The 72,089-nt window shown below is 37.4% G+C and overlaps 1 protein-coding gene and 2 long non-coding RNA genes across 3 annotated transcripts; 2 read left to right on the top strand and 1 right to left on the bottom strand.

Moving 5' to 3' along the window:
- Nucleotides 1–3,258: 3,258 nt before the first annotated feature.
- LOC307174144 lies at nucleotides 3,259–7,957 on the top strand. The gene is made up of 4 exons (XR_013823955.1): nucleotides 3,259–3,351; nucleotides 5,490–5,545; nucleotides 6,710–6,804; nucleotides 6,908–7,957. It is a non-coding gene; the product is annotated as an uncharacterized lncRNA (long non-coding RNA).
- Nucleotides 7,958–20,002: 12,045 nt separating this feature from the next.
- Nucleotides 20,003–26,128, bottom strand: LOC307174533. The gene is made up of 4 exons (XR_013824004.1): nucleotides 26,055–26,128; nucleotides 23,796–23,851; nucleotides 21,138–21,232; nucleotides 20,003–21,034 (listed from the first exon to the last, which is right to left on the bottom strand). It is a non-coding gene; the product is annotated as an uncharacterized lncRNA (long non-coding RNA).
- Nucleotides 26,129–59,285: 33,157 nt separating this feature from the next.
- On the top strand, nucleotides 59,286–63,935 carry LOC307173342 (proteasome subunit beta type-7-like). The gene is made up of 8 exons (XM_079896377.1): nucleotides 59,286–59,534; nucleotides 60,745–60,838; nucleotides 61,049–61,146; nucleotides 61,255–61,395; nucleotides 61,595–61,710; nucleotides 61,790–61,848; nucleotides 62,208–62,359; nucleotides 63,553–63,935. The coding sequence occupies exons 1-8, from the start codon at nucleotides 59,476–59,478 to the stop codon at nucleotides 63,662–63,664; spliced, it is 831 nt and encodes a 276-aa protein (XP_079752503.1). The 5' UTR covers nucleotides 59,286–59,475; the 3' UTR covers nucleotides 63,665–63,935.
- Nucleotides 63,936–72,089: the final 8,154 nt, after the last annotated feature.

Below are 72,089 nucleotides of genomic sequence, written 5' to 3'. Positions count from 1 at the left end.
ACATATATATAACGCAAAGTATTGCAAGAAAAAGGCAAAATGAATGCGATCTTGAGACAATTTTTTTAAATACTCGACGGGCCGCATTAAACAGCCTAACGGGCCGTATGTGGCCCGGGCCGTAGTTTGCCCACCCCTGGCATAGACAGACAGACATGGACATTTAAACAGTGAACAGACACACATGGAAGACGACACACAGCATAGACAGACAGACATGGACATAAACAGTGTGAACAGACACATAGACATGGAAGACGACAGCAGGGGAGCGCATGTCGACATAATTTTGGAACAAATGGAACCCCATAGGCTGTACACTCATCAGTCACCATCATTAACACCTGTATATGTTCAGTTGTGTTTCAGTTCAGTGTCTGGTATCGTCTATGTTAAGTGTGTGTGTGTGTGTGTGTGTGTGTGTGTGTGTGTGTGTGTGTGTTGCTCTCCGTTCGCCACTCTGTTGGAACTATTGTAAATAAACCTTTGTACTTAATCGTATCCGTGTTCCTCATCTGTCTGCCAGCAACCACCCATGACAGATAAATTACTTAATTGGGGAAACTGAGAGAGAAAGCATGCTGATGACCTGGGTCTGTGGTGGAGTAGCCTCCTCCTCTCCGATTTTAGGGGAAAATCGTGTCTATTGGAGACGCCCAATAGATTTCTTAGGCGTGTCGCAGACACCAGACACAGTGCAATCACCATGGGAAAATCTCACAGTAAAACTGGGAGTTGTGAAAAATATGATACACTGGTGTTTTGCTAGATGAGAAGTTTATCTATGGCATTTTTTACTCTAATTTTCCTTGCTTTTATTTTGTGATTATTTTAATTCCTTTCTGTGTAAAGCACTTTAATTGCGATAGTGTAGAAATGTGCTATATAAATAAACTTGTCTTGCCTTGTCTTTTTGATATAGGCTATGTCTGTGTATATAGCAGTTGAGGCGCGCAACCATATGCTTATCAGCGCTTATCATGTTCAACTCAGATCGCGTGCACAGATAGCATTCTGTCAGTTTGTTTCGAAATAGTTGGCTAACGATACTTTTCGGAAACACCCCAGATGTACAGAATTTCATGAGATTGGCCAATTTCAGGTGGATTTCTGTAGAATAGCCTACACCTACCTGAATACATCATGTGAACACGCGTGGGGAGAGAGACAGCCTGGAATGTGAACTAGCAACTGGCTGTAAAACTGGCTTAAAACCGTAAAAATAAAGTAAAGAAAATAAAGAAAATACAATTTTCGTTAAATGTTTTACAGAAAAAAACACTGTTATATTTGCAGATATTTCCTGAATTATTACGATCAAACACATTCACTGAAAAAAAAAAAAAAAAAAAACTGTCAGCAATGGCTGCCATACATAAAACCATAAAATGAATGTAAAATATCCTAATTTAAATAAAGAGCAAAAGACTTTTACAGAAATCTTCATAATTTTTTTTAAAGAGAAATGCAGTTATTTCAAATATATTTCCTGAATTTTAACTAACAAACACATTCACTGTAAAAAGTGAATCTCGTTAAAGTGAAGTCGTTAATTAGGCCTATAAGTTTCTAATTGTGCATGCCAATCTTTTGCCAAAAATTGTGCTGTGATACTCTGAAAGATTTTATAAAGTTGTTATACAGAAAATGTTTTGATATGATCATACTCACACAGACATCAAGAATCAGCGTATGAATCGCAACAATGGTTAAAAAAAAAAAAAAAAAAAAAAAATCAGATCAACTCTGAACTCTGAATTCGTCACAAATAGGATACTTCATGATGTCACCATCAATAAACAGATTATCCACAATATTTCTGATCAGGGGCGCCTGCAGGATTTTATCTTAGGGTACGCACACAATAGCAGCCTCCAATATCGATCGGACCAAACTTTTATATATAGGTTAATTGATTATATATGTTTGTGCACATGATATCATACATATATTTAATCGTACATTGTTTTATCATTCAATCAATCAATCATAGTCATTATTTCAAATATATTATGCCTTACACACACAAAAAAAATGTCTAGTCCAGGGGTTGGGAACCTTTTTTGACCAAAGAGACATTTTTTTTAATATATACACTACCGGTCAAAAGATTTAGATCGGTAAGATTTTTAATGTTTTTAAAAGAAGTCTCTTCTGCTCACAAAGGCTGCATTTATTTGATTAAAAATACAAACAAAAACAGTCATATTGTGAAATATTATTACAATTTAAAACAGCTGTTTTCTATGTGAATATACAGTTAAGTGTAATTTATTCCTGTGATCAAAGCTGAATTTTCTGCATCATTACTCCAGTCTTCAGTGTCACATGATCCTTCAGAAATCATTCTAATATGATGATTTGATGCTCAAGAAACATTCATTATTAATATCAATGTTGAAAACAGTTTTTTACATTTTTATTTCATGACGCTATGATGAATAGAAATTTCAAAAGAACAGCATTTATCTGAAATGGAAAGCTTTTGTAACATTAAACACTACCCTTCAAAAGTTTGTGGTCAGTAAGAATTTTAATTTTATTTTTGGGGAAAATAAATAAAATAAATCAATACTTTCATTCATCAAGGATGAGTTAAACTCATCAAAAGTTACAGTAAAGACATTTATAATGTTAGAAAATATTATATTTTAAATAAATGCTGTTCTTTTGAACTTTCTATTCATCAAAGAATTTAGAAAAAAAATTGTACACAACTGTTTTCAACATTGATATTAATAATGAATGTTTTTTGAGCATAAAATATTAGAATGATTTATGAAGGATCATGTGACACTGAAGACTGGAGTAATAATGTTGAAAATTCAGCTTTCATCTGATGAATAAATTACATTTTAAAATATATTAAAATAGAAAACAGTCATTTTAAATTGTCATAATATTTCACAATAATACTGTTTTTTTTATTGCTTTTAATCAAATAAATGCAGCCTTGGTGAGCAGAATTTGGTTAATGCGTTTTTCCAAAAGAGCCACAGTAAAATAATAATAATAATAATAATATTTAACAAGCAATTATGCAACAAACAATAAAGTTGCAATATTGAATTAATTTGTTGGGCTTTCACTGTGAGGTTGAGTCATCAACTGAGGCATCAGTTGAACCTCTGTGTGTGTGTGTGTGTGTGTGTGTGTGTGTGTGTGTGTGTGTGTGTGTGTGTGTGTGTGTGTGTGTGTGTGTGTGTGTGTGTGTGTGTGTATACATATTTCTGGTGAATTTCTGTAGAATTTTTTTCCACATAAGTAATGGGAGTATAAATATCACTAGAGAAACGCAGTGGGCTTCAGAAGACAACATCTCTTTACATACCAAAGACACAGAAACTCCAGGTGAGTCAAGACTTTATGAACATGTAAATAGTAACCAAAAAATTATGAGCGGTTTAGACCTCAACTACAACATTTCAGTGCAGATTCAAACATCATTATAATAATCAAATGCAAATTGAAAAAATAGAAAATAGAAGAGAAAATAGAATTTTATATAGATTCATTTAAAATTAAATAAAAACAAAGAAATATCAATGGATTGACTGAAAGAAATATGTCTTTATTGGATTTAGTAACACTGTTTTAGAAAACTGTTCTGCGTCATTAATGAATAACACACATGCTACACATAACAACAAAATAGTACCTAATGCACTATTAACACTCTATTAACTACTATTAACTAACAAGAAATTATGATTAACGAATTAGTAAATAATAGTGCTCAGTTGAATGTGGTAATTCACTATTAGCTAATCAATAAGTAGCCTACTATTTTTTGACACTGTCCCTCCCAGAGGACTACTAAGAACTACTACAGGTTCATAATTAATGTGAATAATGCATAATTAAATGTATACTATAATTAATTCTAAATGGAAGGTCATGGTAACCCACTGGTAATTATTCAAGTATTACCAAATCCTTCAGAAGGCATTACTAATTATTTGGAACATTATTCTCAATTGAAAAACATGATAACTCTCTAGTATTGACTGATGTCATTGAGCTTTTGGGGTTTTTGTAAAGTTTTGGATAGTATTGACTCAAGTGTTCCTACATCCTTCCAAAGGAATTACTAATTATTTGAAAAACAGTATAAGTGAATATCCTGGTAACCCACTAATGACTCAAATCCATTGCAAGAAATTACTATCTAAAACCTTACAAAAACCTCCAAAGCTTACAATGACTTTGGTCTTTAGAGATATCATGCTTTTTACTTTAGAATACTGTTCTGGAAAATGTGTAATTCCTTGCAACATGATCTCAAGAGAATATGAGTGTATTTTTACGTAAAGTGTAGTTCTACCACACGTAGGCTACATTTACTTACGTATTCATACACTCTAAAACGTGTAAAATTGACGTATTGACAGCACTAAAACGTAAAATATTTACGTATTGACAGCACTAAAACGTAAATAATTTATGTATGAACTACTAGGAATATAATAACTAGGATAATTAGGATCCCTATATCTAGGAATGAACTTTACCGACATACAAATTTGTACATATTCCTATTTATGAATATAAAAATCGTGGCATTAATGTTTTGAGTCTATTGTATTCAATTTTCATATTAATGACATATTCAGTCGCATTTATTAAATTTACTCACCTACTCAGTAAGAAATAATAAAATTTCGCTCCGTTCGTGACTTCTGCTGCAAACTCGTCTCGGATGATAATGTTAAACAAGTGAATGAATAACATTTCTTTAATTGTTTAAAATTCGAAGCCGGATTAACATTAACTTTCATGGATTAATAACTTCAATTCTTCTCTGTACCTCATACAAAATACAAAAATGTTTTGTGTCTTTGAAAGTTACTATTAATTCCTGCGTTTTAACAACGAGACCAGGCTGTTCCTTCTGAAGGATTTGGTAATACTTTATTCATTACTAGTGGGTTACCATTGCCTTGACTTTAGAATTAAACATACATTATTCACATAAATTATGAACCTGTAAATAGACGTTCTTGGTTGCTCTCTGGTAGGTATGAAAAAATGGTTATTGGTTAGCTAATACTTCCACATTACTACCACATTCGACTGAGCACTATTACTTACTAATTTGTTTATCAGAGTTTCTTGTTGTTAATATTAGTTAATAGCGTATTAATATTGCGTTACTCATTTGTTCCCATGTAGTTATTCATTAATGAAGGAACAGTATTCCAGAGTGTTACCTTGGATATTTTTAAAAACAAGATCACATATAAATATTCTTAAGGGTGTTTTTTTTTTTGTTTTTTTTTTGAGAACTAATAAAATGAACACAGTTAAATGGTATCTAAAAGAAAAAAATGAATGAAAGTAAATTAATAAAATGTCAACGTTTTATTTGTACCTGCTAACCTGATACCTGAATTAAATTTAAATGAAAAACTTGCCATAATAATTTTAGAATAATAAAGATGACAATTTATCAATTTAATCTTTTTTCCCCCATTTATTTTATTTATTAGAGCCATGGAATCCAAGTCAATCAAAGTTGCAGCCCTAGGAGGATCTCGGTGTCCTGGTATGTGCCGCAAGGATTCCCTCATTGCTGTATACTTTTGTATTTAATGGTTTTTAGTCCCCTTTTCACCCAATTGCAAATTTACAGTATTTGAGTGGTAGGATTAGAGGTGCATGATGTGGTAGCAATAGCCTTGTGGGCAGTGCTCTGACATACAGTATAGCACAGCTGTGCCTCCTGCAACATGAGGTCAAGGTTTTTTTTGTTTTTTTTGTTTTTTTTCTCGCTTGACAAAATGGCACTTAAACCAGTGAACTAATCTTAATTTGGGTCTACAATAAATAAACTGTGAACTTTTTTTGTAAACTCTGAAACTAAAAAAACTCCATGATCACTATTACCCTTAAAATATTGCTTCTGATGGTTTGAAATACCTTGGGGTCTTTTATCAATGTAAAAAAAAAAAGGTATACAAATCCTTACAATACTTTATTTGCAAGCTTTTTTCAATCGCTTGTGGATAAATCCAAGTTGTGTAAGTTGGCCTCTCTGCCTTTATCACTTGTGTCACATTAGCTCGGTTGGTTATTCTGCCTAAATGTCTTTACCTCTTTCAACACATACCGACTTTCATTATTAAATATTTCTTTACTGGCTGTGACAGTCTTTTGCGCTCTTTTCTATGAGGGAATATAGAAACTTCCCAACTACCATCCATATTAATGCGATATTAATAGACTTCTCTTTTGGAACAGGGATAACAATTGTCCACCGTGTGTGCGTACAGAAACTTTGTCAAAAAGTACTTTTTATTCTATTGTTTGTTCTCAACATTTGTAAGTGTAGAGTTTAGCAAAAATGATGGGAGAGTGTCCAGTGGGAGACAGTGACTGGATCTAAAACTTTCGGATGACAAACAGCTTAGGCTATATCTCAGTTTCTGTGAGTTACTGGACCCCTAAATGAAAACATACAACACAGAGAGACATGCATGTGTGCAGTGTGGCTGACCTGTTGTTTGACTGACAGACAACTAGTTGTCCAGTGCGGTTCTGTTCAAACAATTACTAAAAATGCAGTTGTGAGTCAGTTCAGTTATTAAATTCCTTTCTCATCATATTTAAACCCCTTTAAAGCAGGACTGACCACCATATTCAAGTTGTAGCAATTTGTAGCAAAAATGTGTTTTTTTTTTCTCTCTCTCTCTATTAATTCCTTTCTCAGAACAAGATGTGATTGTGGGTGGGATCGGAGGTGATGAATTCTACTTTACATGCATTTCCAGCCTCATTTCAGAGATCAGCATAACTTACGGCAAGGTGTGTAAAGATTGTTTTTATTCTAATTTATCTTCTTTGATTCCTATTTGAATCAAATTGTTTTTATTTAGCTAGTTGATTCACATACATTTGTGCTTTCCAGGGGACACTGAACACAATCCAGGTGATTTTTAACACTGGCCAAATGGCGAAACTTGGTAATGAAGCAGGAAGGAATCAACAAAAATTTGAATTTTGCGGAAGTGATAAAATTGTTGATTTAACACTGTGGCCAAATATTGATCATACCAGATGTGCGGGTCTAGAATTTGTGGTTCTCAAAATCAGTGGTGAAAAAAAGACGTTATCTGTTATGTGTGATGGCATTGGTGCGCCTGTAAATGTTGATGTGAAGTCTGGAAGGTGTTGCGGCATTTTGGGAAGATGCGGATCTCAAATTGATGCTCTGGGTTTCCACTTCATTTAGCCTCCAGCTATACACATCTGTTGCTGACAGTATCAAATATCTGGTCATCTAAAATAATGACATCTGAACAGCAATCATATACTCATATACATCAGGGGTATTATTGGTTATGATTGAAGTATCAAATTTGAATCAGTCAGTTTAATATTTTCAAGTGTCAATCAGACAATTACAATATTCTTTTTTTAGGTAAATTAACCATAATAAACAAATAAATGATAAGTTAAAAGTATCAAATTTATGAGTCAGTAAATAAATAGTGATGGTAGATTAATCTTATTCTATCATTTATGTCCATCTATATATGTCTGTTCTGTATCATCTGTACCTTGTGGTTGTGGGAGTTCAAAATATCTTGATGTAGCCTACTTGTTTAATTACAACAAAGAGTTTAACTTGATTTGGTCTGAAAAGCCTTTCATGCTGTTTATTGTGTATGCTTTTTTATTTTAGCTGCAAGATGTTGCTCACAAATGTTCATTTTTATGGTCAGATGGGGAAATTAGTTTTTGCAGGGTCTGGAATGGTGAGGGAGAACGGTGCTGGGTTCACAGTTTTAATTTTGTTAATGAACAGTATGACAAAAAAATGTTCGTCAACAAGCTTTTTCCCATGACTGAAGCCTTGTTCCCACCACCAGCGACATGATCCCATTCGTTTTATATGATTGATTTAACTGTACCCACATACAGGGATATAATAAAATGATGCATGGAAAAGAAACTGACGGCAGTCTTAGTGAGTTTGATTCATACATTGATTGTTTGTGTGTTGTTAATTATGATGCAGTGAGCAGTTTAGCACTGCTGCAGTTCAAATTACAGTTTTCCCTGCATTATGTTTATGACTATTAGGGACAAGAAAATGTATTACTGTATTTGTCGAATTCGGATGGCATTTTAGTCATTTTTTGGCAATAGTTTAATTAATTGATTGATTGTTAATCTGGTTAATGATTTAATGCACTGAGCACTGCTGTAGTTTATAATACAACACTCTCCAACAGCAGAATGCTACTTTAAAGAATGATCATTAATTATTTTAAGTCAAATTAAAATGAGACCTTAGTTTTACTGGCAATAAATATATTTTGTGATTGGGTCAAAGACCCAAAAGGGGGTTTCAAAAGGGGGAAAGACGAAAAGGGGGTTTCAAGGATCATCAAAATTACATTTTAATACAGATTTTTTAAATATTCCCCCTTACATTAGAATGTGTCCTGTTTAATTTTATATTTTGCTGAGCAAAAAATAATGATTATCATACATTTTAAACATGATTTACAGAAGACACCAACTAAAATATCATTCAGTGTAAAGACATATTTTAATCAGACCACATTTTAATCAGAAGACATATTTTAATCAGACCCCATTTAAGGATCACAGTGCAGCCCCCAAATACAAATTAAGGATCATTTTTAAATCTTTGCCACTATCCTTCAAACGGGTTTTACCCATTTGTCAGCAATACGTTTTAGTTAGGAAGTGAAAATCATTTCAAATTTAATAAAATGAAAACAAATTAATAATACAATTTTAATAATATATATATTTTTTATAATATATTTTTAACGTTTAACAATTCTTCAATAATTATTTTAAATGTGACTTGTTTTTCCATGCATTGGAACTCTAATATTAATAGGATATTCTAATTCGTATTTTCAGCATAGAGTCTACGATCAGCTTTAAACGGTCTAAATCCTGACTGGAATTCCTTGCTGATACCATTTCTTTCTGAAAAGAAACATACAGTAGTTGTGAGGATGCTGCCTTTTCTAGTATCTTTGACAGAAAAGGTAGATTCGAGATCAGCCTGTAATTGACTAATTCAAGTTGCGATGTTTTAACAAGCGGTTTGATAATAGCCAGCTTAAAAGTTTTTGGTATCCTCCTAATGACAAAGATGAATTAATGATTTTAAGAAGAGGATATTACCTCTGGAAGGGTCTCTTTCAATAGCTTAGTCAGTATGGGGTCTACTCTAACATATATGATGTCCATTTAGATTTAACGAGTTTAGAAAATTCTTCCTCTCCTATAGTGTAGAGTGTCGAGTAATACACATGTAACTCGCGTGAGTGTAGACACTAGACTGACTTTATTTACGTTACCCGCTTCATCCAAACAGGGGTTGCCATAGTGACGTTAACATCAACACTGTTATTTAAAGTGATAGTGCCACAACTCTACATCCCCTTTCTTCCAGATGGGATGTAAATAAACTTAACAGCCCACACAACAAAACTGGAACAAAACACGTACTGAAATTATCTTATTATCAGGCCACCCACCACGGAACAAAAGGTGACACAGAACATAAAAAGTATGGTAGAGTATGGGCAAACAAAGTTAGTTCAGTTAACGAAGGGACACCTGGTTATCATTTCCATATCTTGATTTTAGTTTAGTTTTTTAGCCAAGTACTGACATAGTCCTGATAACGCTGATTAGGTTGGCTAACTCTGCCTGCTCGAGTCACCACCAACTGTCTCTCAGATGAGTCAGCAGTATTGACCACTGGTGTGATACTAGGAGGTGTAGGTGGTGGGTTGGCATTTTGGGCAGTCTCTCTATCAGGTACTGGTGAGGTGGACCTCAGTGGCATGTCCTCCTCAGAGCTTGCCGTTGGGTTTTCATCAACCCGGAGGAGATGTCGCCTGTTCCTGATATATTTATTTCCTTGTGATGCTATTACATAGCTATTAGGCTGCTGAGCTGGGCCTTCCACTCTTGCCACTTGATCAAAACCACGTTCATTGTGCACTCTGACTGTTTGACCTGGTCTTAGTGCAGAGAGGCGGTGAGCACTGCGGTCATGATACACTTTCCCCCTCATTCTGTGTTTGGAGATGGCAGCAGTCACATTGACTTGGATAGCAGGCCTGAGCATGTCTGTGGTTGCTGGCAGGAAGGTCCTGGTTTGCCTGGACATGAGTCGCTGAGCAGCGGAAGGGAGCCCATCACGGGGAATGTTGCGAGTGTGGAGAATGGCTGCTTGGATGTCTGTGCCATCACGGTGGCACTTCTCCAGCAGGTGCTTAGCGGATCTCACTGCACGCTCAGCCAGACCGTTAGATTGTGGGTAATAAGGACTGCTGCGGATGTGTTTAAAGTCCCATGCTTGTGAAAAGTCTGCAAAGTCCCTTCCAGTGAACTGGGTCCCATTATCAGTCATGAGGGAGTGGGGCACACCATGTGTTGCAAAGTGTCGCTTAAGCTTCGCAATGACCGTGTTGCTGGTCATGTTGGGGAGGTAATCCAGCTCGAACCACCCTGAGTAGGAGTCCACCAGGACTAGATGCATTTTGGCACGCCACTCAAATATATCAGCTGCAGTAAATGACCATGGCAGTTCAGGGATGTCATGGAGGTGCATTGGTTCCTTTGTGTGGTGTGCTGTCAAAGCGTTGCATGCAGCACACTGAGACACCTCTCTTTCGATATCTGTGTACATTGAGGTCCAGTACATAGTCTCTCGAGCTCTGCGTTTGGTGGCTTCAATCCCGGGATGGCCCTGGTGTAGCTGGCCGACATAAAACGTTTGCAGTGCTGCAGGTATTACTAACCTTTGCCCACGCAGGAGCAGTCCATCCTCTAACGTCAACTCTTCCTTCATGGAGAAGAACGGTCGCAACTGTTGCGGCAGCTCCTTGGAGGTGCTGGGCCAGCCATGCACGATGACTTCAGATAGCTGTTGGCAGGTGACGTCACTCTTTACTGCATTTCGTAATTCATCTGTACGACGTGAGGAGAGCACCTGGACAGTCATCACTTCTAGTAAGTCATCAGTAAGTGGGGGCTCAGACTCAGGTAAGTGTGCACGTGACAACGCGTCTGCCACAAACAGTTCCTTGCCACGCTTATACATCACATCCAAGTCGTAACGTTGCAATTTTAACATCATACCCTGCAGGCGTGGTGATGCGGTGTGCAGTGGTTTCCTCAGGATAGTTATAAGGGGCTGATGATCCGTTTCAGCAGTAACGGGGCGGCCATAGATGAAATCATGAAATTTTTTAGCTGCAAACACCAGTGCTAACATTTCTTTTTCAATCTGAGCATACCTGGACTCAGTTGGTGTGAGGGCACGTGATGCGAATGCCACCGGCCTCCCGTCTTGGAGGCACACCGCCCCAAGACCGTGTTGGGAGGCGTCTGCTGATATAACCACTGGCTTTGATGTGTCAAAAAATTGCAGCACAGGGGGATTAGTCAGTGCCTGCTTCAGTTTGCTGAAAGCCGCATCATGGGCGTCATGCCAGTGCCACTCCACGTCGTGGTGTATCAGCTGTCTCAGAGGGCCAGTCATGTCACTGTACTGGGAAATGAATTTGGATAGATAGTTTGTCATGCCCAGAAACTGCTGTAAAGCCTGTTTGTCCTGTGGCTTCTCCATCTCGCAGACGGCTTTGATCTTTTCCGGGTCTGGCTTAACACCATCAGCGGTTAACAGGTGTCCTACATAGTGTACACAGTTGACTCTGAATTTGCACTTGTCAGGATTGAGCTTTAGGTTGATGGCACGGATCCTGTTCAAAACCTGTGTTAGGCGTTCATCATGTTCTAGTAATGTACGTCCCCAGATGAGGATGTCATCGACCACGATCTCGCAAGGTTGTCCAGCAAATAACTGTTCCATCACATTTTGGAAGACCTCACTGCCTGTGCATATGCCGTATGGCATTCTCAGGAACCTATATCGGCCATGAGGTGACATGAATGTTGTGAGCTTGGAGGATGCGCGGTCAAGGGGTATTTGCCAAAACCCACACTTGGCATCTAAGGTGCTAAATATTTTTGCACCGGGCATGTCCGCAATGATTTGGTCAATTGATTTGAGCGGATGACGGGGTCTGAGGAGGGCCCGGTTTAGATGCACTGGGTCGATGCAAAGTCGCACTGTTCCATCTTTTTTTTCCGCTGCAACCATGGCAGACACCCATTCTGTTGCGTCGTTTTCTGGTATAATTACACCAAGGGCCGTCATTCGGTCCAGCTCCGCCTTGACCTTATCTTTCATGGCAATGGGGATCCTGCGCGGAGCACATATTGTGGGGGCAACAGTGTCATCTAGTCTCATATGATATATCACAGGTAATTTACCTATGACATTAGTGTCAAAAAGGTCTTTGTACTCCAGTATTTCTGGAGCTTCTTGTTGCAGCATGTGGACGTCAGGTCCGAGGTGTATGAGACCAATAGCAATACTGTCTTGTAGTCCCAGTATGGGTTTTACACCCCTATTGACCACATGAAACTTGAACTGTCCCTGTGTACAATGCAGTGTTACAGTGCCATCAGTTTTGATTGACTCACCTCCATAAGCCACTAGATTGACCTTTTCATTTGGATCCACATGCACTGTGTGGTCAACTGCATGTAGCAGTTTTCTGGGCAGCACATTACATTTGGCACCAGTGTCCACTTTTACCTTCAGTTGTCCATTTCCGTTCTTCATTGCGAGCGTGGCGAAGATTTCCCCCTTCTGTGCGGGTGTGAGTATTGTGTCACAGTAGAAAGTATCAACCATTTGATTGTCTGGTTCAGTGGTCAATTCATTTACTCTACCCATTTCTCTTCTTCTGTATGGAGTGGGGGCTTTGGGGCGAACTGTGGCCTGCGCTGGTGCAGAGCGACAACACCTAGCAAAGTGATTAAGTTTTCCACAGTTATTGCATGTCTTGTTGAGTGCAAAGCATTTGCTGCGGTCAGGTGAGTGTTGGCCATTACAATTGCCACAGCGAGCCTTCTGAATTGAGCACACTTCAGCTTCCTTATGAAGTTCCTTAGAGCTTTTCTCCGACTGTTCATGGAGCATGCTAATGCTAACTGCCAGTTCAAGGGTGAGATTCTTTTCACGTAATAGTTGTTTGCGGAGGGTGTCGCTCTGTATCCCACAGACGATACGATCCCTGATCAATTCATCACGGAGCGCGCCAAAATCGCATTTCTTCGCCAGTATTTTCAGAGTGGAGACATACGCCTGAATAGACTCACCGGGTCCCTGACTAGCGGTGTTAAAAACATGCCTGTCCATAATGACGTTTTTCGCTGCCAAACATAATTCAGCAAACTTTACCAGTAGAGTCTCTGGTTCTTCGTGACTTTCCCCCTCTCCATAAACAAAGGATTCCGACTTTTCAACAGCCTCCGGGCCGGCTAGGTTCAGTAGCGTGTAGGCTTGAACTTTCTTAGATTTATCCGACAGTCCTGCGTTGCAGTAGATTATCCATTCTTTCTCAAATTTCCGCCAGTTGTCGGCAATGTTGTCGTCAAAAACTAGTGGATCGATACGACGGAGTCCTTGAGCCATTATCAGACACTTCTGACACCATGTAGAGTGTCGAGTAATACACATGTAACTCGCGTGAGTGTAGACACTAGACTGACTTTATTTACGTTACCCGCTTCATCCAAACAGGGGTTGCCATAGTGACGTTAACATCAACACTGATATTTAATAAGAGGTTTATTGGGCAACACGGGAGCCTTCAGGGATGAAGGAAAGGAAAGGGTCAAGACGCCCGACTCTTTTAGTGCAATGGGAGTGTGTGTTGCGGCGGCGAACACACACACACACACATACTGGTACGGGTGGTTTATAAGGACTTTTTCCCCTAAAAAGATCCATCCTGGTTTATGGGGACCCACCTTTCCCTTTGTCATAGAGATTAATAAGAAATATCAAACTGCTCCTTATGGCATGGGGTAAAAAGCTGACTGCTCAGAATTTAATTCTAATAAAACAGTCTGGTAATATGAAGACCTGACAAACTGAAGCACTGTAAGGACAGGGCAGGAGTGGGCGTTTCCTGATTTAATTATGATTTATGAGGACTACCCTGGTTTATCCGGACATCACTCACACATACACACACACACACACACCTAACCCTTAATTATGAGGACTAACCTGGTATAACCTGGACTAACTTTACCCATGAGAGTGCCACATCACTTACGTTTGTTTCAATACCAGCATATAGAAAAACAAAACAGGAAATTATCAGCAATTGTTCAACCTGGCTTAAACTTTAAGAGAGATTTCAGAAAACTAACCTGAGTTTGTAATGTGAGATTTAGCAGGTGTGAAGTGAGTGAAGAGCAAAGAGAGAAGAGGGAAAGTGAAATACGGAAATATTTTAGCTTTAAAAATTAAGAAATTAAAAAACCAAAAGGAGAGTTTACTATTTAACCATCACTGACAAATGCATTCACCCACAAGTATTTTTCATAATTGATCCTTGAATGTCAGTCTTAATTTATTCATTAGATTTGAAGAAGTTTTGTCTAAAGATAGTTTTGAATAAAGCTAAATATTTCCAGTTGATTGGGTTTGGGTTTTGTTAATGAGAAAAGAGAAGATTGTTCAAGACTTATTACTTAAGACGTATTAGTATCTAAATGAACATTGCTGACCATTTGGGTTTAACTGGGCATCAGTAACCATATGAATCATGCATACACACACACAACCCTAACTAACCCTTGATTATGAGGACATTTTGGGTTTAACTGGACCTCTCACACACACACTCTCAAACACACACAACCCTAACTAACCCTTGATTATGAGGACATTTTGGGTTTAACTGGACCTCTCACACACACACTCTCATACACACACACACAACCCTAACTAACCCTTGATTATGAGGACATTTTGGGTTTAACTGGACCTCTCACACACACACTCTCAAACACACACACAACCCTAACTAACCCTTGATTATGAGGACATTTTGGGTTTAAAGGGTCATGAAACCCTAAACCAAATTTTATGAGATTTGAACAGAGGTATGTGTGTTGAACACTATTGAAGACAATGTTAGCATCTGTTAGATTTAATAGTAGGGGGAAAATTGTTAAATTTTAGTTTTTTTACGCTATTTTCGTCTTCCGGGTTTAAAATCTTCATCATGTCCACGTATCGGTGTCTCATAATTATTCATGTACTGAGTTTTCTTATCCAATGAGAAGACACTGCTCTTAATTATTCATGACACGGAACTTTCCAAAGACAGACATGTCAAACTGTGATATCGCGTAGTAGATGAGAGAGGCAATAATGGGACATGCGTTTGTTTTCGTGGACCAAAAGTTCCAGTGCATCTTTCCCCGCGATGCTGCCCGGGCTAGACTCCGGCCATCAACCACGGACACATCTAAACTATGTGTGTGTGCAACCATTCAACTGGAGAAAGGTGGACTTCGACCTTGTACACCAATGCAGGTTTCGGTCTTGCGAGTGATGCGGTTCCGAGGACTTTTCCTATCGCTTCAGAGGTGTGTGTGTGTGTCTAAAATGTAACCCTGACCGTTTTACTTGCCTTTTGTTAAATAATCACTCGTTATTAAAATTTTGATATTTCGATAATACCTCAATTGTATGGAAAGTATGCTTAGTTTGTGCAAATTTCTATGACACTGTCCATCTTTATTATGTGGGTTTAGGGGGCGCGTAGATCTGTATGGAACGTTTTTTTTTTTTTTAAGCGGAAAATTAATTATTTCAAATATACGCATTTATAGTGTGTAAACAAATATATATTTTATAAAGGCATAATTATACATATGCATGTTCATTTATATGTTTTAAATAGAATTATGATTACTGTAGTAGGTTATTATGTATATATTAGACTTTAACTTGGCCAGCTATAAAAAATCTAGCATTTCCTCACGTTTTACCATTGATTTTTAGTGACAGTCGATATGCATTGGGTATTCGCATCCTCCAAGCTCACAACATTCATGTCACCTCATGGCCGATATAGGTTCCTGAGAATGCCATACGGCATATGCACAGGCAGTGAGGTCTTCCAAAATGTGATGGAACAGTTATTTGCTGGACAACCTTGCGAGATCGTGGTCGATGACATCCTCATCTGGGGACGTACATTACTAGAACATGATGAACGCCTAACACAGGTTTTGAACAGGATCCGTGCCATCAACCTAAAGCTCAATCCTGACAAGTGCAAATTCAGAGTCAACTGTGTACACTATGTAGGACACCTGTTAACCGCTGATGGTGTTAAGCCAGACCCGGAAAAGATCAAAGCCGTCTGCGAGATGGAGAAGCCACAGGACAAACAGGCTTTACAGCAGTTTCTGGGCATGACAAACTATCTATCCAAATTCATTTCCCAGTACAGTGACATGACTGGCCCTCTGAGACAGCTGATACACCACGACGTGGAGTGGCACTGGCATGACGCCCATGATGCGGCTTTCAGCAAACTGAAGCAGGCACTGACTAATCCCCCTGTGCTGCAATTTTTTGACACATCAAAGCCAGTGGTTATATCAGCAGACGCCTCCCAACACGGTCTTGGGGCGGTGTGCCTCCAAGACGGGAGGCCGGTGGCATTCGCATCACGTGCCCTCACACCAACTGAGTCCAGGTATGCTCAGATTGAAAAAGAAATGTTAGCACTGGTGTTTGCAGCTAAAAAATTTCATGATTTCATCTATGGCCGCCCCGTTACTGCTGAAACGGATCATCAGCCCCTTATAACTATCCTGAGGAAACCACTGCACACCGCATCACCACGCCTGCAGGGTATGATGTTAAAATTGCAACGTTACGACTTGGATGTGATGTATAAGCGTGGCAAGGAACTGTTTGTGGCAGACGCGTTGTCACGTGCACACTTACCTGAGTCTGAGCCCCCACTTACTGATGACTTACTAGAAGTGATGACTGTCCAGGTGCTCTCCTCACGTCGTACAGATGAATTACGAAATGCAGTAAAGAGTGACGTCACCTGCCAACAGCTATCTGAAGTCATCGTGCATGGCTGGCCCAGCACCTCCAAGGAGCTGCCGCAACAGTTGCGACCGTTCTTCTCCATGAAGGAAGAGTTGATGTTAGAGGATGGACTGCTCCTGCGTGGGCAAAGGTTAGTAATACCTGCAGCACTGCAAACGTTTTATGTCGGCCAGCTACACCAGGGCCATCCCGGGATTGAAGCCACCAAACGCAGAGCTCGAGAGACTATGTACTGGACCTCAATGTACACAGATATCGAAAGAGAGGTGTCTCGGTGTGCTGCATGCAACGCTTTGACAGCACACCACACAAAGGAACCAATGCACCTCCATGACATCCCTGAACTGCCATGGTCATTTACTGCAGCTGATATATTTGAGTGGCGTGCCAAAATGCATCTAGTCCTGGTGGACTCCTACTCAGGGTGGTTCGAGCTGGATTACCTCCCCAACATGACCAGCAACACGGTCATTGCGAAGCTTAAGCGACACTTTGCAACACATGGTGTGCCCCTCTCCCTCATGACTGATAATGGGACCCAGTTCACTGGAAGGGACTTTGCAGACTTTTCACAAGCATGGGACTTTAAACACATCCGCAGCAGTCCTTATTACCCACAATCTAACGGTCTGGCTGAGCGTGCAGTGAGATCTGCTAAGCACCTGCTGGAGAAGTGCCACCGTGATGGCACAGACATCCAAGCAGCCATTCTCCACACTCGCAACATTCCCCGTGATGGGCTCCCTTCCGCTGCTCAGCGACTCATGTCCAGGCAAACCAGGACCTTCCTGCCAGCAACCCCAGACATGCTCAGGCCTGCTATCCAAGTCAATGTGACTGCTGCCATCTCCAAACACAGAATGAGGGGGAAAGTGTATCATGACCGCAGTGCTCACCGCCTCTCTGCACTAAGACCAGGTCAAACAGTCAGAGTGCACAATGAACGTGGTTTTGATCAAGTGGCAAGAGTGGAAGGCCCAGCTCAGCAGCCTAATAGCTATGTAATAGCATCACAGGGAAAGAAATATATCAGGAACAGGCGACATCTCCTCCGGGTTGATGAAAACCCAACGGCAAGCTCTGAGGAGGACATGCCACTGAGGTCCACCTCACCAGTACCTGATAGAGAGACTGCCCAAAATGCCAACCCACCACCTACACCTCCTAGTATCACACCAGTGGTCAATACTGCTGACTCATCTGAGAGACAGTTGGTGGTGACTCGAGCAGGCAGAGTTAGCCAACCTAATCAGCGTTATCAGGACTATGTCAGTACTTGGCTAAAAAACTAAACTAAAATCAAGATATGGAAATGATAACCAGGTGTCCCTTCGTTAACTGAACTAACTTTGTTTGCCCATACTCTACCATACTTTTTATGTTCTGTGTCACCTTTTGTTCCGTGGTGGGTGGCCTGATAATAAGATAATTTCAGTACGTGTTTTGTTCCAGTTTTGTTGTGTGGGCTGTTAAGTTTATTTACATCCCATCTGGAAGAAAGGGGATGTAGAGTTGTGGCACTATCACTTTAAATATCAGTGTTGATGTTAACGTCACTATGGCAACCCCTGTTTGGATGAAGCGGGTAACGTAAATAAAGTCAGTCTAGTGTCTACACTCACGCGAGTTACATGTGTATTACTCGACACTCTACACTATAGGAGAGGAAGAATTTTCTAAACTCGTTAAATCTAAATGGACATCATATATGTTAGAGTAGACCCCATACTGACTAAGCTATTGAAAGAGACCCTTCCAGAGGTAATATCCTCTTCTTAAAATCATTAATTCATCTTTGTCATTAGGAGGATACCAAAAACTTTTAAGCTGGCTATTATCAAACCGCTTGTTAAAACATCGCAACTTGAATTAGTCAATTACAGGCTGATCTCGAATCTACCTTTTCTGTCAAAGATACTAGAAAAGGCAGCATCCTCACAACTACTGTATGTTTCTTTTCAGAAAGAAATGGTATCAGCAAGGAATTCCAGTCAGGATTTAGACCGTTTAAAGCTGATCGTAGACTCTATGCTGAAAATACGAATTAGAATTCCTATTAATATTAGAGTTCCAATGCATGGAAAAACAAGTCACATTTAAAATAATTATTGAAGAATTGTTAAACGTTAAAAATATATTATAAAAAATATATATATTATTAAAATTGTATTATTAATTTGTTTTCATTTTATTAAATTTGAAATGATTTTCACTTCCTAACTAAAACGTATTGCTGACAAATGAGTAAAACCCGTTTGAAGGATAGTGGCAAAGATTTAAAAATGATCCTTAATTTGTATTTGGGGGCTGCACTGTGATCCTTAAATGGGGTCTGATTAAAATATGTCTTCTGATTAAAATGTGGTCTGATTAAAATATGTCTTTACACTGAATGATATTTTAGTTGGTGTCTTCTGTAAATCATGTTTAAAATGTATGATAATCATTATTTTTTGCTCAGCAAAATATAAAATTAAACAGGACACATTCTAATGTAAGGGGGAATATTTAAAAAATCTGTATTAAAATGTAATTTTGATGATCCTTGAAACCCCCTTTTCGTCTTTCCCCCTTTTGAAACCCCCTTTTGGGTCTTTGACCCAATCACAAAATATATTTATTGCCAGTAAAACTAAGGTCTCATTTTAATTTGACTTAAAATAATTAATGATCATTCTTTAAAGTAGCATTCTGCTGTTGGAGAGTATTGTATTATAAACTACAGCAGTGCTCAGTGCATTAAATCATTAACCAGATTAACAATCAATCAATTAATTAAACTATTGCCAAAAAATGACTAAAATGCCATCCGAATTCGACAAATACAGTAATACATTTTCTTGTCCCTAATAGTCATAAACATAATGCAGGGAAAACTGTAATTTGAACTGCAGCAGTGCTAAACTGCTCACTGCATCATAATTAACAACACACAAACAATCAATGTATGAATCAAACTCACTAAGACTGCCGTCAGTTTCTTTTCCATGCATCATTTTATTATATCCCTGTATGTGGGTACAGTTAAATCAATCATATAAAACGAATGGGATCATGTCGCTGGTGGTGGGAACAAGGCTTCAGTCATGGGAAAAAGCTTGTTGACGAACATTTTTTTGTCATACTGTTCATTAACAAAATTAAAACTGTGAACCCAGCACCGTTCTCCCTCACCATTCCAGACCCTGCAAAAACTAATTTCCCCATCTGACCATAAAAATGAACATTTGTGAGCAACATCTTGCAGCTAAAATAAAAAAGCATACACAATAAACAGCATGAAAGGCTTTTCAGACCAAATCAAGTTAAACTCTTTGTTGTAATTAAACAAGTAGCTACATCAAGATATTTTGAACTCCCACAACCACAAGGTACAGATGATACAGAACAGACATATATAGATGGACATAAATGATAGAATAAGATTAATCTACCATCACTATTTATTTACTGACTCATAAATTTGATACTTTTAACTTATCATTTATTTGTTTATTATGGTTAATTTACCTAAAAAAATAATATTGTAATTGTCTGATTGACGCTTGAAAATATTAAACTGACTGATTCAAATTTGATACTTCAATCATAACCAATAATACCCCTGATGTATATGAGTATATGATTGCTGTTCAGATGTCATTATTTTAGATGACCAGATATTTGATACTGTCAGCAACAGATGTGTATAGCTGGAGGCTAAATGAAGTGGAAACCCAGAGCATCAATTTGAGATCCGCATCTTCCCAAAATGCCGCAACACCTTCCAGACTTCACATCAACATTTACAGGCGCACCAATGCCATCACACATAACAGATAACGTCTTTTTTTCACCACTGATTTTGAGAACCACAAATTCTAGACCCGCACATCTGGTATGATCAATATTTGGCCACAGTGTTAAATCAACAATTTTATCACTTCCGCAAAATTCAAATTTTTGTTGATTCCTTCCTGCTTCATTACCAAGTTTCGCCATTTGGCCAGTGTTAAAAATCACCTGGATTGTGTTCAGTGTCCCCTGGAAAGCACAAATGTATGTGAATCAACTAGCTAAATAAAAACAATTTGATTCAAATAGGAATCAAAGAAGATAAATTAGAATAAAAACAATCTTTACACACCTTGCCGTAAGTTATGCTGATCTCTGAAATGAGGCTGGAAATGCATGTAAAGTAGAATTCATCACCTCCGATCCCACCCACAATCACATCTTGTTCTGAGAAAGGAATTAATAGAGAGAGAGAGAAAAAAAAAACACATTTTTGCTACAAATTGCTACAACTTGAATATGGTGGTCAGTCCTGCTTTAAAGGGGTTTAAATATGATGAGAAAGGAATTTAATAACTGAACTGACTCACAACTGCATTTTTAGTAATTGTTTGAACAGAACCGCACTGGACAACTAGTTGTCTGTCAGTCAAACAACAGGTCAGCCACACTGCACACATGCATGTCTCTCTGTGTTGTATGTTTTCATTTAGGGGTCCAGTAACTCACAGAAACTGAGATATACACTGTAAAAAATAATTCTGTGGCTTAGTAAATATTACAGAAATTTTTAACTTTATTAACTTAATAAAATCTCTGTATATCGTTTACTTGATTGTTTGAGTTAAACATACCAAAATAATTGAGTAAAAATCCAACAGTTAATTTTATCTAAAATTTACAGATATATTTAAGTTTTTTTCAATAAAATAATTTAGTATTTGACTAACCAATTATTTCTTTATAATATACTTAATATATATGTGAAATTTCTATCAAAATATTTGAGAATGTTTAATTAAACTGATCTGTTTCAAGAAACAAAAAAATTTTACTTAATTCAAATCAATATTATTAATATATTTAACACGCTCTTAAAATTGAGTAAGTTTACTCAATTAAAACAATGCCCCCCCCCCTCCCCCACCCTCTGACGTGACGACAACTCGACGGTTGGAGTGAGCGCGGGCTGTGTTTGAACTCTCCAGTCTCCAGAACAACAGCTCTCTTCTCAGCGTCGCAGATTTGGTGCATTTTCACTGTGAAATTCAGGTTGGTGTATGTTTTATTTTATCTATAAAATCATTACTGTGCTTTAAATCATATTTAATGCAAAACAACATACAGAGGCGTAATTCGACACCTAAACGAGACGAGAGCCGCGTTTGTCTTTTTGCGTGATTGAACGCTTTGCATAAACACATTACTTTCATAATAAAAATGAATATAATTATTATCATTTGGATGATAAAATGTCCTCAGAACTATCACTTTTTGTTTATTGGCAGGTTATGTCAGTCGCTCGCAGTATATTTCGGCTGTGCCTCAGACAGTGACTGTGAGTGAAACGCAGGACGGCGGTATGAAGTTCAAAGTTCACCCGCAGAGGCGAGTCTGTCTCCGGCATGAGGACCAGCGCAGATTCGGTGGATATTGGATAACAGAGTGGTTGATTACACTTGAATTAGGCTACCTGAATGTTTAAATATTTCATTTTTACTTGTTAATTAAGTTTAAATGCAGGCAATATTCTATACATGAAAAAACAGTCTAAAATGTGCTGTATTGCTGTACTCATTGAAAATAAAGGCCAATGTAATGTATACTGGTGGTTGTCTGGAGTACTATTTTACAAAGGTTTAGAGAAAATAAAAAAGTTAATATTACTCATTAATAAAAACAGTTAATATTACTCATAAATATTGTTTTTTTAATGTTTAAATGTTAAATTATTTCTACTCAATTTTATTTGTTAATGTACCAGATGCAGTTACTCAGATTTACTTAATTTTTTTACTTGCATTTACTCAATTCATACAGTATATTTCATTGATTTCACAGCTTTAAAATTTACTAAATTTTTTTGAGTGTAAAAATGTTTCACCAATAAAATTGAGTAAATAATAGTTAAACTTTTTACAGTGTAGCCTAAGCTGTTTGTCATCCGAAAGTTTTAGATCCAGTCACTGTCTCCCACTGGACACTCTCCCATCATTTTTGCTAAACTCTACACTTACAAATGTTGAGAACAAACAATAGAATAAAAAGTACTTTTTGACAAAGTTTCTGTACGCACACACGGTGGACAATTGTTATCCCTGTTCCAAAAGAGAAGTCTATTAATATCGCATTAATATGGATGGTAGTTGGGAAGTTTCTATATTCCCTCATAGAAAAGAGCGCAAAAGACTGTCACAGCCAGTAAAGAAATATTTAATAATGAAAGTCGGTATGTGTTGAAAGAGGTAAAGACATTTAGGCAGAATAACCAACCGAGCTAATGTGACACAAGTGATAAAGGCAGAGAGGCCAACTTACACAACTTGGATTTATCCACAAGCGATTGAAAAAAGCTTGCAAATAAAGTATTGTAAGGATTTGTATACCTTTTTTTTTTACATTGATAAAAGACCCCAAGGTATTTCAAACCATCAGAAGCAATATTTTAAGGGTAATAGTGATCATGGAGTTTTTTTAGTTTCAGAGTTTACAAAAAAAGTTCACAGTTTATTTATTGTAGACCCAAATTAAGATTAGTTCACTGGTTTAAGTGCCATTTTGTCAAGCGAAAAAAAACAAAAAAAACAAAAAAAACCTTGACCTCATGTTGCAGGAGGCACAGCTGTGCTATACTGTATGTCAGAGCACTGCCCACAAGGCTATTGCTACCACATCATGCACCTCTAATCCTACCACTCAAATACTGTAAATTTGCAATTGGGTGAAAAGGGGACTAAAAACCATTAAATACAAAAGTATACAGCAATGAGGGAATCCTTGCGGCACATACCAGGACACCGAGATCCTCCTAGGGCTGCAACTTTGATTGACTTGGATTCCATGGCTCTAATAAATAAATTAAATGGGGGAAAAAAGATTAAATTGATAAATTGTCATCTTTATTATTCTAAAATTATTATGGCAAGTTTTTCATTTAAATTTAATTCAGGTATCAGGTTAGCAGGTACAAATAAAACGTTGACATTTTATTAATTTACTTTCATTCATTTTTTTTCTTTTAGATACCATTTAACTGTGTTCATTTTATTAGTTCTCAAAAAAAAAAAAAAAAAAAAAAACCCTTTAAGAATATTTATATGTGATCTTGTTTTTAAAAATATCCAAGGTAACACTCTGGAATACTGTTCCTTCATTAATGAATAACTACATGGGAACAAATGAGTAACGCAATATTAATACGCTATTAACTAATATTAACAACAAGAAACTCTGATAAACAAATTAGTAAGTAATAGTGCTCAGTCGAATGTGGTAGTAATGTGGAAGTATTAGCTAACCAATAACCATTTTTTCATACCTACCAGAGAGCAACCAAGAACGTCTATTTACAGGTTCATAATTTATGTGAATAATGTATGTTTAATTCTAAAGTCAAGGCAATGGTAACCCACTAGTAATGAATAAAGTATTACCAAATCCTTCAGAAGGAACAGCCTGGTCTCGTTGTTAAAACGCAGGAATTAATAGTAACTTTCAAAGACACAAAACATTTTTGTATTTTGTATGAGGTACAGAGAAGAATTGAAGTTATTAATCCATGAAAGTTAATGTTAATCCGGCTTCGAATTTTAAACAATTAAAGAAATGTTATTCATTCACTTGTTTAACATTATCATCCGAGACGAGTTTGCAGCAGAAGTCACGAACGGAGCGAAATTTTATTATTTCTTACTGAGTAGGTGAGTAAATTTAATAAATGCGACTGAATATGTCATTAATATGAAAATTGAATACAATAGACTCAAAACATTAATGCCACGATTTTTATATTCATAAATAGGAATATGTACAAATTTGTATGTCGGTAAAGTTCATTCCTAGATATAGGGATCCTAATTATCCTAGTTATTATATTCCTAGTAGTTCATACATAAATTATTTACGTTTTAGTGCTGTCAATACGTCAATATTATACGTTTTAGTGCTGTCAATACGTCAATATTATACGTTTTAGTGCTGTCAATACGTCAATATTTTACGTTTTTGTGCTGTCAATACGTCAATTTTACACGTTTTAGAGTGTATGAATACGTAAGTAAATGTAGCCTACGTGTGGTAGAACTTTACGTAAAAATACACTCATATTCTCTTGAGATCATGTTGCAAGGAATTACACATTTTCCAGAACAGTATTCTAAAGTAAAAAGCATGATATCTCTAAAGACCAAAGTCATTGTAAGCTTTGGAGGTTTTTGTAAGGTTTTAGATAGTAATTTCTTGCAATGGATTTGAGTCATTAGTGGGTTACCAGGATATTCACTTATACTGTTTTTCAAATAATTAGTAATTCCTTTGGAAGGATGTAGGAACACTTGAGTCAATACTATCCAAAACTTTACAAAAACCCCAAAAGCTCAATGACATCAGTCAATACTAGAGAGTTATCATGTTTTTCAATTGAGAATAATGTTCCAAATAATTAGTAATGCCTTCTGAAGGATTTGGTAATACTTGAATAATTACCAGTGGGTTACCATGACCTTCCATTTAGAATTAATTATACATTAGTATACATTTAATTATGCATTATTCACATTAATTATGAACCTGTAGTAGTTCTTAGTAGTCCTCTGGGAGGGACAGTGTCAAAAAATAGTAGGCTACTTATTGATTAGCTAATAGTGAATTACCACATTCAACTGAGCACTATTATTTACTAATTCGTTAATCATAATTTCTTGTTAGTTAATAGTAGTTAATAGAGTGTTAATAGTGCATTAGGTACTATTTTGTTGTTATGTGTAGCACGTGTGTTATTCATTAATGACGCAGAACAGTTTTCTAAAACAGTGTTACTAAATCCAATAAAGACATATTTCCTTCAGTCAATCCATTGATATTTCTTTGTTTTTATTTAATTTTAAATGAATCTATATAAAATTCTATTTTCTCTTCTATTTTCTATTTTTTCAATTTGCATTTGATTATTATAATGATGTTTGAATCTGCACTGAAATGTTGTAGTTGAGGTCTAAACCGCTCATAATTTTTTGGTTACTATTTACATGTTCATAAAGTCTTGACTCACCTGGAGTTTCTGTGTCTTTGGTATGTAAAGAGATGTTGTCTTCTGAAGCCCACTGCGTTTCTCTAGTGATATTTATACTCCCATTACTTATGTGGAAAAAAATTCTACAGAAATTCACCAGAAATATGTATACACACACACACACACACACACACACACACACACACACACACACACACACACACAGAGGTTCAACTGATGCCTCAGTTGATGACTCAACCTCACAGTGAAAGCCCAACAAATTAATTCAATATTGCAACTTTATTGTTTGTTGCATAATTGCTTGTTAAATATTATTATTATTATTATTATTTTACTGTGGCTCTTTTGGAAAAACGCATTAACCAAATTCTGCTCACCAAGGCTGCATTTATTTGATTAAAAGCAATAAAAAAAAACAGTATTATTGTGAAATATTATGACAATTTAAAATGACTGTTTTCTATTTTAATATATTTTAAAATGTAATTTATTCATCAGATGAAAGCTGAATTTTCAACATTATTACTCCAGTCTTCAGTGTCACATGATCCTTCATAAATCATTCTAATATTTTATGCTCAAAAAACATTCATTATTAATATCAATGTTGAAAACAGTTGTGTACAATTTTTTTTCTAAATTCTTTGATGAATAGAAAGTTCAAAAGAACAGCATTTATTTAAAATATAATATTTTCTAACATTATAAATGTCTTTACTGTAACTTTTGATGAGTTTAACTCATCCTTGATGAATGAAAGTATTGATTTATTTTATTTATTTTCCCCAAAAATAAAATTAAAATTCTTACTGACCCCAAACTTTTGAAGGGTAGTGTTTAATGTTACAAAAGCTTTCCATTTCAGATAAATGCTGTTCTTTTGAAATTTCTATTCATCATAGCGTCATGAAATAAAAATGTAAAAAACTGTTTTCAACATTGATAATAATCATAAATGTTTCTTGAGCATCAAATCATCATATTAGAATGATTTCTGAAGGATCATGTGACACTGAAGACTGGAGTAATGATGCAGAAAATTCAGCTTTGATCACAGGAATAAATTACACTTAACTGTATATTCACATAGAAAACAGCTGTTTTAAATTGTAATAATATTTCACAATATGACTGTTTTTGTTTGTATTTTTAATCAAATAAATGCAGCCTTTGTGAGCAGAAGAGACTTCTTTTAAAAACATTAAAAATCTTACCGATCTAAATCTTTTGACCGGTAGTGTATATATTAAAAAAAATGTCTCTTTGGTCAAAAAAGGTTCCCAACCCCTGGACTAGACATTTTTTTTGTGTGTGTAAGGCATAATATATTTGAAATAATGACTATGATTGATTGATTGAATGATAAAACAATGTACGATTAAATATATGTATGATATCATGTGCACAAACATATATAATCAATTAACCTATATATAAAAGTTTGGTCCGATCGATATTGGAGGCTGCTATTGTGTGCGTACCCTAAAATAAAATCCTGCAGGCGCCCCTGATCAGAAATATTGTGGATAATCTGTTTATTGATGGTGACATCATGAAGTATCCTATTTGTGACGAATTCAGAGTTCAGAGTTGATCTGATTTTTTTTTTTTTTTTTTTTTTTTAACCATTGTTGCGATTCATACGCTGATTCTTGATGTCTGTGTGAGTATGATCATATCAAAACATTTTCTGTATAACAACTTTATAAAATCTTTCAGAGTATCACAGCACAATTTTTGGCAAAAGATTGGCATGCACAATTAGAAACTTATAGGCCTAATTAACGACTTCACTTTAACGAGATTCACTTTTTACAGTGAATGTGTTTGTTAGTTAAAATTCATATTTGAAATAACTGCATTTCTCTTTAAAAAAAATTATGAAGATTTCTGTAAAAGTCTTTTGCTCTTTATTTAAATTAGGATATTTTACATTCATTTTATGGTTTTATGTATGGCAGCCATTGCTGACAGTTTTTTTTTTTTTTTTTTCAGTGAATGTGTTTGATCGTAATAATTCAGGAAATATCTGCAAATATAACAGTGTTTTTTTCTGTAAAACATTTAACGAAAATTGTATTTTCTTTATTTTCTTTACTTTATTTTTACGGTTTTAAGCCAGTTTTACAGCCAGTTGCTAGTTCACATTCCAGGCTGTCTCTCTCCCCACGCGTGTTCACATGATGTATTCAGGTAGGTGTAGGCTATTCTACAGAAATCCACCTGAAATTGGCCAATCTCATGAAATTCTGTACATCTGGGGTGTTTCCGAAAAGTATCGTTAGCCAACTATTTCGAAACAAACTGACAGAATGCTATCTGTGCACGCGATCTGAGTTGAACATGATAAGCGCTGATAAGCATATGGTTGCGCGCCTCAACTGCTATATACACAGACATAGCCTATATCAAAAAGACAAGGCAAGACAAGTTTATTTATATAGCACATTTCTACACTATCGCAATTAAAGTGCTTTACACAGAAAGGAATTAAAATAATCACAAAATAAAAGCAAGGAAAATTAGAGTAAAAAATGCCATAGATAAACTTCTCATCTAGCAAAACACCAGTGTATCATATTTTTCACAACTCCCAGTTTTACTGTGAGATTTTCCCATGGTGATTGCACTGTGTCTGGTGTCTGCGACACGCCTAAGAAATCTATTGGGCGTCTCCAATAGACACGATTTTCCCCTAAAATCGGAGAAGGAGGAGGCTACTCCACCACAGACCCAGGTCATCAGCATGCTTTCTCTCTCAGTTTCCCCAATTAAGTAATTTATCTGTCACGGGTGGTTGCTGGCAGACAGATGAGGAACACGGATACGATTAAGTACAAAGGTTTATTTACAATAGTTCCAACAGAGTGGCGAACGGAGAGCAACACACACACACACACACACACACACACACACACACACACACACACACACACACTTAACATAGACGATACCAGACACTGAACTGAAACACAACTGGACATATACAGGTGTTAATGATGGTGACTGATGAGTGTACAGCCTATGGGGTTCCATTTGTTCCAAAATTATGTCGACATGCGCTCCCCTGCTGTCGTCTTCCATGTCTATGTGTCTGTTCACACTGTTTATGTCCATGTCTGTCTGTCTATGCTGTGTGTCGTCTTCCATGTGTGTCTGTTCACTGTTTAAATGTCCATGTCTGTCTGTCTATGCCAGGGGTGGGCAAACTACGGCCCGGGCCACATACGGCCCGTTAGGCTGTTTAATGCGGCCCGTCGAGTATTTAAAAAAATTGTCTCAAGATCGCATTCATTTTGCCTTTTTCTTGCAATACTTTGCGTAATATATATGTATATGTATATGTATATGTATATATATATATATATATATATATATATATTGCGTTGCATATATTTGACAATCGGAATATCAGATATTTCATGCCATAGCTAACAAATGTAAAAAAGGAAAAATGACATAAAAGCAGATCATCATTCATTCAGCGCTGTTGTGGCTACGGTGTGTCACGTAACAAGCAATGACGCATCACCATGGAAACCAAACAGACAGCGACTTAAGCGCATAGACTTGTTGCGCGTTAATGTTTTTTCCTTTTTTGGAAACTCACAGAAAAAAAAAAAAAAAGTTTGGTAAACGCTCGCACACCTTCTTAGTTTTTCCTTTGATTTGTCTTCTTTCCTCCTCTGGATTTGTGGATGTATCCTGACTGATTCCGTTTACCGACCTTTATCGCCTGGCTTTCAACTACGCTCCCCTGTCTGCCATGTACAGAACCCGGTTTTGTTCATTAAATGTTCTGATCTGCCTTTGCTTTTTATGTTTTATTGTATTATTATTAAAATAAATTTGTATATTCGTTTATTTTTTTATTTTTTTCCACAAATGTATGACTTTTGGAAAAGAAAATGGATTGCCATATGCAGTTTTAATAAAGTTGAATTAACGTAACCTTCTGTCATTTTTACTCTTCTAAGTGTACACTTGCAGACCTGTGTTTTGTTTCTAATTTACTGTTAGGCCCATTAAATAATAATAAGGATAAACAATGTTTAAAAAGTATAGGCTATAATTATCTAACATCTGACTAATTAAAAATTAACCTCAAAACATAATATGCTAAATGGAGGATATCTAGCATAGTCAGAATGTCGTCTCTCAGTTGTTGGCAACGTAAATGTGTTTGCTCAGCCCGATCTCATGAAAGTGCGAATACCACGAATTGTATTTGTAGTGCTTATGATAGGCAGTTTTCGCATGCATATGATACGCACTTTATGGCGTGTAATAGGCACGCACTCCGCACCCCTAATCCTAACCAAGAGGTTTACAGTGCGTAGCATATGCACGCAAAAAAACATTTTTGGCGTATAAATGGCATGAGAAATAAAATTTGTGGTCTAGATACGCACTTTCATGAGATCGTGTTTCATAATCTGCTACTGGGCCGGCCCTCTGTCAAATTTTAAAACCCAGTGTGGCCCTTGAGACAAAAAGTTTGCCCACCCCTGGTCTATGCTATGTGTCGTCTTCCATGTGTATGTGTCTGTTTACTGTCTATGTCTATGTGATTGCCCACATGACTTGACTTTTGTCTTTGTCAACTCAACTTACTCCTGTCATCTGTCCTTGTCGTTTGACTGTGTCGTCTTGCTGTGTCAATGCTGCATGTGTCATGACTATGTGTTGTTTCACTCTGTCGTTGCTATGCGTCGTTTCCCTCTGTCATTACCATGGTCGTTACCATGTGTCGTCTTCTCTCTCTTGCTTCAATATTGTTGATTTGTGTCGTTGCTATGCGCCGTGTCACTCTGTCATTACCATGGTCGTTACCATGTGTCGTCTTCTCTCTCTTGCTTCATATTGTTGATTTGTGTTGTAGCTATGTGTCGTTGCTATGCGCCGTGTCACTCTGTCGTTGCTTTATGTTGTTTCACTCTGTCGTTAGCACGTTAGACGACACATAGTAACGACCATGGTAATGACAGAGGGAAACGACGCATAGTCATGAGTCATGACACATGCAGCATTGACACAGCAAGACGACACAGTCAAACGACAAGGACAGATGACAGGAGTAAGTTGAGTTGACAAAGACAAAAGTTAAGTCATGTGGGCAATCACATAGACATAGACAGTAAACAGACACATAGACATGGAAGACGACACATAGCATAGACAGACAGACATGGACATAAACAGTGAACAGACACATAGACATGGAAGACGACACATAGCATAGACAGATAGCATGTCGACATAATTTTGGCACAAATGGAACCCCATATTCAGCTGAATGTGATTAGTGTCCGTGACAACAAATGAGTGACGAAGGCAGGTGATGACAAAACATAATGAGTGGATGCCTGGATGGCGAAGGGATGGCACAGACAGGCAGATGAAGGTTCTGGGGGTGGACAGACGACCACGAGAAGGACAAACAACAAGGTCCAGGGTGGTGATGAAGGTGGAGTGAGCAGGGGCTGATGGATCTTCATCCAGGCCACAGCCAGGGTGGTGCCTCACGGCGGCATTGACAGAGGGAGGAGCCATGGAGGAATGCTGGTGAGGGCCGCCATGGGGATGACCAGAGACGATGACGGCTAGGATGGAGCCCACCGTGCAGCTGATGAGCCGAGGTGGTGGAGAGATGGTGAAGATCTGGGCGGCTATGACAGAGCGAGGTGGGGATCCGGAGGTCTGAGGGCGAGTTGGAGCGACCGAGGGCGGAGGAGGAGCCAGAGGCAGGGTGGAGGACCAGAGAGAAGCGGATGTCCGCAAGTCCGCAGCGGAGGTGAAGCAAAGTCTGACCTCGGTGGAGCCGACGTCCCGAGGGAGTCCGGCGAGACCGAATGGCCAATGGTCCACGCAGAGGTCGGGGGTGTAAGGAGCGCAGGTGCGGGAGCCAGGGCGACAGGTCAAGGCAGAGTGTAACACACGGCCTCGGGCTCCTCATGCCCAAGACAGGTCTGAGGGGGAACTATGATAGTATCATCCTTTTAACGCTTAAGGGTATTTTACCATGAATGGTGTCAGTGGCAGCACTGGTCAATGCATTGAATCAATGCCATTGGTCTCTATTAAGTGAAGCATCAGCTTCAGCGTTACCCATGCGACTCATTGCTGGTCAGCTGAGCCTTGAAAAGTGGAGCTCAAAGATAAAAAAGTTAAAATAATTAACACCTTGTTTCATTATATCTATCTTTTGAATGTGAATGTGTTCGGTGAATGAACGGTTCAATGACTCAAAGACAGTCCGTTTGCCGCCACGTTTGGCGTAACAATGTAACTGCACGCTGAGTGACAGCCTGTCTATGCGCAGAGACAAAGCCGATGATACTGGTGAAATATCAGCAGAAAGCCTCTTGTCCAGACAGATTTGAGGATCGGAAATAACTGTTGTAAAAATCTAAATTATAAACGCAACCCTTTGTTTTTGCCCACCATTTTCCCTGAGCTGAACTCAAAGATCTAAGACATTTTCTATGTACACAAAAGGTTTATTTCTCTCAAATATTGTTCACAAAATCTGTCAGTGAGCACTTCTCCTTTGCCGAGATAATCCATCCACCTCACAGGTGTGGCATATCAAGATGCTGATTAGACAGGATGATTATTGCACAGGTGTGCCTTAAGCTGGCCACAATAAAAGGCCACTCTAAAATGTGCAATGCACCTGATGGTAGGTGATCTTGCCCAGCTGGGTCATAGTGAGCTGTTCAAATCTGGAGGTATCACTATAATACATTGTAACTCGGGACTGTTTGTTTGAGGATTTGGTGTCACGTAGAAATTTGCCAGATCCTCCTACCTAAAATATATTTCATTATTACATATTAATAATAATTCTAAAATTCTTAAGACAAGTTTTTAATTTACATTTATTATAAACAATAAACAGGTTAGCAGGTACACATAAAACGTTGAACTTTTATTAATTTACTTTCATTATTTTTTTAAAAGATAACCTACCATTGAAATGTATTCATTTTATTATTTTTCAAAATGATTTAAAATCCCTTAAAACTAAATAACACAAACTAATAATGAACTGCACTTCTACAGCATTTATTAATCTTAGTCAATGTTAATGTAGCATGCCCCCCGAACAAGGATGAGACTTTTACTGATGGTTTTATGATGTTTAATCCTTTATAAACTTTACTCCGTTCACCATATCACCAACGTAAGAGCTGAAATGTATACAAATGATATAACTGATCAGCTAACATTGTTCACATTCATATGGTCTTACATTTGTGCAAAAACGAACATATTTACAGACAAAATGCTCAAATGATTTACATTAACACACCTTTTGCCTCTTCGGAGGGGCTGCAAGCATGAAAATCAATGTTTATCAGGTCTCCGTGTCGAAGTGGCGTATTTGGAATGACAAGCTGCTATATGCTATAAACTGCGCTAGCTTGGGAGCGTGCATTCAAAAAGAAAAAAAAAGCGCAGCTCAAACCGGAAGTCAGCCACCTCAACACAAAATTTCAAAATAAAAGACAGTCGCCTTTTCTGTAACAAACTTATGGTTATTTACAGTTAATTTCAACATTTACTAATACATTACTAAAATCCAAAATTGCATTTGTTAACATAAGTGAATGCACTGTGAACTAACACTAGTACAGATAATAAACAGCTGTATTTTTATTAGCTAACGTTAAGAAAGATGAACAAACACAATAACAAATGTATTGTTGCTCATGGTTAGTTCATAGTCAATATATTAACTAATGTTTAAAAAATTAGACCGTATTGTAAAATGTTCCCGAATATTTCTATCTGCATGCAGCCTCGAAGCAGCTATCAGTCATCAGTTGGAAACCGACTCCTCAACCTCTGTGATAGTGACAACAACAGCGCGGGATCTCGGAAGAATGATCAAGTAGACACAGAGACAGTGCAGTACCCTAACTTTCTCAAGTTTATTAAGGAAGAAGGGTCATTTATACTCATGATAAAGCAGAATCATCCACTATGTCCCGTCCATCCTCAAAGGTCAATGTAACCAGGTTCAATGTAAGTGTAGGAAGGAAGAAGACAGGGATCGGCATGACTGGGACTCTCGTTTATTTCTCAATACTCCAAACAAAATAAATGGGCGCACACAGCACTTCTCAAAACACTATTTCAAAGTCTCGTCAGATCGTTTTCTCTCGGCGACAGCAACACGCGAGGTCCCAGTCCATCTCTCTCTCTCTCTCTCTCTCTCTCTCTCTCTCTCTCTCTCTCTCTCTCTCTCTCTCTCTCTCTCTCTCTCTCTCTCTCTCTCTCTCTCTCTCTCTCTCTCTGTCTCTCTCTCTTCTTCTTCGGTAGATTTTATTGGCAGCTTGCAAACATAGTGCATTACCGCCATCTACTGGACTGAGGTGTGATCACATTAAGACGTCATTAAATATGGCGGCAAATCAATGCCAATAATCACCGAGCACACAACTGATGCTAGCGCGCGCGGTGAATGACTTCCGCGAGAGGATAACAGATCTACACGGGAAGAAACGGGAACTCGCGAGCTCATTCAAACCCTGCGCGCGCGCATGACATCATCTCAGCACGCAATACAAGCCCTCGCGCGCGCGCATGATCATTCCCCACGCGCTCGCGCTTTATCTGCTCTCGCCTGCTGCTTTTGCTCGCTCGAACAGATTTATTTTTGGCAGTCGAGGGGCGGGACTTACTGTTTTAATAAACTCAAATGTCATTGGTTACTTTTCCCCTTTTCCAGAAGTCAGTTGCGATTGGACGCCTGTCCAATGACTCGTAATTCACTTGACTTGAGACATGAGACATCACTTCATTTGTTTTATTTATTGTGGTTTATTAATGTGTAATGTGATTTAATGCATTGTTAATATAGAATAGATTCTTACCAGATACTTTATTAACAGAAAGTCTTATTGCGTTGTGTTGTTAAGAGATATTTAGGCTACAGACTAATGACGCATTTCCATGGTTAGGCCTATTAGCATTGCAAATTGACCCAAATTTGTATACATTTTTACATTTTATATTCATAACACTGTGATTTGTGTTATTGGCATTAAAATACCTAAAAGAAATTGGAGAAAAATGGGAATGTAAAGTCATACAGGTGAAACTCGAAAATTTTTAATATAAGTTCATGTGCAAAAGTTCATTTATTTCAGTAATTCAACTTACAAGGTGAAACTAATATATTATATAGACTCATTACATGCAAAGTGAGATATTTCAAGCCTTTATTTGTTATAATTTGGATGATTATGGCTTACAGTTTATGAAAACCTTTTCACAATATTCTAATTTTGAATTTGTTTCTAATTTTGAACTTTTGCACGATGTTCTAACTTTTCGAGTTTCACCTGTATTTGCTGTATATCACCACTACATTACCACTATACTCCCATTCACCACTATTTACGTTTACCCAACCAAAATTATATTGGTTCTGAGAACCTCAGAAATGTAAAACGTATCCATTAAATAGTTGCAAATATAACAAGGGCTTTGGATGAAAGATACATTACTTGTTTATATCAATATTCAAGAGTTGTTGTGTAGGCCTAAGCTTTTTGTTATCATCCTGTGTATTACTATTATGTCCATTTTGAGTGGTTTATTATATTTTCTATTAAATGTAAAAGGGATTCTGGCTTCTCAAGTTAAGATACAGTACACAGCATAAATTATTACACCCCTCTGAAACCCAACAAATTCAGAATTTTTTCTTTATCTAGGACATATTTTATTTTTATTTTTTATTTTTTAAAGATATGTTGTGTTCAGATGGGGTGTAATCATTTATACTGTGTACTGTAGGCTACTTGCCTCATAGGGCTGGGCAAAAAAATCGATTTTTCGATTAATCGTTTTTTAAAATGTGGTCGATTCAAAATCGATTCTCAAACGCCGAGAATCGATTTTTTTCCATCTTTATTTATCTGTTACCCAATTATTAGTTTTCCTCCACTATTCAGGCTTGCAAACTCCATTTTATAGCTAATGCTGTGATTTTATGTTAGTTTGATCTAAATCATAAAATAAACTCAACTAGTACTGCACATTCATACTTTCTCTTATTAGGTTATTAGCTTACAAAAAGTTAGATGGTTAAGATCACTATATAATATTTTAATATCTAATTTGCTGTGTTTAATAATTTGCTGGGTTTAATTTTGTTCTTCTATATTTTGTAGCAAATTCTGAAAAGGCATTTGTAAGCTAATTCATACTGTGTACTGTATCTTAACTTGAGAAGCCAGAACCCCTTTTGCATCTAATAGAAAACATAATTAACCACTTATATTACCTAAAAATTTATAAAATATTTGGTCAATTTGCAATGCTAATAACCATGGAAATGCGTCATTAGTCTGTAGCCTAAATATCTCTTAACAACACAACGCAATAAGACTTTGTTAATAAAGTATCTGGTAAGAATCTATTCTATATTAACAATGCATTAAATCACATTACACATTAATAAACCTCAATAAATAAAACAAATGAAGTGATGTCTCATGTCTCAAGTCAAGTGAATTACGAGTCATTGGACAGGCGTCCAATCGCAACTGACTTCTGGAAAAGGGGAAAAGTAACCAATGACATTTGAGTTTATTAAAACAGTAAGTCCCGCCCCTCGACTGCCAAAAATAAATCTGTTCGAGCGAGCAAAAGCAGCAGGCGAGAGCAGATAAAGCGCGAGCGCGTGGGGAATGATCATGCGCGCGCGAGGGCTTGTATTGCGTGCTGAGATGATGTCATGCGCGCGCGCAGGGTTTGAATGAGCTCGCGAGTTCCCGTTTCTTCCCGTGTAGATCTGTTATCCTCTCGCGGAAGTCATTCACCGCGCGCGCTAGCATCAGTTGTGTGCTCGGTGATTATTGGCATTGATTTGCCGCCATAATTAAAAAAAAAAAAAAAAAAAAAAAAAAAAAAACAAGCCCAAGCTTCAGCTGGCGCTGCGTGTTCAGCTCCTCCAGCTTCCACCCTGAGCTCCTCAACCTACTAATATAATAATAATTTCTTCTTGCTAATTGAGTTTCTTTAAGGAAAGATATAACCGCCCTAACTGTAGACTGTGTGCTGGTTATACTCAATACATTTTCCATTGTTAAATCTTTCTTTACCGCTCTCTTCATATTTTGGATGTTTCCCTATAATATATAATCCACTATTTAAACTTGTATGTCCCATCCTCAATCTGGTAAACCATGTTTCCTCCTGCCTTTCCAATCCACTGATTTTACTAGCTGTAACCTCTTTGTGTAAATTATACAAATGTCTGCCTTTTCCCTCCTTATCCCATCTCTCCTGCCACATTCTGTTAATTTTATCCTTAATAATACTTTTAATTTCTGACCTGCTTAATTTTATATCCAGTTCAACCAGTTCTGATGTAACAGCTTCCTTCGCCAGCATGTCTGCCTTCTCGTTCCCCTCCACTCCGCTGTGTGCAGGAACCCATATAAATCCTATGCTTATGCTCTGTTGGTTTATTATAAAAATGAGTTGATTAATTTCATCTAGTAGATCCTGTCTACATGTAGACTTTCCACTCTGAATGCATGCTATTGAGGACATTGAGTCTGAACAGATGATCACCTTTTTGGGTTTTACTTCTTCCACCCATTGTAAAGCCAGAATTATTGCTATACCATTTCCGCTGTAAAAATGGCCAGATGATCTGTTGTCCTTTTTTTAATATTAACATTATACTTTAAAATGTGGACTGCAACCCCTGTTTTCCCAGTCTGATCTTTTGATGCGTCTGTGAAAATCTGAACTGTATCATCATAATTTATGTTAATACATTGCTGAACTTTTTGATATATCCCTGATTTAATTATGTTCTTAGCTTCCAAATCTACCCTGGGAGAACAAAACATCCATGGTGGGATTGTTGGTGTGCTAACAGTTTTGCAACACGCTATGCTGTCAATTTCCATATCCTTTGCCAGCCTATTCCCCTGCCACCCAAAACTGCATGATGGGCGCCCATACTCCCAGCATTCTAATAACACCTGCTTTGTGGGGTGTGTTTCTTCATGACCTTGCAGATTTGTCCAGTAAGACATGGATAGTTGTAATCGCCTTAGGTCTAAAGGCATTTCTCCTACTTCTATTTGTAATGATGGAATAGGTGTTGTCCTAAACGCACCACAACATATTCTAAGTGCCTTAGCCTGTACTCTGTCTAGTTCTTGCATTAATGTTTTAGTTGTTGAACTATAAACTATGCTTCCATAATCAAAAACAGAACGAATCAGTGCAGTATAAATCCTTTTCAGGGACATGCCTGATGCTCCCCAGCTAAACCCTGCTAAACACTTCAGTATATTTATACCTTTTTTGCATTTCTCTATCATTTTCTGAATGTGCGTTTTATAATTGAGCTTAACGTCAAACCATACCCCCAAATATCTTATACTATCAACTTGCTTAAGATGCTGCCCATACAGTTTAAGATCTATAGTAGGGTTTGTTCTTTTTTTGGAAAAACATATAAATGATGTCTTTTCAATAGATAGGTGAAAGCCCCACTCATATGACCACTTTTCAACCTTACCTATTGCTGATTGCATTTTAACCTTCAGGTTGTCAATATTCCTTCCTCTCACCCATAATGCCCCATCATATAATGCTCTACCCATCCTCTGATCTATTCCATTAAAAATGTCATTAATCATTATATTAAAAAGCATTGGGCTACATACGCTTCCTTGAGGGGTACCATTCTCTATTGGATATATACTTGAAAATTCCATCCCTACTCTTACCTCTATGGTTCTGTTATTCAAAAAATCTTTAATCCAGTTAAACATCCTGCTACCTATGCCCATCTTATTTAACTTAATTAAAAGCCCCTCCTTCCACAACATGTCATATGCTTTTTCAATATCAAATAGTATAACCAAAACAGCCTCTTTACTTACTTGAGCTTTCCTGATTTCATTTTCTAGACAAATAATTGGGTCCATTGTTGTGCGCCCATTACGAAATCCACTTTGGTGAGGGGAGAGCATTCCTCTTTTTTCAACTACATATCCTAGTCTTATAGTAATCATTTTCTCCATAATTTTGCATAAGTTGGATGTAAGAGCTATTGGTCTATAGCTTTTAAAGGAGCTGTATGTAAGATTGTGGCCAAAACTGGTACTGCAATCACTTTCAAATCACTGTAGAGCGGTGTATCCCCTCCCCCTCCCCCCTGACTCCAGGTTGCCAGATAGGCTGCAGGATCCAGCAGGAATGTAGGCTGACGCGTAGCTGTGGTAACTAGAGCAGAGCTGGCAACCCGGATGCCGAAACACTACTGACTTCGTGATTGGTAGATAGGTGGAGGGAGGCGCTTCAGGCCAAAACACAACATTACAACATCAACATCAGTTGAGGGCTGCAACTATCACTTTTAAATGACAATATCCTGGCCGGACTACTCTTGTCAGTGATATAAGTATTTGAAATGAACATGATTTCTTAATGTCTAGTGACATATCAGGGCCATTTTATGATTAATTGAAATACATTTCTTACATACGGTTCCTTTAACCTCTGTTTTATCCTTGCCAGGCTTACCTATAGGGACTACCACAGAGTGTTTCCAAATTCCAGGCAATTTCCCTTGCTCCCATATCTTATTATACAATATTAAAACAACACTCTTAGCCACATCTGATATTGCTCTATCATTTTGTAACACACCTCATCTTTCCCTGGTGAAGTACTCTTAACACCTATTAAAGCTCTTTTCAGTTCAAATAATGAGAAATTTGTATCAATTGCACATTCATTTGTGACTTTCCTCCCCAATATGCCTCTATTTTCCTCAATCACCTTTGCTCTCCACCTTAACTCTTCACTGGATAGGTTCTGTGTGCTATGTACCTTAACAAATGCCCTAGCCAGTACCTCTGTCTTTTCTGCATTAGTTACTGCCTCAATGTCATTTCCTCTTATTACTGGTAATGCGAAGACCCTTCTATTGCCTCCCATTTTCCTTATCATTCCCCATACCTCACTAACCTTGATTTCAGACCCAATATTGCTACAAAAGTCTCTCCAGTATTTTCTTTTTGCATCACAAATTACTCTTTTAGCTTTGGCCTGTGCTTTTTTATATTCAATTAATTTATTGAATGTATGATTTTAATGACTTTAAAAGCCTTGTTCCTTGCCTTAACTGCTTTTTTGCACCCCTCTGACCACCATGGAACCATTTTCTTTTTCCTCATCCTGGTAGATTTACCTATAGTCTCCTCTGCTGATTCACACAGTATGCCAGTAATCATAGAGTTCAATTCTTCAACATCATCACCTAAATTTGACATAATCCCCATCAACTTTCCACTTGCTACCATACTATAATGTTCCCAGTTGACCTCTTTCATTTTCCATCTTGGGAACCAGTTACCTTCTAATTGTACACTTTGGTCACTCATCTTTGTCCAAATAGGGTAATGATCACTTCCCAAACTATTATAATTAAAAACCTCCCATTGACTTCTCCCAGCTATTTGTTCTGACACTATAGTCAGATCTATAGCTTACTCTGTTCCTCTGCCTACATCAAATCTTGTACCTCTTCCATCATTCAAACATACTAGATTGTGCTCATCCATATACTCCTCAATGATCTTCCCATTCTCATTCGTTCTTGTACTGCCCCATAGTGAGCTGTGTGCATTGAAATCTCCACATATTATTACTTTACCATTTCCCCTTTCCCATATACCTTCTAGCATAACTTTTGTTAACTTTTGACAGGGGTTCTCCTCCTCCTTCTTCTTCTTCTTCTTCTTCTTCTTCTTCTTCTTCGATTTTATGGTGGGTAGCACCAACATTAAGGTGCATTATCACCACCTACTGTGTTGGAGTGTGGACCAGAATTTACCCATTTCATCAAAATAAATAAAACAAAACCTCTCAATTATCTTAATCAGCTCTGTTCTCTTGAGATAAAGAAATAAACTCCATAAGTAATTATAATTTTAAGCTTTAATTCATCCATTCCCATCTTTTTAAGTTCATTTTTCATTATTTCTCGTTCATTAGTATACTTTTGACAAACACAAATAACATGTTCTGCTGATTCCTCTACTCCACAATGCTCACATAATCCTGTTGGGTGTTTATTTGTTATTTTTAAGGTTTTATTCAGCATAGTATGTCCAACCCTTAATCTTGTTAAAATATTTTCCTCTTTGGTGCTTCTTTTAGTTATCCTCACTACTCCTACTTCTCGCTGTATTTCATAAAGATGACGTCCTGTATTTACTGTATCCCATTTATGTTGCCACTCTTTCGTGGTATATGCTTTAATTACTGCTTTTGCTTCATATTTACTAAGTGAAATATGCATTACCTCCTCATTTTCCAAAGCCTGTTTTCCTAAACTATCAACCTTTTCATTATCTTTTATCCCTCTATGAGCCGGTATCCACATAAATATGATCATGATGTTCTTATTCTTAAATCTATACAGATTTTCATATATCTCATTTACTATATCCTGTCGACTGTGAGATGTGAAGGATTTCAATGACTTTAATGCCGAACATGAATCTGTACAGTATAAGCTTTTTGATTTGAGTCTCTTCTATCCACTGTAGTGCTGTTGCTATTGCCATCATCTCTACTGTGTGTACTGATAAATGATCTGATGTTCTCCTATTAACAGAAATGTTTAAGGATGAAATACTGAAAGCAAAACCTGTTCTTCCCGTATTAGGATCTTAAGAGCCATCCGTATATACTGGGACAAATGCTTGATATACAGTTTGTAGTCTATCTTCAACAACAGCTGCAATGTTTCCAGATTCTTTCATTAACTCTAGCATATCAAAATCTATGAGTACTGCAGGAAACACCCAAGCTGGAGTTATTGATAATGCTACTGTTGGAATATATCTTTTCTGACTTAAAATCATTTCTCAAGCTTCTTTGTCACTATTCCATGCAAAACACTTCCGTTTAGACCTTTCCTTTTCCCAGCACGGAAAGAGTGCCTTTACTGTTGGATGAGGGTCTTCTGAATGACCTTGAAGATTTACCCAGTTGTTCATCATTAACTGCTTTCGTCTGATTTGTAATGGCATTTCACCCACTTCTCCCTGAAGAGCAGATACAGGAGTCACTTTAAAAGCACCACAACAAAGTCTCAAAGCTTGAGCCTGTATCACATCCAACTTCTTCAACAAAGTTTCTGCTGCCGAGTCATAAACAATACTTCCATAGTCTAACACTGATCTTATCAGCGCTATATAAACACTTTTCATTGCAACTTTACTCGCTCCCCATTCTGATCCTCTTAGACATCTCATCACATTTTAAATCTTTTCACACTCAGTCAATCTTTTCAATGTTCATTCCATGTTAATTTTGCATCAAACCACACACCCAGAAACTTAAAACCTTTAACTTGTTCAATATTTTGTCCATACATCTTTATTTCTGTATCAATGCCTCGAGTGAACATTATTGTTTTTGTTAAAACCTGATTTCCCATATGACCATTTTTCTACTTCAGTTGCCTCTTGTATTTTTCCTGTGATATGATTTATATTCCTTCCCCGTTTCCACAATGCCCCGTCATCAGCAAACAATGAACATCCCCATGTCTCCATGAACTTGAGAAAATACATCATTTATCATAATTGAAAAGAGTATTGGACTTATGACGCGGCCCTGGGGTGTGCCATTTTCTACCATATATCTCCCAGATAAAACTTTCCCAATTCTGACTTGAATAAATCTATCAAATAAAAAACCTTTAATCCAATTATAAATTCTACCTGTTATTCCTATCATATCAAGTTTGATTATTAACCCCTCTTTCCAAACCATGTCATATGCCTCTTCGACATCAAAGAAGACTGCCATCACTCCTTATTAACCTGAGCTTTCTTAACATCTGTTTCCACACATATAATGGGGTCCATAGTTCCTCTTCCTCTCCTGAAACCACTCTGATGAGGAGATATAATTCCTCTACTTTCCAAATAAAATGCAATTCTCTATGTAATCATTCTTTCCATTATCTTTCCTATATGTGAGGTCAATGCTAATGGCCGATAATTCTTCGGATTTGACGGGTCCTTTCCCAGGTTTCCTAATAGGAATAATCACTGACTCTTTCCATCCAATAGGTAACTTTCCTTTCACCCAAACTTCATTATAAAAGCCTAACAGTTTTATAGATGCCAAAACACCCACATGTTTTAACATTATGTAGCAGATTTCATTCTTTAAGATGTTATTCCAGCTCTTGCTATTGCCCTCTTCATTTCTTCCATAGTGAACAGCGCATCCCTTGTGCTATTAGTTTCCTTCCGCCTCTCAAACCTTCCAGAATAAACTGATTTAGTTAATTCCCTTCCTCTCTTTCCCTCCTCAGTTAGATTATTTGAGCTGTGGATTTCAACGAGTGCCTTTGCTGTCATTTCTGCCTTTTCTTCCTCCGATACTGCTGCCTTTTCCCCTCCTTCATAACAGGGTATTTCCATTCTCTTCTGATTCCTCTCATGCTTTTAATCATGTCCCATACCTCTCAAAATCTGTTTTTTATTTATTTATTTATTTTTTAACAAATATAAGAAATATTAACCATTTAAACTGTGGCTTTTGCGTTCAAAGTCCACATTTCACTGCCACCTATTGATGAACCATTGCAGCATGAAAAGATTCAAGCTTTCAAGTGCATTCAGATTTATAGACACGCACAGGTTGACAAGGACCAGTCTGTGCCCACTCTTACAGAGCCCTGGTTTGTTTTGTCTAATCATCTCATCTGTTTGTTTTCAGGTTTTTCTACCCATCCTTTATCACTGAAATATTTTACAAATCAATCGGTTCTTTTAAGAGCCAGTTTCTTTTTCCTCCTCTCTCTCTCTTTCCCGTGTTGTATTTCTTTGTGCTTTTACTTTATCCTTCAATTATTTCTATTTAAAAACATCTACAAATGGCATCAGGGTCATTAAAACAATTTAATGAATGTCTGGAAGCAGCAAAAACCATGGCTGATGAGTTGGAAACCCAAAAAGTAAAGTTTTTCATTATTCATTTTACATATTTAATTATTTCTCTATCATGGTATTTACCTAAATTTAAAAGAAAATGCCTCTGCAAATGCTTCCCCCAAATTTATCATTTAGTTTTTACTTTCAGACTAAAAAGAAAAGGGATAAAAAAGGGAGCTGAAGTCTCCGATGTTTCCTGGAGGAAGAGAGACCAGCATGGGTTCATCCTACCACAACGTGTTCAGAAGAGTCGATCTGGTCAGTGAAATACACTGCATACTGTTGTTCACAAGTGTCTCAGCTTTTGGTCAGCAGTGATGTTTTCTATATCATTACATGTTGTGTTTGCAGTTAAAGCTGCCGGCACTAGGGAGCTCTCAGAGGTCGAGGAGCTGCAAATTAATGATATTCCGCAAGAGGGACCAAGTCTTGGTAAGCATATTGAATTGAAAGCCTAAATAATTTCAGCTTTTATATTTCAATTTAAAATGTCACATATAGGCAACTGTAAAAGTATGTAATTCCCATTTACATCATGCATATGAAGTGACAAAGCCATATAAGAAATTGCTAATTTGCTTTATTAAAATGCATTATTGCAACTGGCTTTTTCCTTATTATTATTATTATTACTTATTTTTTATTAATTTAGATCAACATCTTCAGAGGCTAAAAAACCTGCTAACTTCTGTCACTGTCTCTGCATCAGTGGAAGTAGAAGAGACACCCAGCATGTCTGCATGGACCAAAAGACAGGTCATCTCTGAAAAGAAATTCAGGGCTGCAATGCCAGAGATCTTGAACTGCATGTCGGCTGCATAAACAGTCACGTGGTCACGTTCATAAACATATACTTGTAGGTTTAAGATTCCACATACGGCACATTAATAGTCTCCAACAACAAATATTTTAGCAATATGTATATTTAGTCAGAATTATTGCGCTACTTTTCTGCTGTGCTCCGTCCGTTTAGCGCTCGTTCACGGAAGCTTGAACATTAGCGGAGGTTCTCTCGCAGAAGCTCGTCCTCTCCTCAGAGAAATGGACATGTTTGACCCTCTGACATTCACAGATGGAGAATATCCCTGTGAAGTGTAAAGCACTGAGGAGAGCACCACATCTCAGACACATGTCAGTCAGCAACAGTCTCAGGCAGAGCATCAGACAAGCTGCTTTAAACCTGTTTTGAAGCCCTTCATCTAACATGTTAATATAAGCTTGTGTCGTGTTTAGGATAGGTTGTGCTGTACTTTCACTGCACAGCTCACACTGCGTCCTCCACTGATTCAGATGTGCTCGCATCAAACTGCATCGATATAAAAGGTATTGCCTCATTTCATATCGTTTCTAAAAAATATATCGATATATCGTACAAACGCGATATACCGTCCAGCCCTACTCTCATGCAGTGTGTTTTGTTGAGTAAATGTGTAGACATTACTGATATTACTTTCTGAAATGTGATTTACTGCAGTGTGTGTGCTTCCAGTTCCTCCACCGATACAAATCTGTTCCTGGTCCAAACCAAGACTTCACAATTATCCCAGGAAAGCAGACCGTATTGGTGACTATCAACGGCATGTCTTGTCACTTCCATCTACCTTTTTATATCCGACCAGATGAAGTCAAGCATAATAATGGCTGACTATATTCTTTTGTCCTGTGCTGTACAAATACTGGTCAAATAGTAAACACATGTTTGTTTTAAGGTCCATACAACCTGTGTCTGCCGTGTATAAGCTGTCCACTTTGTTCTTCCAGATGGACTCCTGGGATTAGTGACTTGCTTCAATACAGACACTGGCCAGCAACCACCAGCTGCCAAATGCTGTTTAAGTTTGATCTGTTCACATCAGCAGATGAAGTTAGCCAGCCCAGCTTTATCCCAACCAGCATTTCTCAGAATGCTTGAACATCGATGTCTTTGCACTGGTCGGGTAAGGGCTGTTTTTATTTCCAAAGTGTTTCAAAATATTTTATTAACCAAAATAATACCATCCTTCTTTCCAGACGGGTAGTGTTTGTGGTGATACCTTCTTCCACAGAGTCTTTCGGGAGTTTGCCTTCTGCAATTTTAAGAGAGAAGATCTGTGCCTGATGGAGCCTTTAAATGCCCAGCATGCACACCAGACATGCTGGCTATATCTGCAGACGCTAATAGAAAACATCACCGGCTCAAGAAATCCAAAGGGTAAGTGTAATCTTTTCTTCTTTTCTTTTTTAATTTGGATATAGGGTGGTGCAGTGGTGTTTGTGTGTCCATGCTGCATCTCTCCGGTCACCCAGTGCTAGATGCGATGGGCTCTAGACCCCCCATGCCATGACCCTCTAAAGGAAAAGCAAGTATAGCTATTGGTTGAATGGACTGATAGTTATTTATAGAGAAACTGTACTTTACCTTATTTCTGTAAAAAATAACAATCATTTTGTGGCATCTAAACATAATTTTCTTTGGCTCTAGTCATTATATAATTATACTTTTATTTGAAATTCATGGAAAGTAACAAAATGTGTCAAATGTGTGATTGCTTCATATTCAAATGTAAATGCTTTTACAATTTAAAGAGTGTTTTGAAAGATATAGCACTGTTTTAAACAAGCTTGTTATATGACAGCAATCTGGTAAATTGTTCAGGAACTTTTTCTCCCTTCTGTCGCCTGAAGACACAAACACAAATAAAGATTTAGTTATTTATTTTTGTACTTTAAACAGTATGTTTTTTACTTCTTACACGAGTTAATTCCACATTACAGCATTCATTTCCACAGGACAAATACAAGCTGATACTCTAAACACAGCGTTCCAGATCAAATGTGATTCATACAGACTAAAATGTGTGGCACCTTTATGGTTAATTGTCATATTAATTTAGGTGAATGCAACGTTTAATCATTATTATGTAATTGTGTTGGCGCTGAATTCCTCTTATTTAACAGGACAGACGAACCATCTCTTTTTGATGGACTGTTCATCGCACAAGATGCCAAAATATCTGCCTTTGTTGACCACATTAGAAGCCAGATGTTAAGTGTAAGGATTTCTTTAACTCTTTTTAATTGAATGTTTTCTTGTCCTGGGATTACATGTAACATATTGTTTCTACTTTCAGAGGACAGGTCATGATGTCTGCAGACCGGCAACATTTCCAGCAGGCAGAGAAATAGCACAGAAGTCCAGGGCCAAGGTGGATGAAGAGGGCCTTGAAATAGCTGTGTGCAGACATGAGTCTCGCTGCAAGGCTTGAGCCTCTACCGTGGTGAAATATATGCCGACCCAATGTTCCTGCAGAAGGAGCGGCACACGCTGCAAATGACACACTCTTTTGTATGGACATTGCTTGCAGGTAGATAGCCATTGCCAAATGATAACTGAAGTTTTTACTGATGTTTTACCTTTATTAATATATGCCATGCATGGGAATAACACCATGACTAGCTAAAAATCACACATTTTTTATATTATGGAATTAGAAAATGAATATGGCTACTACCTTATCAGTGCTGATATGACAAATTACCATACACATGACTACATACTGTAGTGTTACAGGAATTGTACTAGTCACTTAGATCCTGGTTTGTCTCCTTACCAGTTTTGGCAGTTTTCCCTTTACAGGCACTGGCCTTATTTGGAAAAGATGGCAGAAAAGTTATCCGAGCTCCAACCACTTCCCATGATGAAGCCTTTTCTATCTGTAATGCATGCCAAGGCTCACACTGGCAAATGTGAGGTACTGTGAGTGAGTTAAGTTTACGTTTTAATGTTTTAATGAAACATCCTTACAGCATCAGAAACATTTAGCTTGATTATTATCTCGGTAAATATGCACGTTTCATAAGTCAAAAGTAGTAAACATTATTGAAATACCCCAGCACTGCATTGTGTACAGTATGTCTCCCTTATCTGACACACACAACTCAGGTCTTGCAGTCTCTACTAATGAGCTGATGAGTTACAGTTTTTCTCAATTGTTTACACACATTTCATGGTACTTGAGACACAATGACCACAACATGTAACTCATTCGCCAACCCCCTGAGCCAATTCTGCTAAACTACAAGCACAATTCCTGCTTTACACTCAAATTGTACTTCTAAAACACACTTTTTTCAAAACACTACACACAATTCTCTGCTTTTGGCACAATTTTCATGCAGAAAATCTCTTGTTTTCACAAGGAACACACTGCCATTCAGATACACACACTGACTCTTCACATGGGCAAACACCCGTCACACAGTTTTACAATTAGCAATCAGAGCTTTAGCATAAAAGGGCAACAGGTGAGCTCTTCAATGGGGCAATTGATGCCAACATTGGATTTTTTTTTTATTACTGTAACTGTATACAGTAAATTATTCTGTTGTTTTGTATGTAGACCACTGTATGTCCTACTTTGTGTTGGTTGGGATGTACACTGTGTACATTGTTTTTGTGGGAAAAATAAAATATATTCGTTACCGTGTATTTGTGTGTTCTGAGTATAAAAACAATATTCTCAGATATTTTACAACACACTTATGTATGTACTGTCTGTAGAAAGTGTAACACTGAACAAAAAAAGGCCTAAATCATTATGATGACTGGAGAAGAAGTGTTTTCCATTCATCATAGTGTTTTACATTGAGCAGATCAGTGTTCAACTGGTTCTTATAAAAGTCTATTCATTTGATGGTTTGTGTGTGTCATTTGAAAACAAAATACCATTTTGAGAAGAAATAACACTGTTTTGAATGTAAAGTTTCATTTTGCAGGAGAATTGAGGGGTTTTGCCCATTGTGTGTGTGTTTTTGGATTTGTGTGTAGAGTTCTGAGAATATGAGGCATGCTTTCAGAAAATGTGCGTAAACAATCGAGAAAAACTGTAAATCAAGTGTGTCATATAAGTGAGATATACAAAATGTGTAGTGCTGGGTATCCTCAAGGACAAGTTTAAAACCACTTATTTAGTGTCTGTGTGTGTTGGGTGTGTGTGTGTGTGTGTGTGTGTGTGTGTGTGTGTATATATATATGCTTATGAACTTTTTAAACATAGTTAACATTACTATCAGTGATCACACTGTTACAACAGTACTGGTCATTCTGGTTTAACAGCAGGGTTGTTTGCAGGATATGCTTCCTGATCCCGTCCAAAAGTTCTGACTGCACAATTGCAGTTGTGAAAGCTTTTCCTTCATTGTTATCCTACCTCAGAACATTTTATATATTCAAATATTAAACATATCAAAATTTTCTCATGGCACCAAATTCAATTGATGATACACAAACTAATAAATAAGATTTGAATGATAAAGGTCTTGGTCTTCTTCTTGGGAGCAGGTTAGGTGGGGCGGGAGAAGCCAGGAGGGAGCAGGAAACACTGTTGGTGAAGAGCTGGAACAGGTCAATAGCTTCCTTTCAAGGGCAGCTCTTACTACAAACTACAGGACCAAGTCAGGTAAAGGGTTAACCAGTGTGTTTGACACACAATGCTAGATTATACAATTGATTTGTTTCTGTTTTTTTATAGGCAGAGGAGATATGATTACTGTACTTGCCATGGGATGGAGCAATAGGAAGGTGGAGAGTCTCCACAAGACACTGGTGAAAAGATTTGTCAAAGTAAGAAGCCTAGACCACGTTAAGGTGTTTCCTGGGCCCTGGAGACACTATGAATGTGATTGTGCTCTCCCCTGCATTTTTTTCAGGGGCGATTGTGGTTAATTTTGCAGTGATACTATGTTTTCTGTCATTTTTTTCTCTTTTTAAATAGACTACACAGAGAGCAGAAATGGAAACAGCCGATCTTGAGAGTCTCAAGCAGGAGTTGAACATCTCTATGGAGGATGCAGATCGGTGGGTGTGTGATGGCAAGCAATGGGCAGCCACTGGTATGTAATATAGTCGCTGGTGTATACTTTTCCATATATATTTGTCTACATTTTTGCAGTGATACTGTGTTTTCTGTAATGGTCGACTTTGCTTATTTCTGGTTTTCAAGAGAGACACAGGACTCACAGTAGCAGGAAGAGCTCCAGAGTGAAATCCATGAGATTATTTATTCCATCCGAAGAAAGAAGCATGATCCGTATCGACAAAATGGTATTTGATACTACATCACTCAACTTGCATTTTGTAATTTTTTTTTTTATTTCCTAATATTTTTTTTCTTTAAACTTACAGACAGCAACCAAACAAGGCAACGCAAACGGAGAAGACTTGGTGAGCTCAGAAAGACACTCAGAGAGAAGATAGTGCTGTACAACACCATTCCTGGCTGTGAAGAGGAAACTGACACCGAAGCAGCGTGCAGTCTCTCTGATGACTTTATTCTGCCTTGGGAAGCACAAGGAGATGCTAATTAATGTGTTTTATTTTTGTGCTTTTCTGAATTCACAAAATTCAGTTGATTGTTAATACAAGTAATAACACTCAGCAATTTAACACTGCCACCCAGTAAAAAAGGTGCAACATACAGTAAAGAATAACACATTATATATTCTGTTGCTATCTGAAAAATGATCTGTAATGTTCCCATATGAAGACATAGGGCCAGTTGTTCAAAGGTAAGCTGATCGGATTTTGGTTATCGGATTGGATCAAATCTTGAAAATGGGTTGTTCAAAAGGGAAAGAAGGAATCTGAAATCAGATTAGATCACGCAATCCAATCCTAGTTTTAATCTGGATCAAACCTTCAGTTTGTGTTGTTCAAAACTTGTCAGTAGGATTTGGATAACTTTGATCCAAAAAAACAGGATCATCCTGATCCCAACAGGATTTCAAGGTGGATTCCAGGAAGAAAATGTAGTAAAACTTTAAAATTGGTCAAATAATATATTCGTATTATTTAGTGTATATACTTTTATTTATATTTTGCACTTGACTTGTGTAACCGTTTTAACAGTGATAAAGTAGACATAGGCTACCAATTAAGCTATTCAGTATAGTATAGTAAAGTAAAAATAAAATAAAAATGATCTTGTCCCCATGAAATAATCACCCAAACAGATTTCAATAACAAACAAAAATAATATATTACATTTTTCTGTCATTCATCTCCGTATATATTAATTTAAATATATAATATATTTATGTTTTAACATTCTTTATTTTGTTAACTATTAGACATTTTATTTTTTTAAAAATATCCACAATGTATTTGTTAATGTATATATGTGTGTTTTATTTGTTGTGGCTCAGATGAGGGGTCATAAAAGAAATTATGAATGGAAGTGGATGTTTATGTTATTTCTGTGTTTTGTCTCAAAATAAGAAGCACTTACAGTGACCCCATGTTGGCTCTTCTGCCTGTTCTTCACATCGCTGGTCGCCCACATTGTGATATGTTGTCCCATTTAGAGCACTGGTAATCCGGATCTGGTAATCTTGAAAACTGTGTATCTGGATCAGGGTGATCCAGTCCAATGTTGCTTTGAAAAACCGGCATAAAAGTAAGACGGATTACCTGATCCTGAACAAGAAAAAATGGGATTTCCAAATCCGGATAATTTTGATCCAGATTAAATGTTTTGAACAACTGGCCCATAGTGATAATCTGATAGTTATTGTTACTCCTGTAACACACACTCTATACTAGTGGTCATCACTTTTCTTTTATATATAAGAGCTGCAATAGCCAAACACATTTAAGAAGAAAACCATATCTATTCTGAAATGGCAAAATCCAACCCAAGCATGAAATAACTCTGCCTACCAGTTAGATATCCTTTCAATATGTCTTTAATAAAAATAAAACATCTTAATACTGGGATGAGCATTTCTTTAACTTTCTGATATATTGTAGTGTGATGTTTCAGTTGTTGTCAATTATGTGTATTGGCTGCATTATTATATGCATACTTAAGGGATGATACAGTTAGGATATTGTTATATTACAGTTTTTCTCGATTGTTTACACACATTTTCTGAAAGCATGCCTCATATTCTCAGAACTCTACACACAAATCCAAAAACACACACACAATGGGCAAAACCCCTCAATTCTCCTGCAAAATGAAACTTTACATTCAAAACAATGTTATTTCTTCTCAAATGACACACACAAACCATCATATGAATAGACTTTTATAAGAACCAGTTGAACACTGATGTGCTCAATGTAAAACACTATGATGAATGGAAAACACTTCTTCTCTATTCATCACAATGGCTGCGTTCGAAACCGCATACTCAATGAGTAGGTACTTAATTTCAATGAGTACTTACTTAACGAGCGCTAAAAGAGTAGGTACTTTATAGCCAGATCTCGGGTGCTTCTCAATTCTTATTTGTGCATCCTCGTTTCCTCTCCTCGCTTCCTTTCCTCGCGTCTCAGCTCCGCCCCCTGTAGGATGCGAGGGAAGGCTGCAAGGAAAAGACGCGAGGACGGAGGGATCGAATGAAAGCTTTTTTTATACATTGGAATACTTGATCACTCGAGCGTCACTTCATCGCGTCATCAGCAGCGCTCAGAGGATCTGCCCTCATGGTGTTGAAATTTGTTTATTTAAGAAATTCATAATAAATAATAATAAAGAAAGATACCCTGTTGAAATATGTGAGATGTGTGGTTTATATAAACTGCAAAAGTAAAGTATAAATCAAAATTATTGTGACCAATGTGAAGGGGGAGGAGAATTTATACGTGCGTCACGTTTTAGTCGATAAAACTCTTCCGCATAGGATGCACCTGTGTATCCTCGCTCATGACTCCTCAGGAAGCCTCCTCACTCCTCGATCCTCGACTCCTCGCGGTGCAATTAGAGAATTGAGATGTCCTTCAAGATGGCTGAGCTCGATCGGTTTCCGGGTCATAGGATGGAGGACGGAGGAGAGAGGAGACGAGGAGGGATATTAGCTGTGTCCCAAAGTGAAGGCTGCGTCCTTCGAAGGCCGTATTTGAAGGCCGGATGGCCGTATTTGAAGGCCGATTGCGTCACCGCGGCGAGACAAAACGTCACAGCGGCGCGACGAAGGACGTCCCAATTCAAAGGCTGCATCCTTGGAAGGTCGCATTTGAAGGCCGATTGCGTCACCGCGGCTCGATGAAGGCTGTCCCAATTCCTGCGAAGGCCGTATTCGAAGGACGGTTGCGTCATCGCGCCGCGACGAAGGCTACCCTGATTCAAAAGCGACGCCAAATGCGCCCTTCGTTTCCCCGTGAAAAGAAGGATACATAAATGGACACTTAGCGGCCTATTCTACCCCATAAGTCATTGCGCGCCGTTGACGACAGGCCGGCGGCCGAGACTAGAGATCGGTGGTGGACAGCAAATTCACATTTAAATGTAAGTATTATGTTTTCATTTACTCAAATAGCTAGCGAAACCACAGTTAAAGTTAATTATAAACTTCATCTTAACTCCTTCGTCATCATTGCATGGCTTCATTTGTCAGGTAGTTTTAGGCAAAACTTGTGGTAAGTTAACGACCTATTTGTAATATTTGCACTAGTCTATCTCACTTGTGTATTATAAGAAATATCACTCACCCTATAAAGCCTAAAACAACCAACCCCCAAATTTGGTTTTTACTGTTGGTCTAAATTGGTATTGATGTGTCATAATTTGCAGTGTTAACAATGCACTTAAGATTGCACCCCTGTGTTAAGTACCCTTTTCTGCTTTTTTAGAACAGTTCAGTGAAAAATGGGTCTGGGGAATCTAACTCCCATACAGGCACAAAATAATATATATATATTATTTTGTGCCTGTATGGGAGTTACATTCCCCAGACCCATTTTTATATGGGTATATAGTTTTATATATATAAGAAAATTAATACACACATCTTTGCTGAAATCTATTGTGCTGTTGTATTGTGCTGTTGTTGTTAACAAGCCGTGGTTAATTTGCTCTGCCTTAGATTGCACGTGTCCTGGGACAGGAGAGGGTGTGAGTGGGAAACCCACTGCTGAAACTTGGCCCTGGTTTGTCCTCATGGATGAGGTGTTGGGACAGAGGCATTGCACCAACCCCGCTGTCCTCATGGCCTCAATCCCTGAGGACACACCAGGGCCGAGTTCAGCAGTGTGTGACAAGAAGAGGAGGAGCCAGAGGCAGCACCAGCACCAGCACCAGCAGCATCAGCACCAGCACCAGCACCACGATGAAGGCGAGACAGAGAGGACGAGTTTTTGGACTTGATTAGAGAAGACATGGGACTGCAGAGGCGAGGAGAGCACTGGAGAGTAGGGAGAGGATGGACAGGCTGTTTTCTCTTCTTGAAAGAATGATTGAGAAATATATATATATATATATATTCTTGTTTAACTTTTTTTTCACCTATATTTTTTAAAAGGAAAAAAAAATCTGTACATTTATTTTTATGCAACTTTAAATGTGTAAATAAAAGAGAATTCATTGCTCTGGACATTGTTTATTTTTGTAATGATAGTCATAATTTCTACATGAAACAAATTCTTCTATACCTTTTTTCCCCCCAACTATTTACAACATACGTTAAACATATCAAATTCAACAAACATTTAAATTTACAGTACATAAAATAAGAAAAATGATGTAGACTTTTATTCAGCTGAGTGGGAGACCCTGGTGTGCTGCTGGACCGGGATGGGCTCCACAATAGAGACCCTGGTAAGGCCTCCTGCTGGTGGGACATCATCTGGGACGGTCTCCAGAGTGTTTGACTGCATATTTTCACTATCCACTAAGTTGTCTACCAACAGGTTTGCAGGGCTGACTCATGGAATAAATATTGAGATACTTTATTACACTAAAGTACTTTTAACCACTAATACCAAATTGGCGAAAAACTACTAGTCATATATTTTAAACCTTATAGTTAAGCAATTTTTTTTAATTATCTTGCATACTCTAATGTACTTAAGGCATCAAGAGTAAAAGTAAAGGAATTCTGCATTTCTATTACTGCATGTTGCATTTTACTTCAGAATATTTTCAAGGTTGATACATTTAAACTATATACTTTTGTGTAGTTTAATGTAAAACAATGCATCATATTGTAAAATAACAGTTTTATAGTGTTGCTGTCCCGTGTGGGAAAATTACTTCGAGTATTAACGAAGTATGTAGTTCCTTACCACCACTGGTTATTTTGAAAATTAAAGTAACAAAATGTAGGCCTATTGTCACAATATTAACAAATTGTTGCTAACTACAGCTCCGTCCCATTTCAAAGGGCGCATCTGAAGCGCTCGGACCGGTCTAGCCTACGGAGGACTGTTCTTGTCGCCTAGCAACAGTGACTGACAGCTGCCGATGAAGACCGGGAGTAACATCCGCACTCGACTGTTTATATTCAAATGGGTTTTATATTCAAATGGGGTTAAAAATATGTGTAAATATATTTACCATGGTCTATTTATGTGCATAATAAAAATAATACACTAGCCTACAAAATCGCATCAAGGTAAGATATAAATAAACATTTGAATCTTCGGCTGAGCCGAAAGTATGACCTGAAACATCCTTAATACCATTTCCTCCAGTAAAATATAAAACATAAAAATGACAATAGCCAGTTCTGGCTCCATAGCATATCAAATGAATTGTCAGGATGGCAGCATACTCTCGCACCGTTGCTTGGTGCCTGGAGCGGTAATCGGGAACACCTGGCTGCGCAATTAGGAAATCCTATGGAGGCTACATGGTGCGTCCTTCGGAGGACGAATAGGCTGCATCCTTGAAGTCTTCAGTCCTTCGAAGGATCCAGCCTTCACATTGGGACACAGCTCCTGAGAAGCACCCCTCGTTGAGTATGAATGAGAACCGGACATCTGCCATGTTGACGTTATCATGTGACCTACGACGCGTTATCACAAGCGCAACAACTTAAAAGATTTGAACGACACGTTTAATTCATCTGTCTGTAAATATCATGATATTGATTAAACTTGCTCATTTTGTGGTCTTTTTGAAGAAACTGCTGCCCATTTATTGTGTGAGTACATTTAGGGTTGATTTAAGTTCTTATATTTAACCCTACTAATGTGACCCACCGTTTTATCCTTAACGATATTTATATTTATTACGAAATCCCAAAATTGTCATCTCTTGAATATGTTGTTAATTTCTTTATTTTATATCCAAACATTTTCATCCATAAGCAAAAGTGGCCTACTGCTTTGTTTTCCTTTTTCTTGTTAAATTTAACTCTCGTTTCATCCCTCAGGCCTATAAATAACAGAAAATGCATTTTTTTTAAATGTATTATATAATTAATTATTTAAGAAAATATATATTGATATTCAACCTTATAGGTTTTTTCCTGTGTATAAAATCTCATAATATGTTTGCAAACCCATGATATATATATATATATATATATATATATATATATATATATATAAATACATACATATACATACATACATTTACCTCACATTTACTCGACAGCCCTACCTAGAACGGTTTTCCTCAGCGTTTGTAATGTCTGCACAAAGGGAGATTCACCTTTGCAGAAAACTGTTGATTTTATACTCGAAAAATTTAAGTATCATTATTAAAAATTAATATTACCTCAGAATGAATTGCATTGCTATCCCAGCCCAAAACATACAATAATAACAACGATAAATGCTGATCAATTAATTATATTACTTTTTACTGTAAATTATATAATTCAATAAAACAAACAAAATGTAATGTATGTCATTTGAAATAGCTATGCATGAATACACTCTAGATGTGTATATAGTGAACATATCTACATTTTCATTCAAACAATAAATAAAGCATTAATTAATTGTATTTTATTTACTGACAACAATGAGAAATATTAATAAATTAGTAAAAGAATGAATCAAAGTCACCATCACACAATAAACAAATGCATATACAAGTCAACACATGAAACAAAGCTTTATTCAAACTACAATCATGTATGTATGTAGGCTACAGACGCTGAACCCCACATCCTTCTGCCGTCTCAACACAGCGGTTCCCATTCTGCGGCTTTATTCTGATGAATCAGCTGACCGCCAGAGGTGAGCCGTGCCTTCGTGCCGGAGGTTGTTGCGTGATGTGTTGTGCTTCACAATCTGAGGCAATAAGGGCAGGTGGAGTGATGGAGGGTCTCATGAGGGCAGGTGGAGTGATGGAGGGTCTCATAAGGGCAGGTGGAGTGATGGAGGGTCTCATGAGGGCAGGTGGAGTGATGGAGGGTCTCATGAGGGCAGGTGGAGTGATGGAGGGACTCGTCCATGGCACCATCACCAGGATTCAGCTCTGGGCTCCTCATCCGCAGTGCTCACACCAGCCTGCTGGCATTTCAGATCCTACAAAATACACAAACATAACACAAAAGCGGTCATTTTAACCACACAATGTCATTTGATTTCAGTATTATTTAGAAGACAAAAAACGCTTTTTTTCACAAATGCCACCATCATCTTCCCTTGCAGGTCCTGCTCCACCACAAAAGCTGTGCAGCAAATGCACAGAAATCAAGAATCAGAAAAGTGCTGTAATAGCTCTGTTTGAAATTACAATAATTAAAATAAACTACAACTTAATATTTAAATAGTTGTTGTTATTCATTTCTGTAATGTCACAAAGCCTTTGATGGCAGCATTCAGCTTCATGAGCCACTCTCCACCGGATAAACACACATCTGTTCATCTGTCCCTGTAACATCCAGACCAGACTCACATTACCATTTATGAACTCAACACTACATTTACATGTTGAGGTTGTTTTAACTTTTTATCCTACATAAATGTTCCTTAATTTATCAACAGTACTAATGGACAAATAAAATAGATAACTTATGTTTAGTTACTTTATAGATTTGTTCTACATAATAGCACACATACATCACTCAGATGCTTATTTCATATTTAATCTGCAATTCTTATAGAAGAGTTTCTTGCCAGATATTAAATAGACATTTAGTAATTGTATTTAAGATGTATACGGTTTAAAATGTATGCAAATCCACTTTGGAGACGTATGTGTCCTTACTGGAGCTTCTCTGTTAGCTATACATAATAAAATGTGATTTACAGCAAAATCACAAATATATAGCGTCTTTACATCTTCAACAATGCAACAGTTTACTGTACTGTAGTTCAACACATGCGATCATTTGATTTGTAATACTCACATTTGAGTCTCGTCCGTCATCCTTTCCGTCACGTTCGAGTATGACCTATCCTTCTTCTTCTTTTTTATGACGTATCCTCTCGCTTTGCCTCCTGGGATAGAAGAGTATCAATCGTTGAACACTCAAAAATCTGGGCGGAAGCGAGTAAGCCATCCGGGAACTTCTCGCCTACTCTTTTATGAATACTGATGTTTCGAACGTACTGCTTCCTTCACGTACTGTTTTCGCCTACTATATAGTAGGAAAGTAGGCATATTCGAACGCACTTAAGTCCGAATCTCGCGATAATTAGTACGTCACCCAGGTAATTCTCGCCTACTCTTTTGGATTCGTACATACTTTTTCGCTCGCCTACTCTTTTTCCCATACTAAATAGTAGGGAAGTATGCGGTTTCGAACGCAGCCAATGACTTAGGCCTTTTTTTTTTGTTCAGTGTTACACTTACTACAGACAGTACATATACATGAGTGTGTTGCAAAATATCTGAGAATATTGTTTTTATACTCAGAACACACAAATACACGGTAACAAATATATTTTATTTTTCCCACAAAAACAATGTACACAGTGTACATCCCAACCAACACAAAGTTGTACATACAGTGATCTACATACAAAACAACAGAAGAATTGACTGTATACAGTTACAGTTAAAAAAAAAAATCCAATGTTGGCCTCCATTGCCCCATTGAAGAGCTCACCTGTTGCCCTTTTATGCTAAAGCTCTGATTGCTAATTGTAAAACTGTGTGACGGGTGTTTGCCCATGTGAAGAGTCGGTGTGCATATTTGAATGGCAGTGTGTTCCTTGTGAAAACAAGAGATTTTCTGCATGAAAACTGTGCCAAAAGCAGAGAATTGTGTGTAGTGTTTTAAAAAAAGTGTGTTTTAGATCTGCAATCTGAGTGTAAAGCAGGAATTGTGCTTGTAGTTTAGCAGAATTGGTTCAGGGGGTTGGTGAATGAGTTACATGTTGTGGTCATTGTGTCTCAAGTACCAGAATTTGTGTGTAAACAATTGAGAAAAACTGTAAATTGGCCAGATTAAATAGATCAATAATAGAATAAAACTTTTTTACAAGAAAATAGACTTACCTATTTGTATGCACAAATAGGCCTAACCCCTAACCGTTCGGTTAGAGTAACTGCTTCATTCGACTGAATGGCCCAGAGAAGCGATCATGTGTCAGAAGTGAAAGTGAAAGAAGGAACTTCTGCAGTTTGGGGCGTTAAAAGTGCCGACGCACCGACTCTTTGTGTAAAGCTGAAGCGAGTAAACGTTCAAAAGCGGTGATCAGAAAGAGCTTTACCCAAAGCTGAGTGTTAGAGCTATACTTTACATATTATACAGTGTGCAGGTGAAAGATGCTGCACACATCGACAAAGACGCCGACCGGAGGATTCTCTTTTGAGAACACACGCAGGTGAGACATCTATAACAACATGATCAAGACGTAAACAATAAATAATATGATCAAGACATTACTACAATTTACATTGATTGCCAAGCGCTAATATGCTGACGAAGCCAAAACGATTGCAAAACATCAAAGTGTTTTGACACATGAATGAGTAGGGGAGCGCGGGGCACAACCTAACGCGGTTGTAACACGCTTGTTTTAAATACTTTCGCACATGCTTGGATGAGGGAACTTTGTTTATTTACTAGTTGCCATATCAACAACACTATATAGAAAAAAAAAATCCGCCAAAATTATTTTCTTTTTGGAAGATATTCATAGACATTTATTAAACCATAGCAAAAGTAAATTTCTTACTTAAGTTAATTTTTCATCTCTATTTTTTGTGTTTATTTAAAATAAGACAAATCTAATATTATTTTAATCTCCAAGATGTTCAACAGTTGAGATAGTTATTTAATTCTTCGCTAACTAGCAGAAGACACTAGCAGGGTTTAAATCCCAGTTGTGCAGGCGGGGGCATGTTGTCACACTGCGTTACAATGTGCCCCTATTAGAAATATGCTATTATATTCTATACTTTTATTAATTTTATTGAGAAAACGTGAGAAAAGGGTGAATAAAGACTGAGAGTCAATGTCCAGAAATTACTAATTATTTATTTGTTTTGAACTATGTTGTATAGCTGTGTTTTCATGTGTTCGTGGTCAAAACTCAAAAATGAGTTTATATTTAATTATTTAAAATTGCCATTATTTTATATGAAAAAGTTTTTTAATTGTATTTTATTTAGAAAATATTTTAGTTTGTTTTGTATATTTTTTTTATTAGATCAGATAACATTTTAAGCTGCCATATGTTATGTTACAATGTGTCCCTCACATGTTACAATGTACCCCACCTATGGGGCATGTTGTCACATTTCACTTCCATTTTTCGGGGTATATCCAGAAAAAAGTATATACTGTATTAATAAAACAAAAACACATAATTGTACTAGACATGTGGGAAATTAATGTGGGGGAAAAATAAATACTCTGAACCATAAGTAGATTTGCACAAACTGAGAAAGTCCAAAAGCGTTAGGTTGTGCCCCGCTCTCCCCTAAACATGGCCTACTCCTAAAACAACATAATAGTAACAAAAAGTAGGCCTAACTTAATAATGCCATATCTTTTAATTGTATTGTATCTGTTTGTTTATTCATTTATAGAAATGCTGTTCTGGAAGCAAATTTATCAGAGAAGGGTTACAGTGCACCAAACGCCAGGAAGACTGGCACCACCATTGCTGGCCTGATATTCAAAGTCTGTTTTGACGCTGCAAAAGCATGATTTGTGTTGTTAATTACTGATTAAATATTTATAATTTAAGTCTATGTTGTAATTCATTTCCATATCATTTAAGTCTATATTGTAATTCAAGTAATTGCAAATAAACTTAGCTATATTAAATTAATATGATGGTATGTAATATTTAGTTATAATAACCCAAAAAATAAATGGATTCTATTTTAGGATGGAGTGATTTTAGGTGCAGACACCAGAGCCACGGATGATATGGTCGTAGCTGATAAAAACTGCATGAAAATCCACTACATAGCTCCCAAAATCTAGTGAGTGAATCTTTTGGTTGCTCATCATCATAGTTCAAGTCTCTATCTAAACTAAATAGTGCCTGTTTTTATTGTTTTCTTTTTCTTTGGTTCTTCTTACCACAATAGCTGTTGTGGTGCGGGTGTTGCTGCTGATGCTGAGGTCACTACTCAGATGATGTCTTCAAATGTAGAACTGCATTCGCTGAGCACAGGACGACCTCCTCTTGTGGCCATGGTGACCCGACAGCTCAAACAGAGGCTGTTCAGGTGAAAGTGTCATAGTCGTTCAATTTGATTTAAGTGATTAAGGCAAAGTGATTGATACATCAAAATACATCATTCTTTCTTTATTTAACATATTGCTCACTAGTTAACTGATAATATTAGTTTATCTTAAAGAGCTATTTAAATATATATTATCCAGGTCCAGGACTAGGGCTGACTGTTTCCCATTTTTTTTTTGTAGGTATCAGGGGCACATTGGTTCTTCTCTAATTGTGGGAGGTGTGGATATTAACGGCCCACAGCTCTATAGCGTCTACCCTCATGGTTCCTATGATAAGCTTCCTTTCCTTACCATGGGTACTTTATCCCCTTTATTTGAATGAACACAATCAAACATGTTTTTTCTGCACTTATTTATCAAAACTATATATTACAGGGTCTGGAGCAGCTGCTGCCATTTCTGTATTTGAAGATCGTTACAAGCCAAATATGGAGGTCAGACAACTGTTAAGACATTCTTATTGATATTTTCCAACATGGTATTGTATATGCTGTTATTGCAGTTACATTTGCATTTTAACTAGGGGTCTACGGACCCCTGAGGGCCCTTCAAAGGGGAAGTAGCTTGATGCTCGAGAACAGACCTCATTGGTCCCTGCAGAAGCTCAATGAATGAACCTCAATCATTCTCGTGTGTCAAGCAAGCATGTTTGATCTTACTTTTACCAAATTCAATCTGACATTTATTTTTACCCTCAATGTAATCTTTATTGTTGAATCCCACTTCCCAAACACACGTTCTGTATTTGTTCTTGTCAATTCCACACCTACATAAACGCTTGGGAAATGTAAAGCTAGAGGAAGGAAAGCAGCTGGTGAGAGATGCCATCACTGCAGGCATCTTCTGTGACCTTGGTTCTGGCAGCAATGTAGACCTATGTGTGATCACAGAGAAAGCTGTGGATTATCTGAGGGGATATGACCAGCCTGTTCAGAAAGGACTGAGGTAAGATGAATGTGGAAGTGTAATGTGGAAGAATGCAGTAACATTAATTCTTCATCATTTTAAAATGAGAATTTGTTTCAATGTATCCATTTTCCTGGGTTTTCCAGAAAGCAGGGTTACTCCGAACTCTTGGTTGATTACATTTCTTACTCAGTTATCGTTTCCAAAACACGGCCAGAAGTAAGTTCAGTCAACTCAAGAATATGTTCACTGTGAACACACTCATTCAGGAAGGTACATCCTAGTATAGAGCTCTGCTGTGATTATTATTTTTGTTGGCCAACCCAGAAGTTAGCATCACCCTGGTTCCCTCAACAAAAACTCAATAGGATGTTTTCATTGGCTTTTTTGTATTATTGCAGAAAATAAGCTCTGTGAAAAAAAAAAAAAAAAAGAAGAAGATTCTTACACTTTTTGTTCATCATGATAATCTTCACAAATTAACAACTTTTAAATCTGAAGCCTATAAATACAATTGTCAGAAGGCTATAAACAAACTACACCACATCGCAGGACCTCAGCTTCACCATCACTAGCTTCCAACAAATTGACAACTTCCAACTAGCGAGTAGATGATTTTTCCAGTACAGTGTGATGACATTTAATGTCCCTGACAACCTTTGTAGTCCCATTCACAAAGCCACTTGTTAGCAACGCCTTTTTCAAGACAAGTAAAAACTTTTTAAAAAATTGCAATGATAACCCTAATCCCTAACCCTAGCCACAGACCTTATTTCTGGCAAAAAAAAACCTTTAAAAATCTATTGACTTCAGGACGGTGGAACCAGAAGGTCTAAAATGCTAACTCATTTCTGGGTTTTGGCCTACAAAATGTCATCCCTGCAGCACTCTCTATTCACTTACTTGTGAACTATTCTATGTCATTTTTTAGTAAACATAGGGCCGGATTTTTGGGGTTAAAAAAAACACTGTCAGGATTTACTAAAGACAATAAATTTGTAGACATTTTTAATAAAACCGAATGTTAAGGTTTCATTATAATACTATATATTGCTATATATATATTTACCACGTAAACTTATGCACGACCTGCTTTCTGGAATATACCCCTAATCAACTCTCATCCTGATCAATCCTCTTTTAATAACCTTCTGAGTTTACAACTGCACATATTTATTCATAAAATCTCTTAACATACAAAAACATGTTCTCTCTTTCTTCTAAATCACCAGGGAGGGTACCTACAGATACAAGCCAGGCACTACTGCTGTGCTCACACAAACAGTTATTCCATTACCACTGGATGTTGTGGATGAATCTGTTCAAGTGATGGACACTGAATGAGAATATATTCGCAATTCTTTACACTCTTTCCTTCACTCTTTAGGAAATAAGGTATATGTGAATAGGTTTCCTTTCTGGATAAAAATGGAAAACTATATTTTTCATAATTTTAGAAGTAGCCATACGCTTTAGGACTTCCCATGTATTCAGTAATTTGCATTTGAGCTACTCAAGACTGTTTTGCAAAATGCATAATATTAAAAAGTGTGTTTCCTTACCTTTCCTTATAACTCATCAGACATAAATAGTCCATTCAATAAAATTTAAGATTAAAAAATGAAAGATTGTCATTTTTGTTGTATTTTTTTTTTTAAAACGATCAAGCTAAATATTCATTTGTTGGATACAAAGGCAATATTAACCATAAATATCTGTATCGTCTTATAAGAGCTTTACAACCAGATATTTCAGCATGATGGGAAATTGATTACTACTACATTGTTCACTGCAAAGTGAGCAGACATATTTATGCATATTTGTATTTATATATTTACAAACTCATGAAGAAACAAACTGCATGCCTTTTAAATATTTTAAGTTAGTGAAAGCATGAGAATTATTCTTGGTCACAATTGTTACGGTGGGGAACTATAAATCAGTCAGTTAAAAATGTATCAGTTGCTGAATAAGACCCATTATAAAGTTGCAATATTTTATTGTAAAAATATTGTACTTTTTTTTAATAAAATGCAATTATGTAAGAGCATCATAAATCAAGAATAAATATAAAAGTATAATTTAATTTTTACACTGTTTTGTAATATACAAAGTTTGTGACACCACCTACATGTTTGTGTCCTGTGATCATGAAATGTATGATCAAGAGCAAAGAACCTACAATCACTATAGGACCAGTTTCTCAATACTGAGACCATTTGTTTTTTAAAATCTTTTCACACAGTGAGCACAACAGGCTAAACTGTGGATCATTTATCATTGCTTTAGCACAAAATGCATTCAATGGGTAGATCTTTCAAATTACATAAACTATTTTCTCATTAATGAACAGGCCAATTTGAATGTTTACATACTCTCTTTTCAAATCTGTTCAATCCTAACATAATACAAAAGTATAATACCATATCGAAAATATTCCAAATCTAAAAAAAATAAAGGCTATCAAAATTATTAGATGCAAACTCTCATCACCATTTAGGGACTGTTCGTTATTTATTTAAGGGGCCACCGGAGGAGTTTTGAGATCTGTTGTCAAAAAAGACATGACCCTCCCTTCGCCAGCAATAATTTTTTCTATGACCCTCCAAAATGATTGTGAAAAAAGGCATGACCCTCCCCGATAATTTATTGATTAGCCTACTTCTGTACTGGTTTGCGCTTGGCAAAGATGTTCAGATAGCCATTGTTTGTTTGTTTTTTAAACCATAAACTCTTGCTTTCTCATCTTACTAGGGCTGTAACGATAGATCAAACCTACGATTCGGCTCGTATCACGATTTTTGATTTTAGATTTGAAAAAATAAATCATGTTTTCGGTGCTGATGCGGTGTGACTCGTTCAACGTGTGGGTGGCGTTGCGAATAAAGCATCTAAAAGCTGTCACAAAGAACCGGCAAAAGTAATGATTATTAATATGTCATATATAGCTAGGAGACATTTTAATTGTTTATTAATAAACAAGTGTTTTCTGTGTCTACTGCAAAGATGAAGTTGACGATGCGTCGCGATCCTCTCAGGACGCGCCAGAGAGAAATGCACATTTCATAAGCAGAAAGCAGTCTGTTTTCTTTCGTTATGAATTGTTCTGTTTAAAAGTAGACATTTCAAGCTTTCTATATATTTCTCAGGTCTGTGAGGCAAGTAGCATACCTTACGCAGAGTTCGGTTCATTTATGAGACAAGAGTCCAGTTCACTCGCCCGCGCCTCCGTGTCATGATTATCTATTTTCTACTATATTTAGACTACTTCTTATTTATTAAATCCAGATGAAACATTGATTAAAATTAAGATAAAATTAATAAAAAAACGAAATTCACTTTAAAGAAAGGCTTTGTGCTTTCTGTTTGAGGTCTCTGTGAAATTTTTAAAGTCGCTTCAGAGCAGTCATGTTCGTAATGGAGAACTGTCACGCCCGTAACATTTTTTTTTTTCTTCACATAAATGCGAACACGAAAAACCCTAAACTAAATGAGCTTATTTAATGGTAACAACACAGTAGGCCTACAGACTCTGTATTTGTACAAATTGCTGCACATTCATTTTATTCTGAATTTTGCACACACAAGTTGAAAGGCATTTGTTTGTGCATGCATGTAAAACATATCTGCAACATTTATCAAGTTCACTGATAATTATGCGTGCATTTATTAATTATTATCTTAATGAATAATGTAACAAGGACGAAGCATGTAAACTGTTTGTTTAGAATTTGGATCGATCATCGCAAATAGATCCGAATGAAGAAACGTACAAAACCATAGTAGAAAATGGGTGGGCCCGGACCTAAATGCCCAATGGTAGCGCCGCGGCTGGTGGTAGCCCTACATTTTACACATCGTGGAAACAAAATAAGAATGGAAACTAAAATATGCAGTATCGCCCTACAGCGCACATTCTATCAGCAGTTCTGGCGCCTCAGTCCCAATACTGTTAAACTCGACGTACGTTCACATCACATGTTAATGCAGCGGTAGAGTTACACTCACAGGACACTGTGCACTTAACAACAGTTCATTATTTGCTCGTGTTTTAAGTCTTTGCCGAGTAAACATTTCTTTGGCATTCTGTTCTGACATGATGCACTTTTTCTAAGCACGAACTGAAGTGCGCGCGGACTGTCAAACAGCGCCAAACTGGATTTTTGTTGGGTCAGACCCATCTGATATCGAAGGGGGGCTGATAACGCGAGATTAACATGGAGCTAAATGGAAAAAAATAGCACCAAACAAGCCACTTTGAAATGTTGCTGTTTTAATGAATATAAAAGTTGGGTGACCCTCCCCCTAGACTAAAAAAAAGTTGGATGACCCTCCCCTCAACAAAGAATAAAAAGACATGACCCTCCCCTATTTTCCTCCGGTGGCCCCTTCCATAAATACCGAACGGTCCCTTATACAAAAGGGGGAAACTGAGGACAAATTGTGTATACTGTAATATATGGACCATGAAATGTATCAAAGAAATTTTACAAAAGAAAACAGTGTTTGTTGGGTGAGAAACTTTGCGGGCCCTATCTTGCACCCAGCGCAATTGACTTTGTACACCGACGCATGTATCATTCCTATTTTGCACCCGACGCACAGCGGACTTTTATGGCAAGCCAAAGTATTCATAAACGCCCAATCAGGCGTCTGATTGCACACTGACACTCCAAAAGCGCGCATCCCCATACAATGTTACTTTTCTGTCTTTTACGGCCCTGACCAGAACGTCGGTCTCCTCGGATGTGAACCGCTCCTGGCGTGCGCCTGCATGGCAAATCTGTCGTTATAATAGCAATCCGCCATGGAACAAGCGCGCCTGCCCTTAAAGGGACTGTGAGATGTCGCTCTGGTTGGTTTATTTCACGTTACGCCAAAACCACACCTATGAATAATGTAGCTTCTTCAGACCAACCCATTTTAGTCATTTATCCCGCCGGTATAATAGCAACAGCACCCGATATCCACCCACAAAGTGTTTCTCGTTTGATACTTGCATTTCAGATCGTTAAAATAGGGCCCTGCTATAGTGTAATGGAAGAATGACTTGATTTGAGACGTGTTTTGGTGGTTTTAGTGCATTTTGAAAGTTGGTTAGGAGAACTGTGTGCCATATGAAAAAATAAATGACTTTAGGATAGAGTCCTAGCAATTGTAAATATGGCAGCTGCATTTGACACGTTTTAATTGCTTTCCTTTTTAGTGTTTTGAGACATATAATAAAGGGCAAACTGTGATTAAAACTGCTCATGTGGCTTTTTGTAAAATGTTCACATGAATTCAAGATCATCACTTTGATAGTTGACAATAGTGTCAAATATAATTTTACACCCTTCAACCTATTTTTTTTTTCATGTAACTGGTGGAATTAAATGAGTTAAATAACATATCTATACACAAAGATCTCATAATGAAATATCTTATTGTGAGGAGATTCGAAATTAACTAATTAACTAGTTGATTTCAAAGTTTTAGTTGTCTTTCCTTGCTTTCTACAAATAATTTTCCTAATTATATCATTGTTTATTATGAAACGCTCTTGACATGCTGATTAATAATGCTAAATTTTGAAGAAAAAAAAACATCTTGTCTAAACTTGTTTATTTAAAAAGGTCGGAGGCATTTGTATTACTAATTGGCTAATTGTATTTGCTGGACCGCGAGATGTAATGACAAGGTAGCGTTGTAATTAAGTCTCTCTGTCTGCTATTGATGACCCCTGATATGACTTCTGGAAGCATCTTACTCAGTACTTGTAGTCGTATAGGGTCTAACATAGGCCTAGATGTTGTTGATTTAGATGATTTAACAAGTTTAACCATTCTTCCACTTCTGGAGCAAAAAATTACTGGAATGTCCATTTTGTGTTCTATTTTCCGGACTGCTCTCTTGCTGTTTTTCCGGACTGCTCTCTTCCTGTTTTTCCGGGCTGCTCTCTTCCTGTTTTTCCGAACTGCTCTCTTGCTGTTTTTCCGGACCGCTCTCTTGCTGTTTTTCCGGACTGCTCTCTTCCTGTTTTTCCGGACTGCTCTCTTCCTGTTTTTCCGAACTGCTCTCTTGCTGTTTTTTCGGACTGCTCTCTTGCTGTTTTTCGGACTGCTCTCTTGCTGTTTTTCCGAACTGCTCTCTTGCTGTTTTTTCGGACTGCTCTCTTGCTGTTTTTCCGGACTGCTCTCTTGCTGTTTTTTCGGACTGCTCTCTTGCTGTTTTTCCGGACTGCTCTCTTCCTGTTTTTCCGGACTGCTCTCTTGCTGTTTTTCCGGACTGCTCTCTTGCTGTTTTTCCGGACTGCTCTCTTGCTGTTTTTCCGGACTGCTCTCTTGCTGTTTTTCCGGACTGCTCTCTTCCTGTTTTTCCGGACTGCTCTCTTGCTGTTTTTCCGGACTGCTCTCTTCCTGTTTTTCCGGACTGCTCTCTTGCTGTTTTTCCGGACTGCTCTCTTCCTGTTTTTCCGAACTGCTCTCTTGCTGTTTTTTCGGACTGCTCTCTTGCTGTTTTTCGGACTGCTCTCTTGCTGTTTTTCCGGACTGCTCTCTTGCTGTTTTTCCGGACTGCTCTCTTGCTGTTTTTCCGGACCGCTCTCTTGCTGTTTTTCCGGACCGCTCTCTTGCTGTTTTTCCGGACCGCTCTCTTGCTGTTTTTCCGGACCGCTCTCTTGCTGTTTTTCCGGACCGCTCTCTTGCTGTTTTTCCGGACCGCTCTCTTGCTGTTTTTCCGGACCGCTCTCTTGCTGTTTTTCCGGACCGCTCTCTTGCTGTTTTTCCGGACCGCTCTCTTGCTGTTTTTCCGGACCGCACTCTTGCTGTTTTTCCGGACCGCTCTCTTGCTGTTTTTCCGGACCGCTCTCTTGCTGTTTTTCCGGACCGCTCTCTTGCTGTTTTTCCGGACCGCCCTCTTGCTGTTTTTCCGGACCGCTCTCTTGCTGTTTTTCCGGACCGCTCTCTTGCTGTTTTTCCGGACCGCTCTCTTGCTGTTTTTCCGGACTGCTCTCTTCCTGTTTTTCCGCTCTCTTGCTGTTTTTCCGGACTGCTCTCTATGATGCACCCAGAATACATCGCGGCATGAAGCATGTCACCATTGATGAGATTCATGCTGTGAATCTTGATGTCTGTTTGTGTCTAAACCTTGCAGGAGTTTAAAAGTGTTTTGTGTACAATGTGTTTTTAAACAGGAGCGCAAAACTTTTTGTACAAGTTTTTTTATTTATTATTCAGTTTGTCTAATTAAAACACTGCTGGATCTCATTTTAGTCACAGTCACAGAGTAACTAAATCAATTATTCTCAAGAGATCAGCAAATAAGGCCACTCATGCGATGAGTATGACAGCTGTATCATCAACAAGAGGCCAACATCATTTGATCACGATTTCTCTTGCTGCTCTTGCTATAACAAACAGATACACCAGCCAGAGAAAAACTAATGTTAAAAAATCTAATTAAGAGCCCAACTAAAGCACTGATCTCCTTAATGGTGGTATCAAACCAACTATCATTTTCAATAAAACATCAACATCTAAACCTCTCCTAATTCTTAATAAGAACTTTTGTAGACGTCTGACAGAAATAAGGTCAACCTGGTTAGTTATAAGTGAAGCTGGTAATGTTGTTTATAAAATTGTTTAATCCTCCTCGGTTGAGATCTTGAGAGATTTGTCTTTTTTTCTTCAGTTGATTTCATCTAAGGCTGTGGCTGGAAATCAGTTGTAGTTCTTGTGTTTCTCTTTTTTTTTCTGTTCTTGTTGTTCCTCTGTCCTTCAGTGATTCTGCTTGTTATCACTTAATTATCTCATTAACTCCAACACTGATTCAGTGTTACATTGAACACCCGTGTGCACACCGAGCAGTATTTATTTAATCTGGGCTAACCCATGTGGGGCCTAAATGGAAACTGAGGACAAATCTGGCTGGGCCCCAGTTAGATAGTCCATGTCAAGCCCATTTGGGTGTGCTGGCTGGGTAAGACCAAAACAAACTCACGGTGGCGATGACGTGATTAACCCGCGGCCATGCATGTAATATTCTTAATATCATTATTGCCATTTTTACAGTTAAAGAAGGGAATTGGGCTGATAGGCTTATGACTACAAGGTACACAAGTGGGCTGCATTGGAAATCGCATACTTCCCTACTATACAGTAGGTGAAAAACAGTATGTGACAAAAGAAGGATGTCCAATCCATTCACAGTACTCATGAAAGAGTAGGCAAAACATAGATGACCTACTTCTTCCGGTGAGATACTGAAGTGTGCATACGATGGAAACTTTACCATCTCTTGAGGCCACTGGAGAGAACTTGTGAATGGCATTGAGGCAACACAACTGAAGTTGTTAGGTCACATGATAATGACAGCATGGCGAATGTAGTATGTCCAGATTTCATTCATACTACACACACTCATACTATATAGAACATATACTTGTTTAGCGGTCGTGAAGTAATTACTTGTTCAGAATAAGTACCTACTCAAGAGACTATGCGATTTAAGATGTAGCTCTATTGTCTATGTTGGATATATCACTTTAATATCATTTAAGCTTATGGTCTGCCTTTATGTGGAAGAGGCAGGCAGGCAGCTTTCGCCATCATTTGTAAAGACCTGCCCATTACTCCAACCTGCAGATACCCACACTTGGGAATTCTGGCAGGCAGTCGAAATTGGCAAAACACCACCTTAAGAAAAAGCATTGCCTCCCCATCAGCCATCCCAGATTTATTACAGTATAAAATATTATTATATGCAGTGTTTTCTGTACCACATTTTAGCAAATGCGCTTTTAACATGATGATATAAAAATGATGTACCATGAAAAAATGGCAAGAAACATGTCTGCTGCATGCACGAACATAACTTCATCAATAGATATGACTCTTATGAACCGGTTCTTTTTGGTGAGTCCAAAACACAACACAACCATCCCAATTCACAATTCTTTTTTTTTACTGTTTTTCCATTATTTATGTATAGTAGCCTATTATTTTCCACAACGTTACTAACTCAACTGTTGCTATTAATTGTTTCTTCCTTTAACAGCTCACTAAGCAAAGATCTAAAAATATTCATTGACACCAGGGTCTGCAATTTCATATCATTTTGTAAAAAGTTCCAATCACTGGGTGCCACATACCAAAAAGCTTTTTTTCTAAATCCAGTTCATGCAAGTGGAACTGAGAGGGTATAGAGGGAGAGTGGGGTACAACATTTTCACTAAACCTACTTGGGGTTCAGAGTATTTACTTTTTCCCTCATTCATTTCACACGTCTAGTAGGCTATAGTTATGTGGTTTTGTTTCATAATAGAGTTTATACTTTTTTCTTGATTTACCCCCAAAAAATGGAAATGAAATGTGACAACATGCCCCATAGGTACATGAGGGGTAACATGAACATATGAAAGATTACAGTAACATGTTTTCTGATCTAAAAAAAAAAAAGATACAAAATAAACTAAAATATTTTCAATAAAATACAACTATTAACTTTTTCATATAAAATAATGGCAGTTTTTAATAATTAAATTGACAACAAACACAGCTATACAGCATAGTTCAAAACATAATAATTAAACATTTCTGAACACTGACTCTAAGTCTTGATTCACATTTTTTTTCATGGTTTCTCAATAGAATTCATAAAAGTATTGAATAGAATAACGTAGTTCTAATAGGGGCACATTATAACGCAGTGTTATAACGTTCCCCGTCTGCAGAACTGGGATTTAAACCCTGCTAGTGTTGTTACGTTCCCACTTTAGTCTAGGGGTTTT

This window comes from Squalius cephalus (genome assembly GCF_949319135.1).
Source record: "Squalius cephalus genome assembly, chromosome: 1".
Classification (NCBI taxonomy): domain Eukaryota; kingdom Metazoa; phylum Chordata; class Actinopteri; order Cypriniformes; family Leuciscidae; genus Squalius; species Squalius cephalus.
Note: the sequence above shows the minus strand (reverse complement) of the source record. Positions and strands in the feature narration are given on the sequence as shown.

Excerpts from the sequence above, each read along its gene's own strand:
- LOC307173342 (XM_079896377.1), top strand. The coding sequence starts at position 59,476 with ATGCTGCACACATCGACAAAGACGCCGACCGGAGGATTCTCTTTTGAG. Across the intron at positions 61,396-61,594 it reads CTCAAACAGAGGCTGTTCAG|GTATCAGGGGCACATTGGTT; the intron begins GTGAAAGTGTCA and ends TTTTTTTTGTAG. Across the intron at positions 62,360-63,552 it reads CCTGTTCAGAAAGGACTGAG|GGAGGGTACCTACAGATACA; the intron begins GTAAGATGAATG and ends CTAAATCACCAG.